Below are 72,089 nucleotides of genomic sequence, written 5' to 3'. Positions count from 1 at the left end.
TATCTACCTGTACTCGGAATGGGAAAAACAAATCCTCATGCCGACCCGCGTTCCCTTGAGGCCTATAGGCAATCTGTGAGGAACTGGGGATCTGTGCTATCATGGAAATGTCTGTCATTGCCTGCTGAATCAAGGAACGCCATTCCTGCACATTAGCTGTGGCAGTAGAATAGATTTTTGTGTTAGTACCATTCTTTATCATCAAAACATTAATCAATCAATATAAACCTACTATACCTGGATCTCCCTCGCGCCAGTAGGGATCATGATATGGTAGTATCTGTGACTGAGAACCGCTAGTCTCCCCTCGCTCATATACTCTATCCACGATGGGTGTAGGCTAGACGGTACTGGTGACAGGTCTCCGTATCGCCTCCTGTTCCCCTTGTTGGAGAATAGGGGGTGGATCCAGAGCTATGGTATCGTCTCCTGAATGGTGGGGAGCTGCATCCGACTCCTCCTCATCATCTTTATCCTCCTCCTCGTCGTCCTCCTCGTCCTCGTCCTCATCCGCATCATCACCTGCATCCTCCTCGTCCTCCTCTCTATCTGCATCCTCATCCTCCTCCTCCTCGTCACTGGGCTGATCGCCTGTAGGTGGATCAGGATCTTCCGCCTCCTCATGATCCTCTCCCTCCTCTGGCTCCTCTGACCTGGATCCCTCATCCTCGTCTCGGTCTCCATGTCTCCATGGGCCTGGATAGCCTGTCGGATGATCTCGTGGAAAGATAGGACCTGGATATGATCTCATGAACCATGAAACATATCTACGCTGTGCTCCAGGCTCTGTAGAATAGTCAGTGACTACATCCTGATCAGATCCCTCTAAATCTATCATCTCAATATCATCTACTGTCAGTCTCGCTACTGCTCCAGGTCTGGGAAGGACCCATGAGTGTCGAGTATAGATGGGCACATTGGCTGGAACACACTGCTCTAGTCCGAACTGCCTCCGTACTCGGTCAAAGTAGAAAGGGACTATGATGTGTGCATATCATCCTCGCAGTAGGCGGTTCCTCTGTAGACATGCTAACTGTCTCTCCATACCATCCCATCTGTGCATCAGTAGGTAAGGTCTCCACACTATCACCTCGAATGTCAGTCTGTCAATAATCACTCTCCAATACAACAAATCGCCAAATCTCCACTCTCTGGTAAGTGGATAAGCGAACACCCTAGGTCGCTCGCTCGCTGTACTCAGTGGAAAGCCGACGGGCCTGGTGCATGTGAAGTACTCTAAAATCCACACCTGTAGAAGTGTGCATGTCATCAAACTACAACCCTGTCCGAATACATACTCCCCAAGGTCGTGATAGAGATGCGCAAGCATACTCCGACCCCAAGCATACACTCTCCTGTGTCTCTCCATCGCTCTGATACACCATGTGAGGCCCCCATGCATATGTGTCCCTCGCCCATTAGGGCAGACAGCTAGTGCTATGATGGCTATCATAAGGCGTCTCAGAAGTGGTACCTCCCCTATAGGATGTAAGAGCCAGCTGACCATGATGCGACCTCTCGTCTCGCTCGGCATGACTCTCCCTCTGCAATACACTTGCTCTCTCTGATGATCCTCCGCTGACCGATCGGTCGTGTATGTAACTGTCGCTCCTCTGATAGGAAGACGAAATATACGGTACACATCCTTGAGTGTGACCGTCAGCTCTCCTACTGGAAGGTGAAAGGTGCATGTGTCAGGATCCCATCGCTCCATCAAGGCCATCAGCATCGCAGGATGAAATCGAATGGCCGGCATCAAAATCACGTACCACAATCCTACAATCGATAGTGTGTCTCTCTCTGACTGAGTCAGCCGTGGAATCTGATCTCGCAAAGTGCGAAGAATATGTCCCGCTGTGTGCTCTCTCATGTACGGGAGACCCTGCAACACGAAAACATGACGATAATCAGTACTCGATCATCGAAATCACAAATGCAAACTGTCGCACATCATATGCTAGCCCCGAAACCTCTCGCTAGGCCCTGTCAGGGACCATGGCGCCCTGTCAAGGACCATGGCGCCCTGTCAGGGACCATGGTGCCCTGAGGGGACCATGGCGCCCTGCAGGGACCATGGCGCCCTGCAGGGACCATGGCGCCCTGCAGGGACCATGGCGCCCTAGGGGGACCAGGGCGCCCCTCAGGGACCATGGTGCCCTGGGTGGGCCCCGATCAGCCTTCGAGGCCCGCATACGATCACGAAAAAGTCAAACATGCGAAAAATCAAAAGTCAAACATTCAGTCAACTCACCTCGTCCAATGGCTCATCGTCGATCACGGCCTGGCGCAGGATCTCGATCCTCGTGGGACGCTCCGGTCGTCGTGAAGGCATGGTGATGGCTAGGTGGGCTCCACTGCACTGAATAGTATTCTAAATCGACAAAGTGATGAATACAAGTGTCACTTTTGAGGTATATACTCTCGTTTGCTTGTTCTTACTTTTTGAAACCCTAATTTTCCCTCTGTCATTCATCTTATCATAACTTGAGTTTGGGAGATGCGATTTTCAAGCCGTTTGTTGCGTTGGAATCGTACTTTCCTTCCCCTACTCTCGGGATGTTCCAAAAAGTGCTCTGATGAAGCCTATTTAGTGAACACCCCTCATCAATACTCTCTTACACAATTTGTCGCAAGTAAACATGCTACCCTGTTTCACCTCCCTAATAAGCAAGTCAAAATAGGGGGGGCATATAGCTACTCACAGATTTCATTACTTTCCCTAGTAAGCATTAGGTGATTTTGTGATCTAACGTTTGTTTTGTAGGGTGCGGTTCCTAACTGTGTGCTGCAGATACCGCTGGGGGCTTCGTCCGACAACTTATGGATATATCCTTTTTTCAAATGATGTTTACTTTTCTGTACTTTAGCTTGCATATGCACATAGTACTCATATGACTGCTAAAGTGGGGGCTAAATGTAGCGTCGTAAATTGTACGCACTCGCTAGGGTGGTACAATTTCACACCTAGTTTAGCACCCGCCTTAGTGCATTTTACATTCTGCATTGCATTTCTCCTTAAGCACTTAATTAATCAAATTAATTAGGTCTAAGGTTCCTATTTCATCATTCTCTACATCATAAAGTTGGGCCCTTTCACTAAAGTGCGCCCTTCGCATTTTATTCCTCCAATACATCACTTAATCAAAAACCCTAATTAAGTCCTATTCCGAACTTGGGGGCTTGGTTTTGGGGTCAAAACATCTTGAAATCACCTGTAACTTCGGGATTCTCTCTAAAATCATCATATCCGACGGCCCTGAAAATTTGGTGAAAAGTTGCTGGGACCGTGGCGCCCGGTGCACATGGTCCTGGACATTTTTCCTGAAATTTTAGGAGCACGATCCAATCATAAAATGAATCTTAACCCCAAGAAATTGGCAGGATATTCAATCTCTAGGTTAGCCAAAAATACGAATTCACGACCTAGGGTTTCATACATAAGAGCTCTCTTTCTTCATTTGGAAGGATCGGATTTTTGTTTCCAGGAACTTCATATGCAGCGAAAGAGCAGATCTTTGAGGACTTCAACAACATTCAACATCATTCTATCAAGCATCTATCAAATTCATTCATCCACTTAGGGCTTGGAAGACATTGAAGAACAATAGGAGATTACCGACTGAAGATTGGCTTGTACTCCTCCCTTGAGGGTTGGGTATGATTTCGTATTGTTTTCATGTCTTTGCATAAGCTTTGGTACATCATTTATTCATGCTTTAGATCACATTGCATCTTGATTTAGAGCATTTACATTATCATTTACAAGCAATTAGGGTTTACTTTCTAGGTTGCTCTAGTTTGCTTTCTTGCATTTTGGACCTTGCACACACACTAGGTCTGCACACACAATACATTTTACAAAACAACTTGGCTATTCGTGGAGGTGGAAATCACCGAAGCGGGGGTTTGACTAAGGCAAAACCCTATATAGCCGCCCCTCCCCCTTTTCAGATATTATTGCAGGTTTCGAGATTCGGACAACGCCGCGGGATACAGATCCGGAGAGAGAAAGTTGGGACAACACTCTGTGTGAAATTGCAGAGCAGAAGACCGGGACAGGGGCGCTGGGTGCCCTGGTCCCTGGGACAGAGGTGCTGGGCGCTCTGGTCCTCTGAACAGACAGTTTACAGACAGTTTCCAGACAGTGTTTCAGAGTGCAGAACAGTGGTTTCCGGTGTAGTTTTCAGGACAGTGGCGCCCGCACCCCCGTCCCGAACATTTTCAGTCCGATTTTGACTCCGGGTACATATCTGCATTCTTATTTCATCCTTGTACTTACAGCTGTTCATTGTTTAATCTCAATTCTGCAATCTTGTTATTAGTTCATACTTGCATTTTGAGATTAGGGTTTGAACTTGCATTACTTGACCTTACAATTTCAACAAGGGAATAGAAATCCTAATAGATATCCCGTGGCTCTCTCTTTCACAAAAAGAAGTAGCCAATTGTGCGATATCTCTAGGCTCTTTCGTATTCCGTAATGTGTGTCAAAAGGTAGGATTAGGGCATGATTAACCTAGTCTCGCTTTTTCCCCTACACACTTTCTTATGGATAATTTGAGGTGATGGATTGGTGGATGGAGGGAGGTAAGGACCCAAGATGGATGGAAGGGATGGATATTTTGACTTTGGAATGAAAGGACCTAAAATGGATTTGGAGGATGAAGAGTTTGACTTGGGAATGAAAGGATCTAAAATGGATTTGGAGGATGAAAGGATTCCTTGATCTTGATCTTGAATTGGAGTAGGATCATTTGAGTTTGTTCTTTTCTCTTGATTTTGAATTAGATCAGTGAAGGAGATGGAAATGATATCATGCTCTTTCTTAGGAGGTGGATGTTGAATGGGACTCTTCTCTTGAGATAAAAGGGGATCATCATGAATCGAATACCAAAATATTAGGGGATCATCATAAGATTCTTGATAGGTGGGATCTTGATCAAAAGTTGGATTAGATTGGAGAGCCATGATATCTTGATCTTGATTTAGGCTAAGACTCATTTCCTTCAATAATATTCTTATTTTTCAAGAGATAAGAGATGGTCACATGAGTGATGAAAGTTTTAGTTTGGATAGGTTAATGTTGTTGACTTGATGATACTTCATTTCAGATACTCAAGCTTACTAAGTCGAATAGAGGGTTTATTCAATAGGCCCCTATGACAAAGCATGTCAAATGATATGGATAAAGTCTCATGATATGGAAAATTGATTTGACTAACTTGAAAACCTAGCTAGGTATTGTTATCATTGAGATAGTTGGATGATAAACTCTTGATCACTTTGTTTGATACTCCCCTAATCTTGTTGGATGAAAGTCTTGCCTAAAGATAGTTGAAATGTTGATAACCACCTCCAAAGGTTCTTTGTTGGATTTGAAAATTTCTTCACTTTGATTGTTCTTTTTTATTGATTTGTAACTTGCAAGATGTTTTAATGTTCATGACAAGAAGACATAGCACACACAAAAACAATGGTCATTCCTATGCTAAACATTGAGTGTATGTTCTTGTGAGGATTTATTTAAAACCCCGATGTTATCATTGGTTTGATTCACAATAGAACACATTAGATAGACTCTTTATTCAAGGGTCATCAACAATATCATAGCCCACTAGTCTTGATACTCCATCAGCTCAAACAACCTTGTCACCCCCTAGAGGGCACCCGTTTTTATGCCTTATTCCAGAAATTAACCCAAAGTGAATTGCTTCACAATTGGGTAGTTATCTTGGGAGATATATGGTGAATAATCTTGGGGGTGGATTCTTCCCCACCCTTACACTATGATATTGTCAATGTATGGCAACTGACTCGGTTCAAAGATTCTAATGCTAAGATTTATAGTAAAGATTCCATTAGGCATGGCAAATAATAAACTCAATTAAGAGGCTTCCCAACCTTTAGAACAAAGTCTTTTCACATCACAAGGATACTAGGGGAAGTCTATCAAATACACACTTCCATTGGAGGGGATTTTTATCATCCTCCACATTTGATTATAGTGGGTTGGTAAATTTGGTGATAAAATCGTTCCCCACTTGGGTCGTACCCTTCACACTAGCCCTTTTGAGGCTTCAGGAAGGAAGACCCTCTAAAGGTTTTAATTCTTTGATAGTAAATAAAGAAATGAAAAAGTGGATTTGGCTTTTTGATCACCCAATTAAGGGGAGAGAATATACCTACAACTTTAAGACAAAGTAAAAAAAGTTCCTTTTATCTTTCCAAAGTAATGATTTGCTAAGTCCTATTTTGGAGAAGTTGCTCCAACAAGCATGGTGTTCTATCCAAATGCAAGTTGCATTCAGTTTAGTTGAAATAAATCTTTTTATTATAATTAAATTCAACTTTTAATTAAAATCCCTATCAAAACAAGGTTTTAGAGGACAAGGACTTGGAAAATTTGAAGAAGGAATTTGAGTCCCTATAAACCCTCCTATGCAAACTAGCACAAAATCCCTAGGACATTAACAAAAATCTCCTATGGATGATCTCCTTATGATTCAAGACTTAAAAGATCATCTTGCAAGACAACAATCTATTCGTGCAGCTAAAAGTGCTTCTTCTTCAAAACTTCCTTTTTGCTCATATCACCAAACTAATGATCACACTACATGAAAGGAGTCATTGATAGGGGTATAGTTAAAATCATAGATGAAAATCATTCTTCTTCTAACAATCCTAATCCTATATCACGAGAGACAAAACCTAATCCTATTAATGATCAATAAAGGTTAGCAACTAGAATCTTTTGGAAACTAAAATATGACAAGAATATTTTTTTCCTTTTGTAAAATTTAGCAAAAAGAATAAAGAAGGCAATGATCATTTTCTTTTTCATTGTAGCTATTATCATTCTCTTGGAAAGTGTAAAGTTTTTAAGGAATTCATTCAAGAACAAGTAGATAAGGCTCAAATAAATCTTTCAACTAATATTGCTCTCTTTCTAGGTGAGAAAGTAGTGCCTTAGCACTCTTCTCACCCTCCATTTTTCTCCTCACCCTATTAAACTAGTATTTAACTTAATTGGGGGCTCTTAATCATAAGAGGTGATGCTTGTTCAATTTCAACCATCTTGGGACAAAAACATAGTTTATGGTCACCTTTATACTTGGGGGTGAGGATCCTTTTCCTTCTCTCTCTCTATCTAAAGTATCACTATTTCCTTTAGGGGTTGCATTTCTCATAATTTAATATCATTTCTTTCATAAAATAGTATGTCTCTTATGATTAATCCATCCTTAGGGGAATCTGTGATATTTCCTTCTTTTTTGTCCTCTCCCTTTGAAGATTACATCTTATTTAGAGTTGAATTTTACATATATTAATGTATTTTCCTACATCAAACATTCATGTGAGTTCATAGTGCATTTCATTATGTTTAGATATCTCCTTAGAAGTTGTGTAATTCTTCTCATTTTCCTTACACTTGAGGGGAAATGATTTCTCTCTCTCTTTCTTTATCTCTCTAAGGATCTACTTTTCCTTTATTAAGTGGTGCTTGCTTATGATTTGATGTCATTCCTTGTGTGATGTTGTTTTCTCAAGGATTATCTCTTATGCAAGAGATGTATATCCTTAGCTACAACCTTTTTTTCACTGAAGACAATGTATATCCTATTATAAACTTACCCCTCACATTTGGTCAAAATTGTGTCATACTTCATCAAGAATCCCTTTCACCTAGAAATAGGGGGAATTTATGCATTATTGTTCTCCTTCCCTTCTTTTGGTAGAAGATGTTATGTTTATTCAAGAAACCCCTCTTGGAGGAAGATGTCTTTTGAGAAAAGATCTCTTCTCCTCTAGGAATCTCCTTTACACATGTTGCAAGATATCTCTTTTTCAACTATCTTACCCTTGCTTAAAGAGTATTTCCTCTTTATCTTGGATTTATGACATTATTGCCTAAAAGATATCTCCTTGGTGTTGAAGGTGGGTATCCTTGTTTCTAGCTTCCTTAAGACATCAACATAGGACTATGTTCATATGTTAAGGGGGAGAACCCATATTTTACTCTTTGTATTATATTGTACCATGTTTTTGTACATCACTTTTTTGCATGTCTTAAATGGGGTGTTCATTCTCGAAACCAGAGCAAAGAAAATCTTATATGAGATCCTTCATGCTTGAAACTAGATGCAACATTTGATATATGTCTTATATGGGGTTAAGCATTTTTGAAACCAAAGAGAAAAAAATCTTACACGCGATGTCCTCCAAACTAGATATGTATCTATCTTAGATGGGGTTACACATTCTTCAAACCAAATCACAACTCTTAAATGAGATTCCCCTAAAACAAGACATTTACCCCTTGGCATTTAAATTTGCATTATATGTCTTAAAAAGGTTGAAGCACACTTGAAACCAGAGGAAACAAAGTCTTATACAAGATGCTATACACTTGAGACCATACATCACTTGCTCATAGGATGAGGAAGAGTGGAACTAGCGAAACATGAAAAGACTATTCCTACTCTCCTCCCCAACTGATAGTTCTAATACTTAATGTAAGTACAGATCAAATAGCCAACAAGATGAGAGGGGGGGGTGAATCATACAAACTTAATCTTCCATAAAAACATTAGATTCAACCATGGTAACATATACTTCAGTAATATAACCAAAACTGCTAAACATGCAAACTCAAAAGCATATAAACATCATAAACCTCATAACACCAGATTTAATGTGGAAACCCAAATAGGGAAAAACCACTATGGGATTTCGGACCCACTAAGAAATATACTCTTATACAGTATGCTCGGTTAAAAGAAAATCTTGTTAAAGATTACAAACACATTGCTAGATGTGACCCAATTAAGGGATTTCCCTCATATCTGTTAGGATCTTCACCTTGTTAGAAGTGACCTTGTTAAAGGATTTCAAACACTCAATCAGGATGTCACCTTGTTAGAGGGTTTTACAAATTAGACTATTAAGTACACTCAGTTAAGAGATTTTATGTCACTTTCACAAAATAACAGTAATAAAAATCTATCTGCAACTTCACATCTAAAATGTTAAAGCTGATTCTTATTTGCTTAATACAATCTAGACATAGAACTAATCTTGTCCATCTGCTGGGCTTCTATACTCTGTTATTGAAACAGGTCTTCAAGCTTCTATGCTCGGTAATCACTATGTAGCATCGATGTGCATACATTTGCCTGCATACATTGTTTATCAATAGTTCCCTATTTATAAACAATTAGCCAACCGCTTAATCTCCTTGATCACATTTCCCATGATCAATCATAGCCATCAGATCTTCAAACTTTGACTAGGTTCAATGTATCTTTCGATCTAAAAATGTTTTACCCTGCCTTAGAACTTGCATACATTTCTTGGAACTTGTGCTAGGGTATTGCAGTTCAATCTAAGCTGTAGATCTTCATGCCGATTTTACTTTGCCATAGATTCAATAACAAACTTCATGCACGGCATACCAATCATGTAATCAGTTCTAGCTCATCAGCTTCCTTCATTAAATAACGCATGTAACCATTTAATGTATTCTGTTATAGCTCGGTTACAACTCGGTAACAACTTGGTAAATACTAAACTTCACTCGGTAGACATTCTGCCTTCATTATCCAATAGCGATAACCTTAGGGTTTACCGACTAGGTTCTTTGCTCGGTAACATAGTATAGTATTAACCTTACAATTTACAACATATGTATGATGTTAAAACAATCTAAACATCATGATCTCATCATTGTCTGACTCGGTAATAGTTGTCCATTGAATACCTTATTCATCCCCTCATTCATCATATTCTTTCTATGTCTTTTACCGACATCTTTATACTCTTCAAATCATACTTCTCAAGATATGGTAACATCATACTGAATTAGAAAATCAATTTCTTGACATCAATGACAAAATAATAATATTAAGACAGTAAACATCCTTAATCAGTTATATCCATAATAATCAACAACCTTCTCAATATCCTTATTGAAATGCCAACAATCTCCCATTGTCTGTTATAATGTCAAATGCCAACAATTTCCCCTTTTGGCATTGATGGAAAAACCAATTGATTTGACCTTAAAAAGATTCAAATTGCTGTGATTCTGAAATGTTGAAATGCTCTCTTCTTGTTATCAGAATTCTCCCCCATACATTAGACTTCTCCTCTTTTCTCCAATCTTCTCCCCTTTTTTTTCAATTTTCAGTCTTCTCCAGTCTTTTTAATCAGTCTTCTCCCCCTTTGACAACAATGCCAAAAAGTAAACTAAAACATAATTTCTTCCTGTATGAAGTGAATTCCTACTATAATGTGTCAACTTAGTCTCGGTCAGAGCATTTTGTCTTCAATTCATGTTCCTTGTATTGTATCATGCATTATTTCCTGTATTATTTACTGCACACCTTTAGAAAACATCCTAAAGTGTGTAAATCAACATCAACTCTAAAAAGATATTCGATAGAGTCATTGAATTGATGCTTTCACCAAACTACGTTAGTGAGTAGAAGATAGGGATAGGACCCTTAACTTACTTATGAGATATTCAAAAGTGTCCCTTGGTAGTGGCTTGGTGAAGATATCTGTTATTTGTTCCTTTGTGCTAACATACTCCAACACCAATTTCTTCTCTTGAGCTTCTTCTCTAAGATAATGATATTTGATAGAGATGTGCTTTGTCTTAGAGTGCATAATAGGATTCTTTGAAATGTTAATGGCACTAGTATTGTCACAGAATATAGTTACTAGCTCAGTAACTTTCTCATTTATACCTTCCAATAGTTGTTTGATCCATGCTATGTTGGTAAAATTCAATGCTGCAGCAATGTATTCAGCTTCTGTTGTTGACTATGAAACACATCCTTGTTTCTTGCTAAGCCAACTCACTAGTCTTTCTCCTAAAAAGAAATCTCCTCCACTTGTGCTTTTCCTATCATCAATGTTGCCTGCCCAATCAGCATCAATATAAACTTTTAATTCAAAATCATTTCCTTTATGATATACTAAGCCATAATCCTCTGTGCCTTTCAAGTATCTAAAAATTCTTTTGATTACTGTCATGTGTGTTTCCTTAGGATCTGCAAAGAATCTTGCAACTATACCTACTGCATGTGCTATGTCTGGTCTATTGTGAACAACATATTGTAGCTTTCAAATCATGAATCGGTAAAGTGTCTCATCAATAGGTACAGATTCATCATTCTTTGATAGTTTACAGTTGGTAGTCATAGGAGTACTTACTGGTTTTGAATCCTCCATTCCAAATTTCTTCAAGATTTCCTTTATATACTTGGATTGAGTAATGAAAATCTCATTTTTCATTTGCAGTATGTGTAAACCTATAAAATACTTTATCTCACCGATTAATGACATCTCAAATTCTTTGCTCATTTCATTTCCAAAGTTCTTACATAGAGAGTCATTTCCACAAAATATAATATCATCAACAAATATGGCTGAGATCAGTAGTCCATTTTCATCATTCTTCATGTACATATTGCTATTCTCACTTGTCCTTATAAAACCAATCTTAATCAAATAAGAGTGCAATCTTTCATACCATGCTCTAGGTGCTTGTTTCAGACCATATAATGCTTTGTTCAATTTACATACCTAATCTTTATTATTGTCTTCAACAAATTCTTCAAGTTGTTCAATAAAAACTTCTTCTTCTAATATTCCATTCAGAAATGCAGATTTGACATCCATTTGATATACCTTGAAGTTTTTGAAAGCAGCATATGCCAACAATGTTCTTACTCCTTCAAGTCTAGCCATAAGTGCAAAATTTTCACCATAATCAATTCCTTCTTCTTGAGCATAACCTTTGAAAACTAGTCTTGCTTTATTTTGAATGACCTCTCCTTTTTCATTTAGCTTGTTTCTGAAAATCCACTTTGTACCGATTACATTTTTGTCCTTTGGTCTTGGGATTATTATCCATGTGTCATTCTTCTTGATTTGATCAATCTCTTATGTCATAGCATTTATCCAATCTTCATTGTTAAATGCCTCTTTCACTATTCTTAGTTCAAATTCAGATATCAGACATGTGTTCTGTCTCAGTTTGTTCCTTGTCATCAGTGGATCATCCTTATCTCCTATAATCTGACTTGGTGCATGATGTCTTCTAACATACTTGGCTAATACAGGCTTGGTAGGCTCTGTATGATCTTCTTCATCACTCGGTAACTGGATATTCTCTTCATTTTCTTCAATAGTTTTCTCGGTAGGACTTGTCGGTTGAACATAGACAAATTCATCATAATCTTCTGGTTCTTTGGAATTTCCTTCATCATTTCTTTCTGCAAATTCATCAATTTTCACATTTGCACTTTCTACTATTTTGTTAGATGATTTGATCAGACATTTAAATGCTTTGCTTCTAGAAGAATAACCTAGAAATGTTCCTTCTTCACTTTTCTTATCAAACTTGCCATTTCTATCATCTTTGTGTACATAGCATTTACTTCCAAAGATTTTAAAATAACTTACATTAGGTTTCTTTTCATACCAGATTTCATATGGTGTCTTCAAAGTACCTTTCTTCAGTTGTACTCGGTTCAAGGTGTAAACTGCAGTGCTTATTGCTTCTCTCCAAAATGTTTGTGACACTTTCTTTTCAATCATCAGTGTTCTAGCACAATCCACAATTGATATGTTTCTTCTCTCAGCTATTCCATTCTGTTGTGGAGTTCTCGGCACAGAGACTTGTCTTTTAATACCATGATCATTGCAGAATAAGTTGAACTCATCAGATGTGAACTCTCCTCCTCTATTTGATCTAAGACATTTCAGTTGTCTTCCTATTTCATTTTCAACTCTTTCCTTGTACCATTTAAACATTTGAAAAGCTTCTGATTTTTCTTTTAAAAACATTACTGACATCATCCTTGAATAGTCATCCACAAATAATATGAAATATTTATCACCATAATAACTTTTAACTTTCATAGGACCACAAAGATCAGTGTGCAGATCTAAAATTCCCTTAGAAGTGTAAGACTTACTTGTAAAGCTTGATCTTGTCATCTTACCCATCTGGCATCCTTCACACATAGCATTCTCAAGTTTTTCAAAACTCGGTAGACCTCTTACTTGGTGCTTCTTACTTATTTTGATCAGATTATCAAAATTTACATGACAAAACCTTTTATGCCATAAGCAGGTATCATCTATATTTGCATACAGACACTTGTTCCAAGTTGAGTCAAGGTGAAATGTGTTACCTTTTGTTTGTGTCCCGGTAGCAGCTAACTTTCCATTCTTGTCATGAACTTTGACAATTCCCTTTTGAAATTCTATTCGGTAACCTGTATTGTTTAGCTATGTTACACTTAACAAATTGTATTTCAAACCTTCAACCCAATAAACATCATTGCATCTTGCATTGTCAAGAAGTGTTATAGATCCTTTACCTTTCACCAGACTTGGTGCATCATTACCAAATCTTACATAGCCTCCATCGTAATCTGCTAACATAGCAAACTTGTGTTTATCTCCTGTCATATGATGTAAGCATCCACTATCTATGATCCACAAATCATTAGTATTTACATGAGATATTAGGGCTTTTTCTTCATACCTTTCTTCATCTGATCCATCTTTGATAGCCACATAAACTACTTCCTCTGTATCAGTTTCATCTGATTTATCATCATTGGATTCCTCATCAACTATTAAGCATGTCTTTCTATCTCTTCTTCTGAAGTCTCAGTGTCCTCTGTAATGATTGTCTTTCTATTTTCCATCTCGGTAATCTCTCTTTTAAGTAGAACCTTTGTCAGGACAGTTAGAAGCCATATGTCCTATTTTATCACAATTGAAACATTTCAAAGGTAGTTTTCCTTTATACTTATCTTTGCCTCTCGGTAACCTTCTGGCTAATAGTGCTTCAAACTCTTCCTGCTTTCTGATTTCCTCATATAGTTTGTGTACTTCTTCCATGTTCTTACAAAATCTTTCACTTGCTCCACTGTGATCTCCTTCAGAGTACTTATAATTTCTTTCATTGTAATCATTAGATTCATCAAGATGAAAAGAACTAAATGCAGATTCAACTTTATTTACCGAAGATCCACTATTATCAAAGTTACTTAACTCAAATGCATGTAGCTTACCAATAGTAGCATCTAAAGAAACTGGCATATTAAGTACAAACCTCAATTCATTGATTGCAGAGACTCTGATTGCATAAGCCGGTAGAAGGGTTCTTAACAACTTACTTGTTATATCCTTTTCTTCAATAGTTCCACCTACTCCTTTGATTTGATTGACAATCTCCTTTAGTCTTGTACTGTATCGAGTTATGTTCTCACCTTCATTCATCCTCATAGATTCAAGTTGTCCTCTTAGACTATCTACTTTTGCTCTTTGAACATGTTCATCTCCTCCATATACTGATATGAGCTTATCCCACATAGCCTTTGCATCATTGTAGCCTTCTAGATCATTAAACTCTGAGTCGGTCAATGCAGATGTTATTTCAATCATTGCTTGGATATGTTCTTGCTTTGCTTTTATCTCTTCCATTGTCAATTGATAGGTGCTCGGTGTGATGAAATCATTCTCCAGATAATATACATCATATTCTCCAACTCTTGATAGGTGCAGCTTCATCCTTTTCTACCATGTAGAGAAACTTGACTTGTTCAGCTTTGGTGCATCCCTCTTATACATCTTTGGATCTTTGCCTCAAGTACCTTTAAACTTTTTTTCTAGAGTCCAAAGCTCTGATACCAATTGATAGCTCTGATACTTAATGTAAGTACAGATCCAATAACCAACAAGATGAGAGGGGTGGGTGAATCATACAAACTTAATCTTCCATAAAAACATCAGATTCAACCATGGTAACATATACTTCAGTAATATAATGAAAACTGCTAAACATGCAAACTCAAAAGCACATAAACATCATAAACCTCATAACACCAGATTTAACGTGGAAACCCAAATAGGGAAAAACCATAGTGGGATTTTGGACCCACTAAGAAATATACTCTTCTAGAGTATGCTTGGTTAAAAGCAAATCCTGTTAAAGATTACAAACACATTACTAGATGTGACCCAGTTAAGGGATTTCCCTCAAATCTATTAGGATCTTCACCTTGTTAGAAGTGACCTTGTTAAAGGATTTCAAACACTCGATCAGAATGTCACCTTGCTAGAGTGTTTTACAAATAAGACTGTTAAGTCCACTCGGTTAAGAGATTTTTTGTCACTTTCACAAAATAACAGTAATAAAAATCTATCTGCAACTTCACATCTAAAATGCTAAAGCAGATTCTTATTTTCTCAATACAATCTAGATATAGAACTAATCTTGTCCATTTGTTGGGCTTCTATACTCTATTATTCAAACAGGTCTTCAAGCTTTTGTGCTCGGTAATCATTATGTAGTATCCCTATGCATACATTTGCCCACATACATTGTTTATCAATAGTTCCCTATTTATAAACAATTAGCCAACCGCTTAATCTCCTTGATCACATTTCCCATGATCAATCATAGCCATCAGATCTTCAAACTTTGACCAGGTTCAATGTATCCTTCGATCTGAAAACATTTTACCTTGCCTTGGAACTTGCATACATTTCTTGGAACTTGTGCTAGGGTATTGCGGTTCAATCTAAGCTGTAGATCTTCGTGTCAATTTTCCTTTGTCATAGATTCATTAACAAACTTCATGCACGACATACCAATCATTTAATCAGTTCCAGCTCATCAGCTTCCTTCATTAAATAATGCATGTAACCATTTAATGTATTCTGTTACAGCTCGGTTACAACTTGGTAACAACTTGGTAAATACTAAACTTCACTCGGTAGACATTCTGCCTTCATTAACCAATAGCGATAACCTTAGGGTTTACCAACTAGGTTCCTTAAGGTTTACCGACTAGGTTCTTTGCTCGATAACATAGTATAGTATTAACCTTACAATTTACAACATATGTATGATGTTAAAACAATCTAAACATCATAATCTCATCATTGTCTGACTCAGTAATAGTTGCCCATTGAATACCTTATTCATCCCCTTATTCGTCATATTCTTTCTGTGTCTTTTATCGACATCTTTATACTCTTCAAATCATACTTCTCAAGATATGGCAACATCATACTAAATTAGAAAATCAATTTCTTGACATCAATGACAAAATAATAATATTAAGACAATAAACATCCTTAATCAGTTATATCCATAATCATCAACCACCTTCTCAATATCCTTATTGAAATGCCAACAATCTTCCATTGTCCGTTATAATGTCAAATGCCAACACCCAACATGGTGTTAGACAACTCAAATAACTAGAAGATAACTGAGAGGGGGGTGAATCAGTTGTCTTAGATTACTAGAACATTTAGGAATTAAAACATTAATATCGGAACCCAAAACATTAATACTAGAATGCTTAAAACAAATACCAAAATAGTAGTTAAACCAATTAAGAATAAATACCATCCACATGACACCAATATTTATACGTGGAAAACTTGGTAAAGTGAAAAAACATGGTGGGAAGCCTAACCACAGTCAAATAATACATCTGCAATAAGTATGTGAATTACAATTGAGGGGCCTTCACTTGTAGGAAGGCCATTAGCCTAGAGCATATTTCTCATCACAAAAGGTGTCTCACTGACTACATAAAAATCTAGACTACAATCCCGAAGAATGAATGAACTGCAAAGATACCATCTCCTATGCCTGAGTACAGTTTTGGTTAAGCTCAGTACTGGATGACTAAATCCTCTTACATAAAACCAACTCAATCTCTAATGATCGACCAAATCCTCTGTCTAAATGATATTACATTATTCGTACATTACATATCCATATCCCATTCCTATTACCATGATCTGTAATGAGATCGTACAACATATATATACAAACCCTCCACCATAAACAATTAGGTCGACCACTAGACAATAAACAAATTACATAATTACAAAAAAATTTGGCCTTAGACCGAATAAATAATATTCAACCTCATAAGGCATCACAGAAACACATTGAGAGGTCCAATCCACATGTTACATTAAGTTGGTCCATAATCTAGATCAACTGGGACCCAATATAGGTCCACACGCTAAAGGAATGATCTACATCCACCAAGTCACGAATATGATCACCATCAGCATCCTAAATATCCACTAGAAGCTGCACCAACACCACTTATGCATATCATCAAAGATCTTCATCAAAGCTTTGTCGGTGAAACTCTCGTTGGAACCACAAACCAAGCTTCAAATAAAATATGATAACATCCGATCACCAGACCAAAACCAACTAACTAAGTATGAACATGAGTATCATGAATAAGCCAATTCCATAACCAAACCATACCAGAGCATGCCAGATCATGCCGGATCCAAACCAACCAGAAACCACACATCCTACCAGGACTAGAAGGGTGTCGGTATAGCATCCAAAATAGCTAGTGTTGACATCAATGAGAAAACATCAATGTGACACATAATTAATTTCTCCGAATGGACAAAAATGTCCCCCTTTGGCATTGATGGGAACACTAGATGTGAAAAAAATCTAAGTACCAAGAAATGCCAAACAAGTTTCCCCCAATGGAAGACAACCAACAATCTCCCACATAAAGATATAGAAATAAAGTTTTGAAATAAAGACAAAACTCCCTCTGTGAATTATATCTCTTTAAAGCTTTGTATTAAACATATATTTCTCCCCATAGTGTATACAGCTCCCTTTTTTATTTTTTCACATCAATATCTCTCCCCCTTTGACATCAATGCCATAAATTTGACAAAAATTATATCAAAGAAAAAACAAAAACCATTAAATCACAAAGGTAACTACTCCCCTTGAGCAGTACCATCCCCACATTAGTGCGAGAATGAATAATATCTTTGATAATACATACCAGACTGATGCCAAAAAGAATCAATCAGTTCTCTATCGAAGGGGCAAAAACCCCTAACCTATCTCTCATGTACTCAAATTATTCTTTAGGCAAACTTTTAGTGAAAATATCTATAACTTTCCTTTTAGTGTTCACATAAACCAGTCTAACTTCATTTTCTTCCACCTTCTCCTTCAAAAAGTTATACTTGATAGATATGTGCTTAGTCTTATAATGAAATACCAGATTCTTTGATATGTCAATAGCAGCAGAGTTATCATAGTGAATAACTATTGGTCCAGTGCAATGCACTTTGATATCCTTTGATATTTTCTTCATCCATAGAACTTGTGTACAGTTAGTAGCAGCAACAACATACTCAACTTCAGTAGTATATAAAGAAGTACATGATTGTTTCTTGCTGATCCATGAAACCAACTTCTTTCCAAGAAAGAAAGCTCCATCAAAAGTACTTTTTCAGTCATCAACATCTCCAGACCAATCAACATATGTATATGCACATAAAGTAAAGCCATCATCCTTAGGGTACCACATACCATATTTTGATGTACCTTGCAAGTATCTAAAAATCCTTTTACCCGCACTCTCATGATTTTCTCCAAGATCACTCTGATATCTAGATGAAATACAAACAACATTCATTATGTCAGGCCTAATTTGAGTCAAATAAAGCATACCTCCAATCATAGATTTGTATCTTGTAGGATTTACCAGTGCAAAAACATATTTCGTTGTCAATTTCTCACTAGTAACCATAGGAGTACTTACCAGTTTAGAATCTCCCATACCAAATTTCTTCAACAATTCCCTAGCATACTTAGTTTGATAGATGAAAATACCTTTGTTAGTCTGAGTAATCTGCAAACCTAACAAAAATTTCATTTCCTCAATCATAGACATTTTAAATTCTTTCTCCATATTCTTAGAAAATTCCATGCACAACTTATCTTCACCTTCAAAAATAATGTTGTTAGTGCTAAAAAATGCACCCTTGTTAAATTCCTGAAGAAATTAACACTTTTGAAGTAACATGGGAACAACCAAAGGCTGTGGGAGACCTATAGCTTGGTTGAACCTCTGAATAAGGCCAGATCCTAACTGACTATCACCTAAAAACTACTGATTGTTGAGAAAAGGGGGAGAAAAAAAACAAAAAACTGAAATCTAACCTCTAGGGTGATCCACTAGAATATTAACTTGAATTGTAAAAAACTTGCATACACAGGTTAACCAGTTAAAAATATTCATATACACAACTCAATCTTAACAAGTAACATTCATAAGTGTTTCATAAGAAGGCTTGGATGCTTAATTCTTAGAAGTAAAGATATCTCTCACAGCTAGAAAACCTGCATCTAACACACCCTATGACCTGCAACATACATATTATTTTGCAAAAGGTGCTAAAATGAGACATAACCATAAGGATTCAAATGATTTCACAAGTATTTGCATCAATAAAAAAAGTGCACATAATATAACAACAAATTGAGAAGGTAAAATTCTCATCTTAATTAATCTTTAAGGCATAAGTTGGCATACAAATCTGAAAGAAAAGGCTACGAATCTTTCTCTGCAACAAAGAACTCTGAAAATCGAGTTATGAAAAATGAGTTACAATAGACTACCAGTGAAAGAAGAGAACCCCCTTAGATGAAGAAGGAAGGGGGTATATATAATGATTTCTCAAAAGAAAATAATCAATATAAAAATCATTCCTTCTGGTCGAGTAGATCTCAAATCCCCCTCGTTAGGCCCCAAAATAGGTTTGAAAGGGAATGCACTTGGCTAAAATTAAGCCACCCCATGTGCCATCATAATGACCCTTAAATGCACCATTAATGACCATTAAATTAGTCAAAAAGACCCATTAAATGCCCTTTACTTTTCCAAAAATATCTGGCCCCCCTCTTTTTCAAACTAAACAAAATCACCAGCAGCTGTTGCATTAAAAAAAATAAAATTATTAATTGATTTATAACAATATCAATTAATAATACTAATTTACAATTTTTTCTTTAAAAAATGCAATAATACAGTTACTTCCTTTGAAAATTTCAATATCTTTAATTGATTTATAAAAAAAATCAATTAATGATATATTAAGGATTATGCATTAATATAGAATTTAGTTTAAATTAAACAATATATCAATACATTATTAAAACATAAATAATGTATTTATACATTATTTAATCTAAACTAAAAAAGTCGGATGGCAAGCAAAAGATAGATAAAATCCATCACTTATAACAAAAGCAAAAAGAGAAATGAATTAGGGTTTCGAAACCCTAAGCCATTTCTTGCCTTCCACTTTGCATTCGAACTTGGCAAGAGAACAGGGGCGCCACCATTAGGGATTTGGAGCCACGATTAGCAAGGGGGGAAAGGTGCTATTGAGAGGGATTTTGAGCCTGCAACTCTTTAGTTGTGATCTTCATTGAACGGTAATGGCTCTTGACGCCTAGCTTTATTTCATACGTTGTGATATCTGCCTCCTTTGCTTTGATTTGCAATAAAAAAGCGTTCATGCCACCATTTTTTGCTTTTTGATTTGTTGGTTTGCAAATCACTATGTTTGCAGAGGTATTCTATGTGTATTCTCTTCCCTTTTTGGAGAGTATGTAAAAGAAATAGCGACCCAAAGATGGGTTTTTTGTGGCTAGGTTATGAGGCTCATTTTGATTTCCTACGAAATCACTAGTTTTGAGCTACAAGGTTCAAAATATTTGAGTCAATCTGAGGGATATGACACCCTCCTTGTTTCAAACATCAGTTCTTAAGAATTTTATTGTATCCCTACCCCCAAATGATGGGGTTCTACCTGCATTTGTGTATTACCATTTGAATAATTATATGCTCTGTAAGATGCTTATAAGCTCGGCCTCTTGTATGGTTTGAGGTCAAAACCCTCACGGCCGCCATAGCTTGAATGCTTTTCCTTCCTTCATATGCAATGGAGATCTTGTATCTTTGGATTGTATTTGCAGATCTGAAAAAGAAACCAAAACCCGATAGGGTTTGGGGGGTTGTAGGCTATTTCTTGTTTTTGGAACTCATGGGGTTTTGACCCCCACTACTTGCATCTGACAGATCGGCCCTCCTTATTTAACTGCAATATTCTGAACTTTAAAAGGGATTTTGTATGATGATAACTTTGTAAATGAGGACCCTTGTGTGGAAAAATACCCAGATGGGTATTACATGTTGTAACAAAATCAGAATTTGCTTTCTTATTTCTTTGTAATATGATCTCTTCTGGAGCACTATTGATTGCATTTAGATGCCCAAAAGCTATTCTTATGAGTTCTGCATCTTGCATTACCTGACTTCTATCATAGAGGGGCTTCCTTTTTAAGATATCTCTGAATCTGAAAATTGCTTTGTTAAATGCCAAAATGGTTGTTGTGAAATATTTGCACCATTGGTCAATAATGCTCTTTGTTGTAGCTCAATTTGATGTATGCCTGAGATAAAAAGTTTAGCTACTTTGGTACATGAATTCTGATTTCTCCATTTTAAACTCTGCACATACCCATTTTAATTACCTTGCAATATGGGAACACTGTAATAACTGAGACTTCTCCTCCTGTTTTGAGATATCTGTTGCAACCTGTATGTTTCCATTATTGCACTGTGAGTTTCACTTTTTGCACTTGATATCATGGCACCTGCATATGTCTGCCACTCCATATGTGAATGCATTACCTCAGCTTTAATGAAATGCTTGACTTTGAATGAAACCTCTTCATTTCATGGATGACGTGCCTTGATGTTCATTGCTATTCCATTGTTATCTGCTTGGCACTTGCTCCAAAACATTCTCCTGTCTTGCCCAAAAGTGGTTAAGTACATTTAATCTGTGAATACACTTTGCACTACTGAAATGTAACCCTCTTGAACATTGAAATTACCATAATGACCATGTAATATTTCCTTTCTTTCTTTTGTGATGATCCTAGTGAATGAATGCCCTTCGTCCATGACCGTATGCTGACAAGGACATCTAATATCTGCATGTTCTTATCAACATACAGCCATAAGGAATGCATTCCTTTATTGTGATCACCATAGGAAGTAGGCAAGGGCTATTGCATTCTTATCACAATCACACATGCTGAGCTTAACCCTCGTGGGAGCCCATTGTACCCCACATGCTTAAAATGAATATGGTTTACTTGAATCTGCACATGAAGAAAACATACTAGAAAAACCACTGACTCTCATGAGATATGGCATGATGGTATGACCTTTTTTTTCTTTTTGCAAACTTACAACAGATATTACTAGCACATGTGATGGAGGTTAAGAATGATCAGTCGTTGCTTAGATCCATTGGATCTAACTACTGTTTTATGCATGCAGGTTTCAGGAGCTACTCGGAAAGCATGGAGACTCAGAGCTACACAAACAGAACAAGACATGCACCCCAAATAGTCAGCACGGAGGCAACAACTAGTTCGCTTCACCTCTCTTCCCTATTCCTTTAATTTCTGCTCTCTTTGTATAGAAAAGAGTAAGGCTACTCTCATGGCTTGTGTGAGAGATCAGATTTGAAATTCGATTGATTACACTTACTTTCTGATGTATAAAGGACGTGAAATCTATTTATGATCAATAAAAAAAAATGATATTTTTTCCCTTGTATTTTTTAAAAACTAAAAGATAATGAATCAGTTAGAAAGATGTGCTTTTCAACCAAAATTGAAACGTAGTGAAAATTTTGGTAACAAATGTCATCAACAAAAACTTCAATAATCAGTATATCACCATCAGTGATCTTATGATATAAATTACTGTTGGCATTACCTATAGTAAAACCAAGCATCAAAAGATATGTATCCAACCTTGCATACCAAGATCTAACATCCATCAGATAAACCTTGTAGTTCTTATGGGAAACACAGGCAAGAAATAATCTTACAGCTTCGATCTTAGCTACAGGTGAAAAAGTTTTTCCATAATCAATTCCATCATTTTGAGAATATCATTTACAAACCAATCTAGCCTTATTCCTTACAACTTGACCATCTTTATTCAATTTATTCCTAAAAGCCAATTTAGTTCGAATAACATTTTTATTTTTAGGTGGGGGAACTAGAGTCCATGTGTTACTCTTTTCAATCTGATTCAATTCTTCTTCCATACCTTTCAACCAACGTTCATCTTAACATGTTTCAATTAATCATACTGGTTCAACTTGAGAAATTAAACATACCTCATTAGTTCCTAGTCTTCTTCTTGTCATCACTCCATTGTTTTTATCCTCAATGACCTGATCTTATGAATGATTCAATCTCGCATACCTAGGAGTCTTCTGACTATCTATTCCTCTTCTCGTTTCTTCGGTTACTGTTGAATTTTTTGATATTGTCAGAGTAACTGGTAAAACACTCTATTCTAGTAAAGATGCTACTGGTTTAGATATAATCATTTCCACCATTGGTTCCTTCTCATAAACTCTGATTTGACCTCTATTTAGCTCATCCACTTTGACATTATCACTCTCCACAATTCTATGCAATCTCTTGTTATAATATCTATATGCTTTTCTTTCATTAGAATAACCAAGAAATATTCCTTTATCACATCTATGATAAAATTGGCCAATGATATCATCTTTCTTGATATAAAATTTACTACCAAAGATTCTGAAATATTTAACTATAGGTGTATTGTCAAACCATAATTCATAAGGTGTCTTACCGGTTTCGCTCACTACTTCTCTCCATTAGGTATTAGGTAGACTATCTTCTATCATCATTGTTCTAGCAGCATCTAAGATAGTTATTTTTTTCCTTTCCACAACTCCATTATTTTTTTCCTTTCCACGACTCCATTTAGCTAAGGTGTCCAGGGAGCAGAAAATTGTCTGAATTCTCCACCATGATCTGACCTCAAACATTTAATCTTCAATCGTGTCTTAGTTTCTACTTTAGCCTTAAATTTTTTAAACTTTTCAAAAGCCTCTTATCTTTTATACTCCTAAAACAGGTTCTGACTTGTTTTCTTATTTGACATTCTTTACATACCGGATTATAGGGCTTCACAATTTTAGGTATATCCCTAACTGCCTTCCTTGAACTGATCTTCACAATGCAATCAAAATTCACATGACATAGACTCTTATGCCGTAGCCAACTCTCATCAATTTGTGCAATCAAACATGTCTTTTTACCAGAATTCAAATTAAATATATTACTTTTTTCTTGTGTACCGGTTGCAATCTCCAAACCAGATCTATTAATGATTTTGCATTTTCCATCCTTGAACTGTAATTGAAATCCCTTATCCACCAATTGTCCTACACTCAAAAGATTATGCTTCAAACCTTCAACAAAATAAACATTATCAGTATTGTCCTTACCATCCAATGATACAGTTCATTTTCCTTTGATCATACATGCTTTTTCATCTCCAAATCTAATTAGATCTCCATAAAATTTTTGCAAAGATAGAAACTTCCTTTTATCTCAGTCATATGATGTGAGCATCCAATGTCAATTACCCATTCATCCTTGTCTTCAATTTTAGTAGCAAATGCCTTCTCTTCAGGTACATTCTCGTCCAGTGCCAAAACATCTTCCTTGATAGCCAAGAACACCCATTCCTTCCCATTGTCGGAACCACTAGCAGAGTCTTTTGTCTGTTCATCATCAAAGGTTAGACTTAAAATATTTTCTAACTCTCTCTTCAAATCTTGAATTCCTTTCAGGACATCTAGATGCAAAATGACCAATCTTATTACATGCAAAACATTTAAAAGGTGTTTTTCTTCCATACTTACTTCCTAGCGGTCCTTTAGGTACTCTTCTAGCAAATAGTGCTTCAAGTTACTCAAACTCATCATCTTCTCTTTTCATATCATCCAATTCCTTTTCATATAAATCTTTCCAATCTTGCTTACTGGTTGATGATGCAGATGCATGAAAAGAAGGTTCAGTTTTCACAGCTCCAGAAGGTCCAAATTCTTCAATCTCAAAAGCAAATAATTTCTCAGCCAAGACGTAGATAATTTCTCAGCCAAGACATCACTGTTGATAGAAGTATTAGCCATTGTTCTTAATTAATTAATTGCAGTAGCCTTCATCTTGTAAATCGGTGTTAGGGCTTTTAAAACTTTACAAACAATTTCATCTTCACTCAGAGTTTCACCACAACATTGAATTCCTATAACAATCTCATTTACCCTTTCCATGAATGCAGTAATCCTTTTATCTTCTTCCATCTTCAGGTTTTCATATCTCACCCAGTAACCATGAAGTTTAGCAATCTTCACATTAGGGTCACCTTCATTAAGAGTCTCCAACTTATCCCATACAACCTTTGCAGATGATTTTTCGGTTAATCCCATTATTTCCTGATCAGAAAGTGCACAAAAGAGGACTTCTCTTTCTCTACAATCATTCTCAAACTCCTTATCCAAGTTTTTTCAAGGAGGGTTTCCAGATGCCAGATTATGAGGTGTAACATGATTCTGTGTGATCTCCCAAATCTCCTTGCTAAGACATCTCAAATGAGTCTGCAACTGAATCTTCCATACTGTGTAATTTGTTCCATCAAGCCTAGGAATATCTCTCCGAAAGATAGCTCCAAATGAACTAAATGAACATGAACTGTTAGTCACCATAGGATCTTCCTCAAGCAGTTAAGATTTTTGTAGAGAGGACTAGAGCTTTGATACTAATCGTTAGACAGTTCAAATAACTGGAAGAAAATTGAGAGGGGGAGGGTGTGAATCAGTTCTCTCAAATTACCAAAACATTTAGCAATTAAAACTTTAATACCGGAACCCAAAACATTAATACTAGAATGTTTAAACCAAATACCAGAATAACAGTTAAACCAATTAAGCATAAACAATAATCAGAGAATAAATACCATCCACATGACACCAAGATTTATACGTGGAAAACCCGGTAAAGGGAAACACCATAGTGGGAAGCCTACCCACAATCAAATAATACTTCTACAGTAAGTATTTGAGTTACAATTGAGGGGCCTCCACTTGAAGGAAGGCCAACAGCCTAGAGCACACTACTTATCACAAAAGGAATCTTACTGACTATATAGAAATCCAGACTATAATCTGGAAGAATGAATGAACTCCAAAGATACCATCCCCTATGCCTGAGTATAGTTTCGGTTAATCTCAATGCTGGAGGACTAAATTCTCTTACATAAACCCAACTCGATCTCCAATGATCGACCAAATCCTCTACCTGAATGATATTACATTATTCGTACAATACATATCCATATCCCATTCTCATTACCATGATCTGCAATGAGATCTTACATCATATATATACAAACCCTCGACCATAAACAATCAAGTCAGCCACCAAATAATAAACCAAATACATAATTACAAAACATGTCATCCTTAGACCAAACAAATAGTATTCAACCCAATAGACATCTTAGAAACACATCGAGATGTCCAATCCATGTGTTACATTAAGTCGGTCCATAACCTAGATCAACCGGGACCCAATATAGGTCCACATGCTAAAGCAATGATCTCCATCCACCAATTCTTGAACATGATCACCATCAGCATCCCAAATCTCCACCAGAAACTGCACTAACACCACTTATGCATATTATCAAAGATCTTCATCAAAGCTCTACCGGTGAAACCCTTCGCCAAAACCACAAACCAAGCTTGCAAGAAAACAGGATAGCATCCGATCACCAAACCAAAACCAACTCACTGAATATAAACTTGAGTATCAAGAATAAGCCAATTCCATAACAGAGCATACCAAATCATGCCAGATCCAAACCAACCGGAAACCACACATCCTACCGGGACCAGAAGGGTGTCGGTAAAGCATCCAAAATAGCTAGTGTTGACATCAATGACAAAAATCAATACAACACATATTCAATTCCTCCAAATAGCCAACACATGGATCACCTAGAAAAACACATCTAGCATGTATCCATGTTGTCTCTTTCCTTCTTCCCATGAACTCAAGCTTTTCTATTGATGGTTCATGGATGATGCATGCTTTTCTCTTTTATGTGATCACTTGTGTTCTTGAGATGACATTTTTCAAGAATGATAGTAGTGGTTGAGACATTTTGATATTGAGGTCTCTTTAGCTAGTTGACTTGAGGTCTTGTCTTTGGTCTTTAGCCTTTGTGTTGTGTGCCTTTTGCCTTTTGTCTTTATTTGTCTTTGTTGGCCTTTTTGTTTGTCTTCAGGCTTTTGTCTTGTTTGGTGTGTCCTTGCATATGTTTGAGTGAGTTAAGATTCTAAGATTGGGGGTTTGGTCCCTCGAAATTAGTGATTTCTTATACTCCTTGTGATTATGCTCCTCATTTCTCCTCTTCTTCATCTCCCTTTCGTCTACTTTACTGTGAGTTTTTGCATAGGCTCATATCCCTGCTAAAGGGGTATAAATCTAGCATCCTAAATTGCATTCCCTTACAATTTGGTCTACATTTGGGCCATTGTCTCAGCATTCATGGCTCAAAGCCAAACTAGGACCTAATTATGCTCATACCATTCAATTCTAGCCTCATTTCCACTTTTCACATCACATAGCCTCCTTGTTCCAACCCTTAAATGGGGTAGGAACATGGCATGGTGTCATGATCCTCAATAGGACCAGGGCATGGCGCCTTGGTCCTCCTCAAAAAGGACCTTAATTTGTTCCCTTTTAATGGTCACAATGAGTTGGCGGGAATGTGATCTCTGTGTCGGCCTATATTGGAAAATTAAGATGTTTTCTGATGGGTAAGTATAAAAGGAGGTACATCCATCTCATTTCATAAAAATAAGAGAATCATAACAATAAGGCTTTCAATCAATCCATATTCAAGAAATCTATCTTTCAAGCATTGAAGCATTCATCACCATGCATTGCTAGAGATCTTCAAGGCTGGATATTCTTCATTTATCCATTCTGGAGCAACATTAGATCATTCATATGCAAGCATGAGTGTGTGGTTAGGGTTCTGTCATATTCATGCCATTTCATACAATATATATGGTTACATTCAAGAAGAAAAGATCATTATCAATCATTGCACATTCAAGGTACATCATTCCATCATTTATTTTAGTATTTGCAACATTTCATTCAAGGTAAATTCCTAAATCAGGGTTTGACTTTGGCAAGCGCCTATTCCCAACTTATTTCTACTTCTTTCTATGTGTACAAAATAGGTACGAAGTTGTGATCTTCAGAATAAGCATTATTTACAATGATGAATTGATCCCCCATTGGAGTGCGAAAAGTTCGGAGGACCACGACGATGGGTGCCATGGTCTTGACATTTTAGGAGCTCTTTCTGGGAATAAGTCTGAATTTTCTTATATTTCTTAGATCCAAATTTGCGGCTCAACTTACAAAAGAGGGTTTATTAATTGATATTATTAAAACCCTCCCAATCCAATCAAAATTCTTAGTCCTAATCCTTGTTGGTTTGTGAATAGATCTATTGGATTGGAACCCTCTTTTGAAAGTAAAGGTCTTTAAGTTAGAAAATTACTGGTTTCTTCCTTACATGGTGGAAACCCTAATTTTTCACCATTACATCGATGATGGATCATGAAGTGTGATCAGAAATGTTGATGCAAAAAACACTTTGACAATCAAATCCAAAAGAAATACAAACAATCTCATGGATTGTGGAAATCTACTAACATTGGATATGAAATGACACAAGAACTAAGATAAAATGCTAAGGAATTGATTATATTCAACATAAAAAGAAAAATATAGAATTTAAACTCAACACAGAAAGGTGGAACAAGAAGTAAGATAGAAAAGGTACCTGCCATTGAAATATGGGTCTGAGAGTGGTATACTAGTGTGTTAGGTACCCTAGTCCTGATTGGTTTCTTGTAAAATGAGACTTCAAATCTTGGATCAAAATGCTCCTCAAATCTCACTCTCCAAAATTCATCCAAAAAGTGTTAGATTGGTGTGCTAATTGAGATATTTCATGAGTTTCTAATTGTTCAAAATCTAGAAATATAGGTCTAAGTCTATACTTTGCAAGTCTACAACTTTCAATACTTAAATCTATAATCTGCACTCAAAAAGGAGGGAAAAATGTTGTTTATTATAAGAAATTACCTATGTCAAACTTTAGGTAGAAATTAACATCCACTAAAACTATGATATGATGTGAGAGATATTACACCTAGTAGGGAAGAGGTTGAAAACCTCAAAGAAATGCTTAGTCCTCGAAGCCTTCATGAAAGGAGTATTTGGATTTATTTATCTAATATTTGGTTTATTTTTACTAGCCTACTAGATAATTTTGTTTACACATGCTATTTTTCATCTAGTGGGAGTTGTCATGTTCAATTAGTTGAACACATCTTAGGAGTGACTGGGGCGGGGCAGGGGGAGGGAGTGGGGTGAATAAGTCCATACCAAATACTTAATCTTTATTACTTAATCCACAAAATCTTTAACCTTATTCTTATTAGCAACAATGAAAGATAAAATAGTAAAAAACCATGCAAAAGATAACACCAAATTGACATAGAAAACCCAAACATGAAAAAACCATGGTGAAAGAACTCACAATATATGAAAATATTACAATATAGTTTTAGGATCAAGTTACCAAGGACACACACTGCTCCTTGAAGGACTTGTAGACTATAGAGCACAATTCTAGGACTAGAAACAAAGCTGGAATACGAAGATCACTCCTTGAGAGTAGGATACAATGAATATATGAATCAACAACAGGTAGGCCTTTAGTAATACAACCTCTAATAGTTTCCGAACATGAAGTTATCCTTGAATCATTTTCTCAAGTGACCAAATCCACAACAATCACCACACATTGACTTAGTCATAAATGAAATCTACAACTCATAATCATGTAGGCGTAACATGCTCCTTTTCACATACACACTTTAACATACACTCTCATACTCACACCATCAACATCAATTTTATCTTCTATGTATATGCTATCTTCTTCATTACAAAGATCAATTAGGTCGGCCAAAACAAAGGAGATATATAGGTCCTATCAAATCAGCCACCAATAAATAATTATGGTGAAAGAGGTCCAATCTAGGAGATAGAGAGGACCTTAAAATATATTAACACTTCTCTCCAAGTAGGTAGGAACAATCCATGTTCTATCAATCATCCTCCAAAGGACGATAACAAGGTAACATGTATAAACACCAAACAACACACCATAGGTTGGTCCAAAACATATCTTCCAGATGAGAAAGCCTAATGTGGATCCACACATGCGAATACATGACCCAAAATCAATGCAACACAAACTTCTAAGTAGGCAGAGACATCCATGTATTCATCCCATGCTAAAGAACAACCCTAGTCAGTTGAACCAAAGAAGTTACCCGAAAACAAAAATTCCAACCACCATGTGACAATATACATATCATCTGAGATCATGTAGAGTACACCAAGATGTTCAATGAACATTTAACACCACTCATAGATCCTTCCTACAATTATTCATATCAATATCATAGTGGCACAACATAATTGATACTAAACACGTCAATTTTGAGAGCCAATCAAATACAAAACACAACATCATTGCTTGTAGACCACAACACCATTTGATAATTGAACTAAGACACAAAAGAGACATTGTTAAACATGTCCTCCAAGTTGCAACACCAAAAATACAAACACAAACAAATGTAGAGAATTTACCAGACCACTTTTGATAGTGAACCATACTATCAACCAAGAATAATTACTAACTAGACTAGTTGCAACACCAGAGATAAAAAATATAGGAGTGTAATGTCCAAAAAACATAAAAACTATATCCAAGTCTGCAAGACCATATCCTCTAAAGTGAAGGAATGTAGAGCATTCTTCCAGGCAAACATGTCTACACATTTCTTATACCAACTTGCTCCATTAGACTTTCAGGTTCACCAAATAATTCTAGAAATAATACCTTCTCATTTAGTACACCATCTTCATTATCTTGTCATCCATCTAATAATCATCTTAATATCTCAACCTATCAATATATCATCATGGCCACCATCATTAACAATACCATTAGTATAGCCAACACAATATAAATAGTATGCGCAAAGGAGGTAGACATATATAGACCATATACAATTAACATCCATTTTTTCCTCTCATCAACCTCTTCTTACTATTTAAGAAAATTATGAAAACAACATACAAACAATAGCCATGACAAGCAATATACAATGTAGTCTCATCATCACATCGCCAATGATCTACTCCACCACACATACAGTCCATACATGTCAGTCATACCACTATTACCATCAAACACTTAACCATTGGAACAATCATTTCTATTCAATGCACTAATCAAGAATCAGTCATCTCTATACCACTGCATATCTGATAGGATAAATGTTAGAATCATGTAAGAATAAATATCTTCATCAACTCTCTTCATAGAGAAACATATAAATATCACTATTGTCGACCTTGTCACCAAAAGTATGTTAGATATCAACACAAAGATGGTGGACACAAAGAACAAAGCATCTTCTCAACATATCCATGAAATCTTGCACAATTTGTAATCATTTCTTTATAGAAGAACATATCAGACATACTCTATATTGTCCATAGTCTTCCTTAGAGTGACAACACTTCACCAAGAGAATCAACAACAAGCGGGTAGACAACCCATTTTAGATAACCATTAGCCAATCTTAGTGTAGACATAATACAACTTCACCATTACTATAGCAAGTGGGTTAGCAAGCTGGTAGTGTCAAATACCATATTCACAGGGAAACCTTAACATTATCTTCAATTAGGAACCACATCCCCAATGAAACCTCAATATCAATCAAGAACCACAAATACAACATATATTATCAAATAGATTAGGTTGACATCAATGACAACACATATTGCCAACAATCTCCCCCTTTGTCATTGATGGCAACACTCACTGACGTATACATAATGCAATATTCTCTGCTTCCATAGCAATATCTCTCATAGTATCTCTCCCCTTTGACATCAAGGACAAAGGGCACATATCATTACATGATTCAAGTAGAAAAATCTATATTATAATTTTCTTTTTCAATATCCACTAGCCAACCATCTACTCTCCCTTGCCAAAAGATCATCATTAGAAACCAAAATACGAAGGAATGCAAAGCACTACAAACACTATCAAACACCATCATCACTGAGTATACTTTTCGCGTACAACTTTCAGAGTACCAAAAATCAATTACCACAACCGAATCCAAAACTTGGTCAACATGAAAACATATCCACATACTAGCAACATACATTTTCAGAGCAACATCCTTCTGAAAAACACATCTGCAACAACTACAACACAAGCTTCCTAACATGACAATAAGGTTCTTCATCTTCATACATACATACCTATCTTCCACTATTTTGCTTTTGCAACACCTTCATAAATATATATCATTGCTCTACAACACCTTCACTCTGTGTACTATATTCAGACCAATCTGAATCACTGGGTTTGATATCAATGATGACATCAATGACAGCCAAACACATATTTCTAATGACGAGGTGGAAAGATAAATGGTCAGCTAAGATTAGAGGGTAGGTAGAGAAAATAGAAAAATATTAGAGAGGTGGTTAAAGGTAAATTAAGAGATGAATGACAAGTGTCATGGGGAAAAAATTAATGAATTAATTAAATAAACAAAGTTTTATTTAATTAATAGAAGAGGTGGGACCAATATTTATTTAATTTAGGGAAATAATAATTTAAATAAATAAAAAATACTTATTTAAATAAGGAAAGGTTAGATGTAGATTAGTGAATTATTTAAATAAATAAAAATCTATTTAATTAATAGAAGATTTAAGATAAAATAATTAAATAAATAAAATATTTATTTAATTAGGCTAGGACAATTTTAGGTGTCTATAGTAGCTTCACAATAATAAGTAAAATTCATGAAAATTTAGAATGTAAAGTTCATAATTTATGTGGAAAAATAGTGTAGCTTCACAATATTGTGTTTATTAAGGATGATGTCATGTACATATGAATAGTTAATGGTATGGATTTTTTATGATCTCATGTTATGCTTTTGAAGCCTTTAAATTTTTTTTAGTCCTTTTGTACATAACAATGTAGTCTATTTTTTAGTAGTTAGTTTCTTATAGAAAAACTAAAGTAAAGCCTCTCACTTACTTAGTTTTAGGTTGTTTAATTTGAATTTTTTCATTTTTAAAAAAAATAGATCGTAATTAATTAATTTATTTTACACAAAAATTAGTTCAAAATAGTGAACTACCATTCATTAAATATGTTATAATCTCTTATCCATGTGATTTTATAAATAGTGCTACCATTCATTAGATATGCTATAATCTCTTAGGACAGAATATCTCTTGAATACCAAGTAAAATATTTTGTGATAAAAAATAGAACATGGGACCTAAGTATATGGATTAGCCACAAAAGTAAATTTAAACACAATATTGTAGCTTCACAATTTTGTTTTAAGGATGATTTCATGCTCAATGAGATATTTGAATATGTAAAGATGAATAGTTATGGTTTTGAAGCCTTTAATTTTTTTTAAAGTCTTTTTTGTAGATAACAATGTAATCTATTTTTTAGTAGTTAGCTTCTTATAAAAAATTAAAGTAAATTCTCTCATAATTAGTTAGTTTTAGGTTGTTTAATTTTTTAAAAAATATAAAAAAGATAGCGAATAATTAATTTAACCATTTTACACACAAAAATAGATCAAAATAGTGTCACCATTCATTATATATGCTAGTATTTCTTATCCATGTGATTTTATAAATCTAGAAATGAACTAACCCAAGACATAATATCTCTTCAACTAATATTTTAGATTTTGTGATAAAAAATACAACATAGGACCCAAGTATATGGATTAGCCACAAAATTAAATTTAAACACAATATTGTAGCTTCATAATATTGTGTTTATTAAGGATGATGCCATGCACAATGAAATATATGAATGTGTAGAGATGAATAGTCAATGGTATAATTCTTTAATGATCTCATATTATGGTTTTGAAGCCTTTAATTTTTTTAAAGTCCTTTTGTACATATTGATGTAGTCTATATTTTAATAGTTAGCTTCTTATAAAAAAATAAAGTAAAAGCTTTCATGTAATTAGTTAGTTTTAGGTTTTTATTTAAAAAAATATATTAAAAAATAATTCATATGGTTAATTTAACCATTTTACATACAAGAATAGCTCAAAATAGTGCCACCATTGATTATATATGCTAGAATCTCTCATCCATGTGATTTTATAAAACTATAAATGGACTAACCTAGGACATAATATCTCTTCAATAGCATGTTAGATTTTGTTATTAAAAGATATATCATAGGACCTAAGTATATGAATTAGCCACAAAAATAAATTTAATAATAATGTTATTCTATATATAAAATATAATTAATTTTTTTATAAAGAGAAATGCACAAATATCTAGGTTTCTTGTATCCATCAATTAATGACATAAAGTATGGTAAACACATATGATTTTAGCTCTCAATCACTCTTAATCAAGAGGTGATTTAACTTATTCTAAATTAGAAAGAGGTAATCTTAACTAAATAGATGTGGCATCTAACTATTATCAATCAAGGAATTTTGGGGTAGTGGTAGCACTTGTGTACATTAAATCAAGGTATACATGTCACTATTACCTGCTTAAGTAAGAATGATCAAATAACCCATTATCCTAAGTAATTTTAATAATTAGATGCTATATTGCACTTAGGATGAGTACTATCTTGGGTGAACAGTTCTATTTACACCAAAAGAGACTCATCATTATACCTAGATGGATCTTAATCACATTAGATGCATACAATTGAATAGAATTATATTCCATTACTACAAACAAATAGATCATATTTTTCACATTAACTAGTGTAGAATGGCCATATCAGAAATGCTATATCATTTTTTCATAATGAGAGAAATTTGTATGATAGTATTGAACATGTCATAGGAGTCACTATAATTGATAATTTTTTGACTTATCATTATTTTTGGGGGTGGAATCTCTTTCTCTCTCTTATTTTTTTAGATAATTAAAATTAATTATTAGTTATGTCTATTTGATTCATGCAATAAAATCTATCCATTCCATGTATTATTTTGAATTATAAACAGAAAAGGAATTCAAGAATGATTAGGCGAGCACAAGATCACGATGAAGAAAATAGTGACATTTGAGAAATAAAACCTATGGAAAAATGATAGTATTTAAATTTATATTTAGGTCTAGCTCAAATTTGGATTCCTTTTAAAAATTACTTAGGTTACCTTAGATGTAGTAAGCGAGGGTCCAAAATTTATTAAATCACTAACTTTTAAATATTATCTTAAAGTTTTCCACATCTTCACCCTTAAAGTTAATTTTTAAAATCTAAATTTGATAATTTGAAAATGAATTTTATATGAACTTTTAAAACTACAATTTTTTAATCATCATCACAAATTTAATTTTTCTAGTATAGATAATTATGACATAAAATATTTATTAGGGTTTCTAAACTATTCTATCTTTAATAGACATAATGACACCTAATTTGTTTTTCTAAATTGTAGTAATGAATTTTAAAAATTCTTCTTTTTTATCTAATTAATTTAAAATTATATTTAAATAAATTAATATGACATAAAATTCATTTCAATTCCTACAAAATTAATTATCATATTATTTTTATGTTTTATAGATAGGTCATTCAATTTGTTATGTGAAGTTACATCACTCTATTTTTTAGCATCTTAATTATCACTTATGAGTGTGTTTTGTAGATGATGATCTTGCACTCATTAAATCCAATAATTTTAATCGACTAAATATCTTATTGAAATACCTAAATATTGGCATGTCAAGTTGGTTGAGAATATCTATATATAATTTGAAGTACATTTTCATTTTAACTTCAATGATATCTTGAAATAAGGATAGAATATAATGAAAAAAATTCCATACCTATAATAAATGAACCCATTTTGATGTAATATGTTAATGCAATTACATATCATTATTTGACATAGTATTGCGATAAGTTTGACTAGAGTTATATAACTAAATTTTGATATGTGATTAAAGTGGAAAAAAATAATAATAATGTTGTCGCTTTAAAAGTAGTGTTTATGGGTTTTATAAATTTGTAGTATTAAATGAACGATATTATTATTTTTTTGTTTTATTTTGATGGCATTTTAGTTCTTGGAAATTAGTAAGATAATTATATAATCATAAGAAATTAATTTTATATTATTATATTATATTTGTTAATCAATCAATTTTGTCTATCTCTATCATGCAATCAGCGAACTTTGTAATTATTTCAATCAATTCATCTCATTGAACATTTTCATCACATCTCGACGATTTATCAATATAAATAATCTATAAGAATAAATATAAAATAAAAATATGATGATATGATAGTAATAATGTAGTCTTAATAGATTTTTTGCTTTTTTCAATAGTTTAATAAAATTTTTTTTATGAAATTCACCTATTTGCCTAAGAAAAAAAATAAAAAAATAAAAAATAAAGTAATTTTTTAAGTGGAGTAATTTATTTGTATTTATTGCATAGAGATATTAAGACACTTGTATTTTGTCATACAAAAGGTGCAATAGGTCGTAAGGAAGTTTATAGGGATGAATAAAACAAGCCATTCCCGCGCAGTCAGAGGATTTGTTGTTTTATCAATCTCAATTACCTAGAGGAGATATCATACAGACATTCAGTTCGACAAACTAGACATTAAAGACATTGTCTAAATCAGAAGACCAGATCACCAGACTGGTAAACATCTCCAACAGAAACACCAGGATTTATTTAAACTTGTATAATGACCTCCGGAAAGTGGGCCGTTAACAGCGGAGCTAAAACATTCCCTCCATCATCACTAGAAGTTTGCTTTTATTGTTTTTCTGTTAAAATTCTCGGTAGTGTGCAGCCAATTAGAGAATTGCCGACCTCAATGTGATACACTATATAAAAAACTTTCTTCCATTAGATGTACAAACCTGCACAGCTTTTGAGAAACCAAGTAACAAGAAACATTGAGAAAGGAAGGACTTCACAATACAAAAGATAAAAAAGAATGGCTTCTGTATTGGCACATACAGTCGCTTTGGCAATACTAGCATTAACATTTTGGTGCATCCTTTTCCCAGCTTGCGCACGCGATGGCCACAGTCATTTCCACGCGAAGCAGCAGTGGCAAGACGCCCACGCCACTTTCTATGGAGGCTACGATGAGTCTGGAACTATGGGTATATTTACATTATATGCATGTGCAAAATCTTAAAAATTCAACGCATTTCGTTATAGATTTAAAAAAATCCGGTTTGTATTGAATGCACAGGAGGTGCGTGTGGGTACGGCAACCTGCCCGCGCAAGGGTACGGCATATACACGGCTGCTCTGAGCACCGCACTGTTCAATGATGGGGTGAGCTGCGGAGGATATTACGAATTGTAATGCAAGGCGGAGGAGGATCCGCAGTGGTGTCTGCGAGGGAAAACCGTCACCGTCACCGCCACCAACTTCTGCCCGCCCAACTTTGCCCAGGCCAACGATGCGGGCGGGTGGTGCAATCCTCCTCTCTCACACTTCGACTTGGCGGTGCCTGCGTTCGAGCAGATTGCGTTATACAAGGGCGGCGTTGTACCCGTGCGGTACAGACGGGTGGAATGCGTGAAGAAGGGAGGAATGAGGTTTACCATATTGGGGTCGCAGTATTACCAGATGGTGCTGGTTTTGGAGGAGCCGGAGACGTGGTGGCCGTTGTAAGGAAGCAAATAGAGTAGAAATAAAACAAGAAACACATAACACAGTGATTATCGTGGGGAAAACCCATACGGATGAAAAACCCCACACTTTAAAACCTGCATAGTATATTAACAAATCAACAAGAGATTACAATACATTTGTAATGCAAGTTCTTACAAGAGCATCACCTCAACTCAAGCTCAGAGAGACTTCACTAGCATCCTTCTAGCACCCAGCTTTGCAAACCAAACTCCATCATACAAACTCCTCTCGAAGCCCTCATTATATAGGAATTTTACAACCTGGAAACCATTTGTGGTTTTACAATACCATGGGCAAAACCTCCATGACATGTGTTGCCCACCCTTGACATTTGTTTTTCCAAGATAAAAAAACCAGGTTAAAAATAGTTACTCACGTCCAAACTCTTATCCCCTATTTTTGACCCTCATAATTAACATGAAATGTATCATATAATCTCTAAAAATGGCCCTCCTATATTATACTATGGACAAGGCATCTTTTGACAACTCAAATACCTTTTTTCAAGGCACCGACACATGGAAAACCTCCCAACTGCATTTGAAACAATTTACTAAAAATTGCAAGGTTGAGACACATGTATCTCAACATTCTCCCACTTGTCGGATACCTTGCAAGAGTCAGGGGATCCATATTACCATGGACTCAACAGTCAGGGGCCAAGAGGTCCATAGACTCCGAAAACCATCTAAACTTCTCTGTGCTCATGGGCTTAGTTAATGAATCAGCAACATTCACCAAAGTTTCTACCTTCTCCAGCTTCACCCTGCCATCCTCAACCATATCTCTCACAAAATGATATTGTACATCAATGTGTTTGGTCCTAGCATGAAAAGTTGAGTTCTTCACTAGGCAGATTGCACTCTAACTGTCACTATAAATTGTCACTGCACCCTGTTTAAACTCTATATCTAAACACAATCTCTTAAGTCAAATGACTTCTTTGCAGGCATGAGTAGCTGCCATATACTCTGCCTCTGTAGTGGACAAAGCGACTACAGCCTGTCACTTGCTCATCCAACTAATTGCACCACCAAATAATGTAAACACATATGCACTGGTGGATCTTCTTCTATCAACATCAGTTGCCCAGTTTGAATCCATAAAGCCTCTAATATCCAAGGAATGTTCATTTCCTATTCCATGAAAACATATAGAGTACTCTGAGGTACCCTGCAAGTATCTAAAAACTCTTTTTACTGCATCTCAATGTGCTCTTCCTGGATTAGACATGTTACGGGAAAGAACTCCCACTGCTTGGGCAATATTTGGTCTTGTACAAACCATAGCATACATTAAACTTCCAACAACACTTTGATATGGTACTCGACTCATCTCTTCCATCTCCAATGGGGATGTAGGACACTGTGAACTAGAAAGCTTTGTTCCCATTGTAACAAGAACACTTAATGGTCTAGAATCCTGCATATTAAATCTTCTCACAATAGTACCAACATACTTACTTTGGCCTAGCCAAAGCTTTTTGTTTTGTCTATCTCTTACAATCTCCATTCCCAAAATGTGTCTTGCTACACCAAGATCTTTTATATCAAATTTTGCCGAGAGTTGAGATTTTAATTCTACAATCAAACATTTTCCTTTCCCAATAAACAACATGTCATCAACATACAAGACAATAACTAGGAAACGATCGCCATCAGATTTGAAATATATACAGTGATCAAATTTAGACTGCACAAACCCCAAACTCAATACATATGTATCAAACTTTTGGTACCACATCCTAGGACTTTGTTTTAAACCATACAAGGATTTCTTCAACTTACAGACCAAATTACTTTTACCTTTTACCACATTGTTCTTTGGCTGCGTCATATAAATTTCTTTCTCCAAATCTCCATGAAGGAAAGCAGTTTTTACATCCATTTGTTCGACCTCTAGATCATAAGCTGCTGCAATAGAAAGTAAGAAACGAATGGATGTCATTTTGGCTACAGGAGAAAAAATCTCACCATAATCTACTCCCTCAACCTGGGAGTAACCTTTTGCAACCAAACGTGCTTTGTACTTCTATATTCTTCCATCTGAACCTATCTTCCTTTTGAACACCCATTTGCAACCAATGGGCTTTCATCCTTCAGGCAATTGTACAAGGTCCCATGTGTCATTCTTTTTAAGAGCTGCCATCTCTTCATCCATGGCAATTTTCCAAGACTCTGAATCATTCATACCAAGAGCCTTTTTTATAGATTTCGGTTCATCAATATTAGCATTCAAAACAAATGTACATCTCCAATCATTAGGAGAATATCCATACCTTTTAGGTGGTTTTCTTTGTCTAGTGGACCTTTGAACAAGTTCAGGTTCAGGTTCTTTTTCTTCCTCTGATGATGCAGAACTTGTAGAGCTCTCATTAACTTCCTATCTTTCTAAGGGCCTTGATTCAACTTTTTTAGGTGTAGTAGGTAGTTGAATCACATCTTTCTTTTCTTCCTTTTGTTCTGGCTGCACTGTAACAGAAGAAGACTTAGTTTCTCTAAAAATAACAGTTCTGGAATAAAATACCTTTTGTGCAACAGGATCCCAAAGCTGGTATCCTTTCACACTATAACTGTATCCAATGAATATACATTTAACAACTTTGTTATCAAATTTTGTCTGCTTCTCCTTTGGCACATGAGCATATGCCTCACAACCAAAAACTCTCAGATGACTAAGTGAAGGCTTGTGGCCCGACCACGCTTCCATTAGCGTTTTATCAACAAGAGCTGATGTAGGAGACCTGTTTATCAGGTAGCAAGCAGTGGCTATAGCTTCAGCCCAAAACTTTTGTTCTAGACCAACACCACTTAGCATACTCCTAGCCTTCTCCATCAAGGTCCTGTTCATTCTTTCTGCAACTCCATTCTATTGTGGAGAATACGGAGTTGTCTTCTGTCTCTTAATACCACAATCTTTACAATCCCGCAATACAGAAATGAAATATTCTGCACAAGCTCCCACTCAAACCTTGATTAGCTCAAAAAACCCTGTACCCAACAAATAGAACCAAAACTAGCCAGGCTCTAATACCATTTGTAAGGAAGCAAATAGAGTATAAATAAAACAAGAAACACATAACACAGTGATTATCGTGGGGAAAACCCATACAGGTGAAAAACCCCACACTCTAAAACCTGCATAGTATATTAACAAATCAACAAGAGATTACAATACACTTGCAATGCAAGTTCTTACAAAAGCATCACCTCAACTCAAGCTCAGAGAGACTTCACTAGCATCCTTCTAGCACCCAACCTTGCAAACCAAACTCCATCATACAAACTCCTCTCCAAACTCTCATTATATAGGAATTTTACAACCTGAAAACCATTTGTGGTTTTACAATACCATGGGAAAAACCTCCATGATATGTGTTGCCCACTCTTGACATTTGTTTTTCTAAGATAAGAAAACTAGGTTAAAAATAGTTACTCACGTCCAAACTCTTATCCCCTATTTTTGACCCTCATAACTAACATGAAATGTGTCATATAATCTCTAAAAATGACCCTCCTATATTATACTATGGACAAGGCATCTTTTGACAACTCAAATACCTTTTTCCAAGGCACCGACACATGGAAAACCTCCCAACTATATTTGGAACAATTTACTAAAAATTGCAAGGCTGAGACACATGTATCTCAACAGCCGTTTCCGTGAAGGCCAAGGACCCGCAAATCCCTAGTAATTCTGGCGGGCAGAGTCTAAAGCGGAATTGGGGCCAAAATTGGCAGAGCCATTTGAACGTGATGGGGCAGATGTTGTCTTTTAGAGTCACCACCAGCGATGGGAGGAGCATCATTGCCCGTGGGGTGGTTCCCAACTCGTGGCAGTTCGGCCAGACTTTCAAGGGATGACAATTCTAACCATTTTTAGTAGCATAAAAATGACAGAGTTGTCTAGATTTTAGTACCATCTGTGCATATTGCAGCGAGGCGAAGACGATACTGCGGAGGTGTTCCATGTTTCGTGCCTGCTCGTCCTCGCTATTTTCCTTTCTTTTTTTTCTGTTCCAGAGTATTTTCTTTCTTCGAGTAGGTTAGAAGTTCCATTATCTTTTAGAAATCGATTGTTATTATATGTGGATGTAGATGTGTGAGTTTTTTTATCACATATATTAGAGTATGGGTTAATCCTTTTTTAGGTCAACCGCTACTCAAATTAGCTTCAAAGTTGTAAGATGAAAGATATCATGCAAACAATGTACAAATTTCTTATATGATTATGGTGCAATAAGTTCCATTTAAGCTACAAATTCAAATATTCTTTTGTTGAAGTTTTTCTTATGCATTTCATTTGTTAATTAAAAGTATATTCAAATGTTCTTAAATAAGAAAGGCAACATCTTTTTTAAATAAATGATGTGTAAATGATAAATATAAGAAAATTTGTGTTTAAATAAGATAAAATGTATGGAAGTAAGTGTATATAAATGTAAAATAAATTGAAATAAACATTGGATCGAGAGTCAAACTTAGAACAAGAGTCTAACATTTGCTAATATGGAATTCTATTATGACATTTCATCAAAAAAATTCTACAACTAAATGAGAATTGATATTAGTATGTAAATTTATTAATTAATTTTGGTCTCTCTTTGAGATGAATGTGAATCTAAATTAACTAAATATTTCAAAGTATGTGATCATTCTCAACCAACATGAAAAGTAAATAACTAGAAATTTCAAAAGAATATTTGATCCACGCAAATTAATGGACTAATTCGACATAAGATCATCATGTGTCAAACAACACACTTAACTAGCAATAGATTATTAGAGAAGCAATGTGTGACATGAACACTCAAAATTCTTTAGGGTTGTTAGAAGCTATAGAGCTTATGATTTATTATATTGTGGCTATACTTCCACTTGTTAGAGATGAACACCACATCGAATATCTAATCCAATACAATAGTGTTTCATAGTGTGAATAATGGACTCCTATGGAATCATTTTCATAATTTTTCATAATTTTTTAAATCTAGTGGTGCCCTATTGGTTGAGGTTGTTAGTTTAATAAAATGTGTTTCCTACTTCACAAGGGAATCTTCTTAGGGATATTTATTTATCTTTATGTGAAATGCAATAACTATCTCATCAATGCAGTGATCAATGATTCCAGGTCCCACATAAGTCCATGAAAAATTATTATTGGTTAGAAATTGTATTCATGTATTACCATAAGTTTATCAGACACTCTTAATTAGGAATTTATTTTTTACTATTATTTTGTCAATGTTATGGTATGTATCATAATATTTTTCTATTTTGTTTATTCTTAGCAAATGTAAATGTATATCTTCTACTATCTTTATTTGTGATAAATGAATGAGTGAATGAACCTCTTCATTTTTTCATGTTTTTTTTTCTAGTATATGATTTTAAAGAAAAATCCATTTTGTAGAGGAATTACAACAAATAATTTTGGATTTTGTATCTAGCTACCTATTATTCAAAATGGTATCAAAGCTCAAAATATAATATATTTTACTCTTTTTTGGGTTTCACCAAAAGATTTCCTATGAAACATCCTAGTATAAAACATACCCATCATCATGCTTAAAAAATGTCAAAAGCCTTGAATCTATATAAAGCATGTAAGATTTAGATTTAGGATCTTTTGGGCCAATCTTTTTTGAGGTTCTATGACCATGTGAATACTATTTTTGATGGTGAATAGTGTTTCCAAATTGAATAGTAGTTTTGACATGAACAATGTTTTTAAATGTGACTTGTTTCTATAGTGTGAATAATGTTAATGATTGTGAACAATGTTTTCAAGTTAGGAATCATGTTTTTAGCCTATCCTTTCATGCATAAGGATGAATTTTTCTTTAGGGATACTTAATATCACATCAATATCTAATATTTTTAGTTTTCGTAGGTTTCAAAAAGATGCTTTTGAGTGTTTCATAATGGTGTTGACATTTTTTCTCAATTTTTACAGCCATCTTTTTTATTGGAGTCCAAATCACCCATTTTGACTTTGGTCATTTCTTTGAACTAAAATCTCACTTTTTTTCAAATGGATATTTTTTGGAAATTTATTAATGAGATCTTCTCATTTATTGATAATTTTTTTTTTCTGAAGTTAGCCCTAGGTAATCTTTTATTCAATTTATTAGTTATTAAATTTTGGTTGATGTCCTAAAAATTTTGGTAGTAGGAAATGTTTTATTTTCATCATTCAATTTGATTTTGACTTATTGACATGTATTAAAATTATTTATCTTTAATTTATTTACTTGAGGAGAGTATCATGGTTTTTTATTCTCTCTTTTTAACAGAGATTCTAAATAAGGATAATTATGAGTCTTGACAAATGGGATTCCTAACACATTTTAGGTCTAAGTAAATTGTTTTCCTATTCTTTATTGGTTCATTCCTAAACTAGATACAATTGGAAGGAATTCATCATGAGGAAATAATATTGATCATGTTCTAGGATTAATTTGTTATAGAATTTTTGATTAAGGAAAAATGAGGTTTTGAGGGGATCCCAAAACATTAAGTACAAAGAGCTGCCAATAGGAAACACATTGCCAACCTACAACTCAACATCAACAATTTTTTTTTTTAAAAGACCTCTAACATAGCAAGCCTAAAACAAAGAACAACAAAAAAATAACATGATTTTCTTAATGCTTCAGTAACTTCAACTTCCATTAGGTCCAGACTCTATGACAAGCTACTTAGATCATGTAGTCTAAACTTATCCCACTCCATGTTCTTTTTGAGATTCCATTAGGTTCAAATGAGGGAAAAATGGAATGGATAAATTTTCATACCCATACCAATTATCATTTAGGTTTGACCCCATTTCAATGAAATGTGTTATTACAATTACATATTTATAATCATCATAGTCTTATACAGGTTTGGCTCATTACACAATGCTTACCCCTATCCACTTCAATTATGTTTAAAACTATTTCCTTTCATTCAACCTTATTTTGTACATATTTAGACACACATTCGTTATATTCATCATTTTACATCCATTATTTAACTACATTTATACCCATCTCCACACATTTGTTTATTGCCTTGAAACTTACACTTTTTTATCCTTGATCAATCCTATGATTTTCCTCATATTGTTTGATGATGATAATTAAGAGGATCTTGAATATTTTGAAGCTTTTAAACATTGTAATGATAAAAGGGACTTCTCAAGTTGCAATTGATGAGTTATTTTAGTCTTTTGGACTTAAAACTTCTAACTAACCAATCACATAACATAATTTAAATGTTGTAAAGGAAATTAACACAAAACACAACACCGGATTTGTACATGGAAAACCCAATATGGGAAAAACCACAGAGAGAGTAATCTCTCAAGTATGATGCAATATATAATTGGTTACATAGTACAAAGGGGTGGGTCACTATCGGTGGGGGCTCACTACTAGATAATGAATTACAAAATTGAACTATTAGAGTTGCATCTGACATATGCATAAATTAGAGTTTTGTTGAAGTGCACAAATTGCTTTATACATCCACTATACATACACCGCATAACAATATTAATATCTAGAAATTTTTTGCATATACAATATGTACCCAATATTTGTTTTTCAATAACGATATATCTCTAACTCGCAAAATTGATGTTTATATATATCCATACCAAATATTCTAATCAGTCGACTCAATGAGAAAGGGGTGAGACCAAAAAAATCCACACGCAATAGTATAAATATCTTCATAAGATGTCAACTTCAAGCTTATCCAGGAGTACTTTACAAAACACACCTCCAATATATCTTGATAGGACCGGATCCAAAAATGCCTTGTAGATTATGCCTTCATCACATCTGGATGGGACTAGACCCAAAAACCTTCTGGTAAGGTAGATACCGGACCACAAAACTGTTGGCATATGGACACTCCAATGAGACATTGTGTGTGATTGAAGGTTTTGTCATTGATGGCAACCTTGCAATCCTATGGCACCGACAAAGACATTATACCAGCAAAGCATTACACAAGCAACCTTGCAATCCTATGGCACCGGCAAAGACATTATACCAGCAAAGCATTACTCAAACAGAACAGTGCACCGACATCAACAAAATCTATGACACCCTATTAGAAGATGAGAAAGGACAAATTGAGGAAAGTGTTATACTGCACATGGACATGTATAAAGTTTTTTTGATGCAAGTCCTAAATGAAATTCCTGATGAATTATATAAGAGACTTGAGACCAGAAGGCAAGGAATAATTGAGTTGGATAAGAAAATAAAAATAGAAAAATTACTTGCAGTATACCCGGCCAACTCACCTAAGGAAATTGATGATTTGATAGCTTAGGCCAACCGGACAGTCTTTTCCACTGCACACCGACAAATATTATTAATGGCAGGTAGAGTTACTGAAGTCTCAACTGAAATAGAAGATGATTGGGATAGATTCTTGATTGAAAAAGAAAAACAAGAAGAACATATGAATCCCAAGCCCATTCTGGTATATCAAAAGGACAAAGGGAAAGGTAAAGTTGGTGCACCGCCAAGTATCAAGATTAGAGACAACTTACCCCCACCTCCTTTAAATACTCCACTAGTAAAAACAACTGCAGAAGATCAACCGGCAGCTAAGAGCATGGACACAGAGGATAACAATCCTAATCCTGAAGTCCTATATACTGTGAATGTTGATACTCAAAAAATCAACATAGTGGTAGATAAGGATACCACAGATAAATCTGATAATAAAGAGCAACTGGCAATAGAAAACCAAGAGCAATCGGCAGCAGATTCAGAGACAAAGAGGGAATCTGGAACACAAACAGAGCAACCAACATAGCTAAAGGCTCAAGAACAGATGCCACCGGTAAGAAATGATGCAAGAAAAACTATGGAGACACAAACAGACCTACCAGAGGTCAATACCAGCATGGTCCCTTCCATTGGCACTCAGTTTACTGGGTCATCATCAAATGTAATAGAGGTATTGCTCGATTCTATCAAGAAAATAACTAATTATAGCTCACAAGCATATAAAGCAATAGATGATTCAATTCCAGTTTTGAAATTAATAGCTCCAAATTGTAATATGGCCAACAAAGATTCTTTAGGCCAATTGTATACACTTTGTAAATATATTTCTTGAAATTTTGAGCAAACAAAGGTAGAAACTATAAAGGAAAGTTTAGAAAAAGAAAAAGAAAAAATCTTTGAGGAAGGAATAAAGAAGTGTAACAGGGAATTTGACACACTTCTACCGGAACTGTGTAATTTATTAAAAGAATACAAAACTCTGTATAAAGACACCTGTAAGATAAACTTTTTGACCACGGATGTAGACAAAAAGATAAGCAAGGTACAGGAAGAGATCAATAAACTTGCTGATAATTTTGTTAACTCAACCGATACATTATCAGTTTTTGAGGAAAAGATAACAAATTTTGAGGATGAATTGCTTAAATTAGAAAGAGAAAAAGAGAAAATAATAAACAAGGCAAAAATTTTGAGATCTAAACTAAGTCCAAGATTGGACTACTTAGCATCTTTGCATAAGGAAATCTTAGAGGCACTAAAATAGGGTAGCAAAACACCGGCAGAGCACTTGCAACATCTCACCGGTACAGTACATAGAACTAAGATAGCAATAAAGGAGAGCAAGAAGTTTATGGATGGTATAAACTTAATTTTGGGAGATATTCTTCAAATAATAACTACCCAACTACAAGGTTGAGGTTATGTATTGGTACAACTACAAATCTACTAACCTTTGTCATTGATGCCAAAGGGGGAGTAGTAGATGAGAAAATTCAAAACACAGGGATCACATGCTCAGGGGGAGCCCTCATATTTTTGGTAACATTTTTTTTGGTATACACATTTTTGGATATCTTTTTGAAATTTCTCATGAGTGTTGCCATAAATGCCAAAGGGGGAGATTGTTGGCATATGGACACTCCAATGAGACATTGTGTGTGATTGAAGGTTTTTTCATTGATGGAAACCTTGCAATCCTATGGCACCAACAAAGACATTATACCGGCAACGCATTACACAGGCAACCTTGCAATCCTATGGCACTGGCAAAGACATTATACCGGCAAAGCATTACTCAAACAAAATAGTGCATCAACATCAACAAAATCAATGTACACCGGCACCGGCACAGAAGATGTACACCGACACAAAAGGAAATATGTATACCGACACAGAGGTCGACAAGATTTTTGATATGTAATATTTTGTTTATCATTGTAAGCTGACTTGGCAAATTGTAAAATGACTCTTGTACATAAAAGAGATCATTGTAGGCATTTGTAGGATATGGAGAGAATGTAATAAATAAATTATAAGGTAGACCTAATGTGCGAATTGTAGGTCAAGGGTATATGTAAAGAACAGAGCAAGAACCGGTACTGAATCTGCCATTGAAGATGCTATTGTAAAGCAGTACAGAATATTGGACTTGTGTAAATCCTCTTTGTAAGTCAGTGTGACTTCTTGTTGAGCAGTGAGTTCTAGGCAGTTGGCCTTCCTGCATGTGCAGGCCCCTATTGTAAGTAATATTCTCTTATTGGCCAGTAAGTGAATATTGTGGGTCACAAATCCCACCAAGGTTTTTCCCACACCGGGTTTCCTCATTAAACATCTTGTGTTATGGTGTTCTTTTCATGTGGATGCTTTTGATTTTGTTATTTGCATTAATTCTTGCATACCGGTATACTGTTACTTTATATTCTGCATATTCAGTTTTAAGAAATTCTCATAACCGGTTAGATACTGATTCACCCCCCCCCTCTCAGTATCTATGGGAACCCTAACAAAAACTACATGAAGTAAATATACATACATTGCATAAAAATGAAATAGTGTATACTGAAGAAAACTGGCAGACCAAACCAAAAACATACATGCTAGACTAAATCATATCAATGACATCAAAGAAAATAGGCCAACATAAATAACCCATGGAACCAACAAAAACAATAACAAAACAATTAGAAATTATTTTAAAATAAATTAGCATTTTATAAAATTTATTTAATTTTTAAATTTTATTATTTTATTATTTTAAATTTTTTGGATGTCATTTAATTTTTTTGTGTTGTTTTTTATTATGATAAAATAGGTTTTCAAGGGGCCCCAAAACCCTTACAATCAAAGAAATTCCCTCATATAATGGAGTAGACTACCTATCAGCAGACCATAGGTTTTAGAAAGGACCTGAAACCTTCTAGACTTATGGGCATCCAACAAAAAAAACCAAAAGGTTGCACTAAGCATAAACAAAAAATCAAAGTAGCCATAACCAACCAAATTTGGACATTACAAATCAAGCTAGCACAAGTAGAAGGTCTAAATTAGCAAACAATAGACCTCAAATAACAAAGAATGAGGGTTTTTCAGGCACCTTCAGCCAACAAGAAGGGTTTTCCTAGGCTCCCTTAACCTGTAGTAGAATCTTTGGGCCACAAAAAACTACAATGATAAGTCCTAACCAGAAACCAACATTGGCCAACCTCCAGGCCCTTGAAAACTGCTAACATCTAGTATAGCGTTGCAAAAAACAAAGAAAATGGGGTTTTTCTGGGATCCCTCAACCACCATGGCTTTTATCATAGCTCCCATAACCATATGCTTGACATTATGTGACACTGCAAAAAACTTGCCCAACCAAATCTCCACCTCTATATGAGAATAACTAGAGTTAGCAAGAAGACCAACATCAACATCCTTACAGTTAACGGATAGAGCTCCATTAGTTCCCCAACAGGCAACACCAAAAGCATCAAACTCTACCTCAATAGAAGAAAGGTCAACTCTAGCCATATCCATCTCCCCCTCAATAGAAGATAGGACGACCTCTATAGGAAAAACCAAAGTAACCCCAAGATGTAGAAAATGAAGCACAAAAGACAAGGCTTGGAAAACAAAGAGGATGGGGAAAATAAAACCCCCATCAAAGAAAACACCAGGGGTCACAAGAGAATAAAAGAGAGAAACATATCCCTTCATAAAAGATTACCCAAACCACTGAGGTTCATAAGGAACCCAAAACAAAAAATCCTCTCTTGAAAGATCAAGAATAACAAAGGAGAATAAGGAAAGATGAGAAGCAAGGAAACCACTAAAGTTCTGAAGTAGAGGTACAAAAGAAGATGAGATATAAACAAATCCCTCAAATATTTAGATATGAAGATCTCCCTGTTAGGGAAATAATAACTTCTATGCGACCCCACAAAACAAGGAGGGAGCCTCCCATATAGAAAATAGCGGGCCCAAAAGAAACAACACTTCAAAACAACCCATCTTGCAAGAAAATAGCCCAACTGAGGAAAACCACCAAGTGTATCAAGGGTGACACACAAAGGGAAATTCTTGAGGCCCACAAGGAGTGAAAACAATATCTCAAAGACTGCCAGACCTGGCCAACAAAACAAGATCCCCCAAATGAGTAGGCCTAGCAGAGAGCCGGAGTAGTCTTGATCTCCAAATAGGGGCATGGCAATGAAGCCAAAAATTCACTGCCACAACCCTCTGAACCAAAGGCATCAACATCCAGACCAGGGGAGAAAATCCAAATATGCTATAAGCCTCGACATCCCTGAACCCGACACCAAAATCCTCCACGACTACCATCGAAACCTTAGGATCAAACCACTTCCTGTGCCAACGCATGTCACATCTAGCCAAAATAGAGTCAAAGGGGAGAAGAATGGAGACCAATAATGCCATAAAGGATCTCAAACAATCCTCCTCCCCATTTGAGTCATCATCTTCCTCATCCCTTGTAGCCTCTTTCTAAGCCCTCTGCAGTCCTTGTCCCTGCATGCACTCGCCCATTTCAAAATCCAGTTTTTCATTTTGTATTGTGACATAACTTTATTTTTTAGTATTTTGATTGCAACTTTAGAATTTTATTTTATTGATGATGATATTGCATTCACTACAATAAAATAACCACATATCCTTTTGAAATATTCTAACATTTGTATTTAATGTTGGTTGACACTTTTCACATAATTTGAACATGCATCTCAAAATGAGAGAAAAATGAAATAGATAAATTTACATAGTCATGCCAATTCTTAAATTTAGGTTTGTTCCATTTCAATGAAATATGTTAATATAATTAGATAGTCTTATATAAGTGTAGCTCATTACATAAGGCTTACCCCTATCCATTTCACATTCAATCAAAATTATTTTACTGCATTCAACCTTAGCCTTTCATCTTTAGAGACACATTCAATATATTCATCATTTGCACATCATTTATTAAACTACATTTACACCCATCTCCACACATTTGTTTATTTCCTTGGAACCAACATTTTGTATCCTTGATCAATCTTGAGTACCTTGAGGCCATCTATATTTACACACAAATTTCCACGTCTTCTTCAATTGCACACCATTTATTAGCATATATTTACAATCATTGACATACATTTATTTATTATCTTAAAATGAGACCTTTCTATTCTCAATTAATCTTGTGTGCTTTGAGACCATCCATATTTATATGCATTCCCATATATTCATCATTTGCGCAATATTTATTGTTGCAAGGTGTGTGCCCTTGGTTTCCTTGTGTTTTGTTGTGCAACACTTGGGTTTTTGACATGGCTTAATAACCTCCTATGGATTCTATAAGTCTAGTAGTTGTATCAGGCATTAACAGGGCAATCTTTTGGTGCAACGACAACTGCACTTGTAAAAATTTGTATCAAAGCTTGGTCATATGCTCAAACCCCTCACTTGCATTGAGGGGATTGTTGCACGGTGTGCACCCTTGTTCTCTTTGTGATGTGTAGCGCAACTCTTGGGTTTGTGACATGGCTAAATCACCTCTTGTGGATTTTATAAGTCTAGTGGTTGTATCGAGCATTAAACGACAACCACACTTGTAGAATTTACTAGCCTCTATTTATATTCATCCCCACACATTTATTTATTTCCTAAAACCAACACTTTCTACAATCAATCAATCCTAGGTGCCTTTTGATTGATCTTAAATTTTACAATTTTTTATTTTAGATTCTTATTCCTTTCTAATAGCCATTATGGGCATACTTGGTACTTATTTACACAACTTGATGCTATGATTTTTTATTTAAAGGAATTCATTTGTATAATTAATATATAATAAAATATTAAGTGTTTACACAAATAAACATTGGAATTTGGATGCTAAAATGAGCTCATTGCATCACAATCGTGACTATTTACATAATTTGTAATGCTACCTTTTGATCATTTTCTTATAACTTTCAAATAATTTTAAATAGGAGGTGCGTGTGGGTATGGCAACCTGCTTGCGCAAGGGTATGACATATACATGGCTGCACTGAGCACCACACTATTTAATGATGGGCTGATCTACAGAGGATGTTATGAATTTCAATGCAAGGCGGAGGAGGATCCGCAATGGTGTCTACTAGGGAAGACAATCACCATCACCGCCACCAACTTCTGCTTGCCCAACTTTGCCCAGGAAAACGATGCTTGCAGGTGGTGCAACCCTCCTCTCCCACACTTCGATTTGGTCATGCCTACATTCGAGCAGATTGTGTTATACAAGGGCGACGTTGTATCCGTGCACTACATGTGGATGGAATGCATGAATAAATGAGGAATTTGGTTTACCATATTCGGGTTGCAGTATACAAGATGGTTGAAGAATTCAAAACAATAAGCTCTTACACTATGCTAAGAAAACAACTGAATAAAAAAATTCTCTTCTGTTAGTGTGTAATAACTAACTGAAACAATATGAACTTAAGAAAGAAACCCTTAGTTGTGCGAACAGTAGAGAAGCAAATCTTAATTTCATTAAAACATTGTTGTATGAACAACATACATAAATAAAAGATCATTCACCGACTAAGCAAGCTAAAAAACTATAGTTCTAAATTTAAAAAGTATCTTCATGCTTCGAATCCATGAGAAATACTACAAAATCAATTTAAACTAAAGTCTTCTTATCGTAAAATCTAGAACAGTAATAAAAAGCTAAATCTAAAAATATAGGATAGTTCACAAAAATGGTTGAAAGCATAAAGTTGGGTCACACTTTTATAAAGAAAATGGTTGGAATGTTGATTCAATTTTTAAAATTGTATCAATGGAAAGTGAAATATATATTTTGAATTTTGAAATGATGTAAACTAATTAAATGTATATTTTTTTATGTATTTTATGTTTGTAGTTTTTTAAAAAATTTAAAAACTTATTTGAACATACTTTCTTATAAAGTAAACACTATAATTTAGTTGGTGGAAAAATGCTAAAATTGAAGTTACACGAGGCATCACACTTTATATAGTAAATTTTACCTTTTTTTTTTCAATTTTTTTGTATACATTAATAATTTGAAGCTTTAGTGCAAAAATATATTTTAAACTATTTTTTTATGTATATATATATTTTTCAATAAATATGAAAAATTGTGTACTAAAAAAGAACTCTTTCCATTTGTCGTCACCTTTTTTTCTTAATTATTTATCTAAATTAGAAAAGAATTATATCATTGTTACTACTTATTAGATTGCCATTAGTTTTATGTCAAAGTTATACTATATACTCTAGTCGGTTAACACTACCGAATCATGCAGTCGGTATACATAGAGAAGTTGGTATGCACAATCTAGTCGGTTACAGAAGAAAGCAGTCACAGAAAGCAGTATACACCGAGCTGTCTACTGAGTATCTTTTTATGTCTACCGAGCAGCAAAGATGACACACCGAGTGAAACATGTTACCAGATTCATTGAACCTAGACATGCATAGGAAAACGTGTTACAAGATTGAGGCACATCTAACCGTTATTACATTGCAAATTGTACTAGAAGATTGTGTATGATTTCGAGGTCATCTAACCAATGAAATATTTTGTATAGTTATTTATTCAATAAATCATGTTTGTAAGATCGAAGCAATGAATTGGATCACCGTCATAATAGATCTATTTATACAGCATGAGTTAAGGGTGTATGAATGTGTGTAAGAAGACTGTTATAGAGACACAGAGGTCACCGAGAAGGTTTTCAGAGAACAGTCGAAGAACAAAGTAAACAAAAGGGTTTACTGAGTTATTATATGGGTTACTAAGGTATGCTATAAGCAAGGTAATCTATTATGAGCACATAGAATCTGCTATAACATTTCAGATGTAAAGTTGCAGATATTTGTAATGATTTTATTTTAATATTGTGAAGTTGAAAGAGAAACCTTTAACAGGGTAAAAGACTCTAATCAAGTCTATAAATTGTAAAGCCTCTAACCAGGTGTAACATTTAGATTAAGTGTTATAAAATCCTTTAGCAAGGTAGATCTAATAGATCTTGTTACTCCTAAAAAGGTAAGCTATCAGAAATAGCTAATATGTAGCTCTAATCGAGCACTCTTTATTATTGTAGTAGTGAAGTTGTGGGTGCCATCCCCACCGTAGTTTTTCTCTCTAACCAAGAGTTTCTGTGTAACCAAAATATATGTGTTATGGAGTGAATCATGTATGATTGTTATCTATTTGTTTTAGCTTTATTTTATGTTAATGCACTATTCAGTATATGCATAACAGTAAAGTTATTATTCAAGAAAAGTTTTGGAGTACTAATTCACCCCTCCCCTCTCAGTACATTTGCTTTCCATATTGGGCCTAACAATTGGTATCAGAGCTTGAATCTTGGAAAAGGGTTTAACTACCTAAAGAGAAAGATCTTATCAATGGAAGGCTATAAACAATCTTGAAGGATAGTGTATCTGCAAGAAGAGCTGGATCATGCTAATCAAGTGATTGCAGACATGCAAAAACAGATGCAAAAATCTCTGAACGTAAGAAGAAGATTATCTGATGATTTGCAAGACTCTCAAGAGTTAGTGGAACTTATGAAGACATCATCCGAGAATAGTATATCTAAAGAGACTGAAGAAATAATTGAAGTATTGAAAGAAAAGAACAAAGCATTGGTTGATCAACTAAAAGCAATGAAAAGAGAACAAGAACATTTCAGCACACAAATGACTGAAAATCTAGATGCATTAAGGACTGCTAAGGATAAAGCAAGAGATCTAGAAAGAGAGAAACAACAACTTGAAGTCTTAGTATCTAATAAAAATGATGAAATCATAAGGTTGACTGGGATTCAACAAAATATAACAGGTCAACTAGGTTATGCACATCATGAAGCAATTCTGAAGAATGATGAAAATCAAGCATTCAAATTTGAAGTATCAAGGTTGACTAATGAACTTGAAATGGAGAAGAAATCCAAAGAAACACTGAAGAAGAGTTATGAAGCATCAAAGATGTTGGATGAGCAACTGAATACAAGAAGACCCAACAAAGATGCAGGGCTCGGTTACGAAGGAAAAGACTCTACTGAGAAAGGAATTCATACTACCAAGAGAGGAGAATCATCAAAGCAAGCTGGAAACAAGAAGAACATCAAAAGAAAGAAGCCTATTTGCAACTACTATGGAAATCAAGGTCACACTACCAACATATGCCAAATCAGAAAATGTAAGCAACCGAATGTCAATAAGTCCAATGGTTATTGTTACAATTGCAATAAATATGGTCACACATTTAACAAATGTAGGACAAAGTCTATTAACAATTATCAGAAGGCAAAATTCAAAGGGTTTTGTAGAAACTGCAATAAATATGGACATAGTACCGAGAAGTGTTGGTTTAAACAAAAGAACTACATGTGGTCTGCACACTAAGCAAACACTAGAGGTTACCAAACTTACACAGATCCTTACCGACAATATGTAGTAGTACCATGGGATTACAATACAAGGATATGGTGTGAATGTTGTGGAAGATATGGACATATTAGTGCTAACTGTTTTATAAGGTTTGGAATGAACAACTGAAGATCATGGAGAAATCCTGGTATGGCATGTTTTTATTGTCACAAAGTTGGACACTTGGTTGAAGATTGCAGAGATCAACCTAGAAAATACACTGAAGAAATAAAAGAAAAATTAATGATGATTTGGAAAAAGAAGGAAATTGTGTCAAATGAAGAAAGCACCTTACCTACCGAGTTAGGTGCACCTATTCCAAATTAATCAGTAAAGGTATTAAGGGACTGCATCCTCTGAAGGTTAAAATTATAACAGTTCCTATTCTATTATGTACTAAATTCAAAATCTGTATAGTTAAGATGCATTAGTAAGTTTGAAATTCTATCAAAAGTACTTTACAGGAAACCTGTCAAGTCGGTGAATACAGAAAGCTTGTCAAGTCGGTAAATCAAGAAAGCTTGGTTACTCGGTTAAAACAAAAAGGAGAGTAAATTGGTTAAAGAGGAACCGAGTGCATTTAATGTTTTTGACCTAACCCGCATGGAGCCTGATAAGATATTTTGTGTACTTAAAAGCATTTTCGTGGTCATTTTCATTCACCAAGTTTTTGAAAGAGCAGAGCAGAGCGATTCCAAGGTGATCAAAGCCTCATTCAAAGCAAATACAAGGTATTTACATCAAATCTCAACATATTGTTAAGCTGGTTTACCGATCTTGTTGCCATTATTTTCTAAGTATAAAGCGTCTGTCGTTTGGAATTCTGAAACCCTAAGGACTCTTTACTAGTTTTTTACCTGAAATCCTAAATGGCGCCCAAGATCCAAGATCCCATAGTTGTCAAGAATGTAGAGAAGCCCTCATTGAAATACTCTTTGACTCCTAAAGTCGCCTCCGAACTGGATGACAAAACCACCTTTTCACTCATCTTAGACAGAGTATTGTTAATCAAAGATGTGAGATTCTTCACCAAATGTTGTGTTGAAGAACTCGGTCATGTTGAAATCAGAGACACGTATGATGAATTATGTACCGATGGTGTATTAAACAACAAGTATGAACACATCAAAATCAAAGGATTGACTTAAGCCCTAACTTATCCTCGATGTTCAAACCCCAGTGGGTCAAGTTTGTTTTGAGCAAAGTTCATGATGATTTCATGTGGCTAGAAGAGCAACCATTTAAAATCACCAAGGAAATCATTCATGTGATCACTGGTTACCCTATTTATGATCATGCATGAGATCAAAAGATGATATCACAAAAGGAATTGATCAGTTTAACTGGAGTAGAATCTGATTACAGAGGACTGAAATAGAATAATGTCATTGATGCAAAACTTAAGTTTTCCATTAGAGTAATTGGTTATTATTTCTTCCAATCAGCAAGGGAAAATAGTGTACCCTGTGCAACAGTTGACTTAGCTTATAAAATTGTGAAAAAGGGAATGAAAGTTGACTTATGTGAGGTGTTATTGAAGAACCTATTTGAGAATCTAAACACAATAAGGAAGCTAAAGAAGAACAACTCGGCAAATACTCTAAGGTTTGGTTCACTTCTTGTATGCATGTTTTTCTACTTTGAAAAATTCTTTCCATCAGTCGGTAAAGTAGTTTGGGAACTACACCGACCAATCACCCATCAGATTAATGACTTCATCAAGAAGTTAGGAGATAATTTCAATGATATCATGGATGATTATTTTAGTAAATTTCAGGAGAAGATGTACAACAGGTACCGAATTCCACCCCACCTAGTGGACAAATATAAAGATGATATATGCTTTGAGGTAGACACTGATTACTATTATGTGAATGTTGTGGAACCAAGAACTCAATCTTTGGCACCTATGGGTTACGAGATTGACTTTGACATCACACAACAACAAATTGATGCATTTCTTACATTACCAAGGCATGCTATCGAGCTGAGGTATGGAACCTATGAACAAGTGAAGGGAAAAGTAAAAATGAATATTATAGTACCCAAAGCTACAAGAAAAGCAACAAAGATGATAAAGGTTTTAATAGAGAAATTCAGAGAAGACTCTTCCTCTACACCTATCAAAGGCACTCTTGCCATCACCGAAGAGGAATCAGAAGCTCAAAAGGAAGCTATAACACTAAGCACCGAATTGCCTAAGGGTAAAGTGTTAAAAAGAAAGAAACAGGACACTTCAAAGGCCCTACCAAATCCTCCAACAAAGAGACCTAACACTAGAGCATCAGCTGCATCACTGAGTAAGAAACAAAAGAGTGTTACTACTCCCAAGGTAACAAAGACATACAAGAAATCTACTCGGAGACTCATTTTGGCAAAAGAGTCTAGTGATATAGAATTCAAAGATGTAAACAAATTCCAGATTGTCAAGAGCAAGAAGGTAAATATACATAGCATTGAAAACTTCTATGCCAATTTGAAAGAATATGGAGGATTTGGTTCATTTAGATATGTCAAGTATGAAACTAGAAATAATGATGAGAAGACACAAATTGAAGAAGCTGTCATCTGCACACTTCTAAAGTTTCGGTTAGCTCCATTGGAAATAGTAAAGTCACTTCCAAATGAACTTTACTTGCATATTGATAATAGGTGGAAGTATGCAATGGACTTAGAGAAACAAATCAGAGAAAGAAGTCTAGTCCATCTATTTCCTGATATGTCAGTAGCCGAAATAAAGGAACTTTTGACAACCTACAATTCAAAATTTCTTGTCAAACAGAGGGCCTTAAAACTGATGAATGGGCTATATATTGATGTAGAAAATGAGACAAAAGCAAAATGGCAGGAAATCTTCAAAATCAAAGATGTCGGTGAACAATCTACAGTTGAAATCATTGATATCACCGAGCACGATCCTGATGTCACCGAGCAAGGTCTTGATGCTACTGAACAAGACCCTACTGACACCATTCAAATAGATGAAGATGTCATGGATACAAAGGAACTAGAGCAGGAAATGATAGAAGGCACTACATATGCAAAACTTGTATCTAGTGAATCCATTTTAGAACAAGTTCAGCCTTATCCACCGATCAATCAACCTGTCTCTACCAAAGCTCCTCAAGATACAAAGCAAGGCACTGAAAGTCACAAGTCTACAACAGGAGAAGATACTACTCTAGAACAGACCTCTCAAGCACCTTCGAGCACTGAAAATGTTGCAATTGAGACACCCAGTACTGAGACACCAAAAGACACCACAACGGCTACAAGAACTGACCAAAGTGTTGTCTTTATTGAGCAAACTACCGAGGGTCAGCAAGCCTCTCAAGCTATTGTCTTGGTCCAACCAACCAAAGGTAAAGAGAAGAAGGTGAAAAAGCATAGTTTCAAAGTTGATTTATCTAAATCGATAGTGTTGCCCAATGTGGATATATCAAAATTAAAGAGGCAAGCACTCACTGATTTCGGTGAACTATGCAAAGTAAAGGCCGAACAAGAAAAACAGATGGCCATACAAAAGAAGAATAAGGTACTTTAGAAGGTGAAGACACTGCTATCAGATATGCTACCTATAGCTACAGTGTCAATCGATGTAGCCATCCATATTCAACTAGATGAACTCCTTAATCAAATATAAACATCCAGAGTTGATGCATCTGAGTATTTGAGCAAGCTAAAAGACAAGGAGCTTACTGCAAAAATGATAGAAGAGGGACAGAAAGCTCTAGCTATTGGCAAAGTCAAACTTGTCAAATTCATTGTTGAGTTGTCCCCTCAACTCAAGCACATTCTTTATTTATTTCAGAAACTCTGTACATTTTCTATATTCATTAAAGACATTAAAAATAAAACTGATGCAATTGAGAAAGAGATCACTGATCTCTCAAATAAGTTGACCCCAGAGCCCAATTTAGTTTAGAATTTTTATACATGTTTACAACAGCTCATGGCTCAACAATTGGAACTAAGAAATGAAGAACATAAGATCAGGATGGATATAATGACACTCTAGACATTATTCCTTCCTCATCTTTCATCAGTCCAAGAACATATTAACCGAGCCACATGCCTATCTACTACACAAGAGGGAAGCACTCTTGATGGCTTAATATCACTATTGGCTAATATTCAAGCACAAAATTCTTTAATGGAAAGTATAAAAGATGCACTCTCTGTCGCTCTCACCAATGCCCAGAAAAAGTACAAATCCATTTTTGACTAGTTATCGCCCCCGGATGGAAATTAAGTTTTTGATGTTTGTCAAAAAGGGGGAGTGATAGAGTTTTGATACAGTATTGAGAATGATATAGTATTCAAATTATAGTATACAGGGGGAGTATACCGAGCAGAATAAGTAGAGTATCCAAGAGCAGTATACATGACAGTAAGCAAAGCACGCAATGAACAGAACCGAGCATGCAAAATCATAATTATGTATAGTATAATGATAAGGGGAGTATATCTGAATATACTATTTCATTGACTATTGTATATACTATCAAGTATAGTGATTTTGCAAAGTATATAAATTTTTGAGTTATAACTTTGAAAGTAGTTTTTTGTCAAACATCTCAACTAATGTCAAAAGGGGAGATTGTTACTACTTATCGGATTGCCATTAGTTTTATGTCGAAGTTATACTATATGCTCTAGTCAGTTAACACTACTGAATCATGTAGTCGGTATACACAGAGAAGTCGGTATGCACAGACTAGTCGGTTACAGAACAAAGTAGTCACAGAATGCAGTATACACCAAGTATCTTTTTATGTCTACTGAGTAGCAAAGATGACACACCGAGTTGATATACACCAAGTGAAATGTGTTACCAGATTCATTGAACCTGGACATGCATATGAAAATGTGTTACAAGATCGAGGCACATCTAACCGCTATTACATTGGAAATTGTACTAGAAGATTGTGTATGATTTCGAGGTCATCTAACCAATGAAATATTTTGTATAGTTATTCATTCGATAAATCATGTTTGTAAGATCGAAGTAATGAATTGGATCACCATCATAAGAGATCTATTTATACAGCATGAGTTAAGGGTGTATGAATGTGTGTAAGAAGACTATTATAGAGACACAGAGGTCACCGAGAAGGTTTTCAGAGAACAGTCGAAGAACAGAGTAAACATAAGGGTTTACCGAGTTACTATATGGGTTACTGAGGTATGCTATAAGCAAGGTAATCTATTCTGAGCACATAGAATCTTCTATAACATTTCAGATGTAAAGTTGCAGATATTTGTAATGATTTTATTGTAATATTTTGAAGTTGAAAAAGAAACCTTTAACAGGGTAAAAGACTCTAATCAAGTCTATAAATTGTAAAGCCTCTAACCAGGTGCAACATTTGGATTAAGTGTTGTAAAATCCTTTAGCAAGGTAGATCTAACAGATCTTGCTACTCCTAATAGGGTAAGCTATCAGAAATAGCTAATATGTAGCTCTAACCGAGCACTCTTTATTATTGCAGTAGTGAAGTTGTGGGTGCCATCCCCACTGCAGTTTTTCTCTCTAACCAAGAGTTTCTACGTAACCAAAATATATGTGTTATGGAGTGAATCATGTATGATTGTTATCTATTTGTTTTAGCTTTATTTTATGTTACTGCACTATTCGGTATATGCATAACAATAAAGTAATTATTCAAGAAAAGTTTTGGAGTACTAATTCACCCCTCCCCTCTCAGTACATTAGCTTTCCATATTGGGCCTAACAATCATCTTGACATAGACTCTTTTCTCTAGTGCATTTATTTTTATAGAATTTTTAAATAAATTTTAGCATTTTTCCTTTACAAGATAATCAACCTTATATTTTAGTGTTGATGACCTACTTTTAATAAAAAAATAATATAAAATATATAAATTAATTAAAATATTAAAACACATATATTTTTGAAAATTCACTTATAGATCTATAAAAGGGTATTTTTACATTTAAAAAAAAAAATTATTTACAAGAGTAGGAGTTGTTGAAACATCAGTTTTTTCAAAAATAAATTGTTTTCTGGTAATTAGACCCAAAGTGGTATAAAATATACATTTTATAGACAATTCCAACTAGAAAAGTTGTGGCCCATATATAAGCTAGCTATAATGAATCCATGTAGACCATATAGTTTAGTAAAATTAATTTTTAGTTAGAATTACTTAAATTCACTTGTGCTGATAAGTTGGTCTAAAACGTAACACGGTTTTGTGCTTTTATCCACATGCAAGTAGAGTATTACATTGAACAAAATTAGGAAATAATTGCAACTTCTTTAGCAAAAAAAACCATAAAATTAAAACTGAGTGCAAACGAGAGTACCACCGTATTAGCTATTGTTAAAACTTATAGTGCCACCATTGTGAAGCCAAAGAACAAATGTATTCACATGCATGTCTTCAATATCCAGCTAGATGAACAACAAGAATGAGAGCAAACTGAGTCCTTAATTGAACAAAATTAGTTGTAGGAAGAGCTTTGGTAAATATATCGACAACTTGCTCAGATGTAAAACAAAACTATAATTCCACTTGCCCTTCTTGAACTGAATCTCACATAAAGTGGTGGGAGATCTTAATGTGTTCGGTGTGTGCATGAAAGACTTGATTCTATGTCATGTCAATTGTACTACTGTTATCACAAAAAATGGTAGCTGGATAGTCCCGAACCAAATGAAGATCCTCCAAGATCCCACGAATCAAAATAGCCTAACAACTAGCTACAGTTGCTGTGATGTATTCTAATTCTAAAGAAGAGAGAGCCACAATTTCTATTTCTTTCTACTCCATGAAGTAGCGCTAGAACCAAGTGAAAAAATATAACCAAAAGTGGATTTTTTGTCATCAATTGAACCAGCCCAATCTGAATTTGTGTAACCAACTAGTTCAAACTTGTTAGTAGGAGAGTAATTAATGCCAAAATTTTGTGCTCCACTCACATACCTTAGGATCCTTTTTGCATCTCACCAATGAGTTTCATGTAGATCCTACATGAACCTAGAGATAAGGCTCACAACATACATAATATTAGGTCGGGTAGCAGTGAGGTACATGAGGCTCCCAACCAAACTTTTGTATAATGTGGTATCAACTTTGGAGCTTATATCTTCTTTGGTCAATTTCTCACCAGGGGCTACAAGTGTGGTAGCTGAAGTGCATGATTGCATTCTAAACTTCTTCAATAAATCAGTTACATATGTGGATTGAGAAATTAATATACCCTCAAAATTTTATTGCACCTCCACACCAAGAAAGTAATGCATGAGTCCCAAATCTGACATCTTAAATTCCTTCTAAGAGACAAACAATGAGAATTTAATTACCCAACTCTTGCATATAGTGGGTTGTCTTAGAGGGGCTATGATGGAAGCCTTTCTTCAAGAAATAACTATCAATCCTTGCATACCATGCATGTGGATCTTGCTTCAATCCATAAAGTGCTTTCTTCAATTTGTAAACTAACTTTTCTTTACCTAGAATTTCATAGCCCATAGGTTGGTACACATTGACCTCCTCATAAATGTAACCATTCAAGATGGGTGATTTCATATCCATCTGGTAAACTGGCCACTTGTGTTGTGCAGCTATAGCCAAGATAATCTTGATTGTATCAAATCTTGCAACATGAGCAAAGGTTTCTGAATAATCTACTCTAGGTGTTTGGGAAAATCCTTGTGCAACCAATCTTGTCTTGTGTCTATTCACAACCATTTGCATGATACTTAACCTTGTAGACCCATTTCACACCAATGGCTTGTTTTCCCTTAGGAAGTTGCACTAACTCCCATGTATTATTTTTTTCAATTGCGTGCATCTCTTCATTCAATGCATCAATCCAAACTTTTTCTTTAACTGCTTCTTCATACACAAAAGGCTCAGCTTGAATTACGCTAAACAAAGCAAAGTTGACAGTGGTATCAATATTAGAGATCCTTTGATAAATTCCATTCATACTTTGTACCTTTTGAAAAAGGTCTTGGACTTGATTTTGAACTAGAGCTATTAGTTGAGGATGAAGTATCAGGAGAATTTGGTGGAATAGAGCTAGGAGAGCTCATGGTTGAGCTATCATTGGAGCCGGAACTTCCACTTGAACTTGTGGGGAGAGGAGGAGCATGATCATCATCAATATTCATGTTGAGTGGTGTGGTTTGTTGATCACCTTTCTTCCATTTCCAAACTTCCCCTTCATCAAAAACCACATCTCGACTAATGATCTATTTCTTTCTGTCAGGATTGTAGAATTTGTACCCTTTTGTAGCATCAAAATAACCCACAAATATGCAAAGCTTAGATTTTGCATCCAACTTATTTCGTGTTTTATTTGGAACATGAACATAGGCTAGATAACCAAATACACAAAAAATGAGCCACTGAAGGCTTTTCACCACTCCAAGCTTCTTTTGGAGTCATATTCTTAACTAGCTTTGTAGGGCTTCTATTCAAGATATATGTTGTGGTGGCTACTACTACTTCCCAATAGAAATTAGGAAGATTTTTGACTACAACATGCTGCATGTTGTCTCCTTAATGGTACGATTCTCTCATTCAAAAACTCCATTTTGTTGGGGGTATAGGTTGCGATAAGTTGTCTTTTGATCCTATTAGTGCTACAAAAATCAGATAATTCTTTAGAATTAAATTCTCTCCCTCGATTTGTTTTGATTATTTTGAGAGAATACCCATGTAATAACCCACCTTAATTAAGCCAACAAAATTGACCATTCTTTTTTTTTTTGTTCAATTTAATCATTGCATTTGATTCAATTGCATACTCTGAGCATCCATCCATTTGGATTAGGCATTCATCCATCTGGGATGAGCATATAACCATACGGGTTAGGCATTGGTCCATATGGGAGATAAGATTTCATATATCCAATATGGGATAGGCATCTACCCATACGGGGTAGGCATCTATCCAATCGGGATAGGAGGTGCTTTGGCCAGAGACTTAAACTCATCGGGACCATTTGGGTCCTGAGCCACTCACTAAGAACTACACTTTTCTAACAGAAGTGCACCAATGTCACCATCCTTAGGAGTAATTAAATAACATAATTCAAGCTTGAATTCTGCCTCGAAATTTGAATTAAAGCCTCAGGAAGTCAAGCGAATCCATACGAGATTCCTTCTGAGTATGCATTGAATTAATTTTTCCATTTTATTATACTTATGTTTCAAATTAGGATTCTAACCCAATCCTTCTTACCAAGCCTAGACCCCACCCATGAATGCCTGAGTACGAGGGACAACTCCATCCCAAGACTATCTACATACCCGCTTCAGCACAGGATCAAGTCGTAAAGTATGTAGTTCTATTTTCTACTCTATGGTTTGATGTAAACTGATAAGTGGGTACACAACCCTTTCTAGGGTCAATGTCCCAGACAATTTCTCTGCGGTTGCTACTCCTGGTGGTAGCACTTAAACAAAGGCTCAAGATGGCCTATTGTTTGCGGCCTAAAACAACTACATCCTAACACCTATCATAAGCGTCACCCTTGACCAAATTTTCAATCACCAATATCTCTTCAAGATTAAATCAATTTCATAAAAGCATTTTACTTAACTACCCTAAAGGGGGTTTACTATGGTTTAACTCAATGGATGTAAAATCATTTAAAGATTATCTTATTAGATTCTCGATCCAAGGGGGATTACCCGCCCCTTGGATTTTAACTTCCAAGTGTCCCTTATTACTCTCCAATGATTTATAGGGATGATGCCACAGACATCGTTGATTTAGCTTTATTAGGCGTTAAGTGCAATAGTTCAACACGACGACATTACCCATAAGCATGACCCAGAGGCACTATATATAACGAACGCTACTAGGTTTTGGTTTCCATCTTCCTTTATTTAGTTTTCTAACCAAGAGCTATGAAAACATCATACTTGAAAACAATTACTAATTGAATGTGTATAATTTAATCATTGAAATAACTACTTGATGATTCACGTAGAATAAAAACCATAACTAAATTATTTATTATTCAAAATTGAAATATAACTTGCATAACAATGACCATTATGAAACTTGCATATTAATAATTACATTTGTAACTTGCATGGAGATGAAAACATCAATAAATGTTATTAATGTATAAGTAATTTGCATGAAGCAAGGATAGAGTAAGTTACATGCAGGGTTGTTGATTTCTACCATGAGAATAATCACTTATAGAGTTATTGGACCCGAAACTAGTAATTAGCTAAGACATTTGGTTCAAATGATATTAACATGAATTAATTGCTAGAATGTCAAATAATTGCCCCAATGGATCTTAAATGGTTTGAATAACTCAAAAAAATTGTTATAATATAATTTACAATATAAAATTTACCAAGGACAAATTAATTATGACCTTACTAAACAATAATCCCCAATATTTATAAATTTATCTACGTTAAATTTAATAACTTAACATTTATACTAAGGAAAGAATTAACAATTCCTAAATTGCAATTTATACATTTATATTAAAAAAACCTAAATAAAAATAAATATTAAAAGAATAATTAAATAAACAAAATACTTTTTTTTTTAAATTAAAAAAAACAAACAAAAAAAACAATAAATATGAATCTTTGTTAATGGTAATGGGGAGTGGGGACCCTCGGGTCCCGTCACCCCTGCGGTCCTGCAAGTGCAGGTCTATAGCGGTGAGGGGACACCATGGGCCCCTCCACTCCCCCTGCGGCCACTACAGTGATAGTGACCGTAGGGGTAGTGGAGGCTACCACTACGCGCCCCCTCCCCCCCGCGCGGTTACCTTAGCCACGTTCCCTGTACGAAGCCCAACTCATTCAGAATAATTTTCGAGGGCCGTGTTTAATATATATATATTTGTATTAAAAACACTTGCAACATTTACTATGTTCATTGTCATTCAAATTAAATTTTATATATATATATATATATATTGTTTACATTTCCAGTATATAAAAGAAAAGTATCTTATGAAAATAAGAACAAGTTTTTTCACAGGAAATGAACAATAGAGAGATGGGCTCTAGATTTAAAATAGATAATTAAGTTATTGACTTCACAGGAAATAAAAATAGAGAGATTTGCTCCAGAATTAGAATAGACAATTAAGTTATCACAAAGGTAGGCAAATTGTTTTAAATAGTAATCAGAAAATTAATATTCAGAGAGAGAGAGAAGTTTCTGAGAGGAAAAGAATATTATTTTCCACAGGGAATAATGAATACAATGAGGTTTATATTTTATTATCAGACTTTTCTGTTCACAGAGAAGTAAAATTTAATTAAAAGATGAGATTTTACTTTCAGGTTTCCATTCGAAGAGCCAGAGAAAAGAATTCAAGAGAGAATAAAAATTAAGATTCATATCATTTAATCACACAGAGAAGATTTATTTATTTTTTTAATCTTAGAAAAAGAATTTTAAATAAGGGAAATATGATTTTTGGATAGATCTAAAATCTTTGATAAAGCGAAAAGCAAGATCATGTGCATATTTTCTAAATAAAATAAATAACAGAGCTGTCTTTTACATGCGTTTTATTCCTAAATAAGAAGAAAAGATTTACAATAAGGGAAGATCTAGAAACTATATTTTGGATAATACCATTTCTTATATGTGAATGTGAAATAACAAGAAGAGAACCTAGCTTATCAAAGCTTGATGTTGAATCCTCTAGCTATCCTTTTGATCCTTCCTTGCAACTTGAGATAAATCTTTCAACAACTTAAAAATCCTGCAACAAAAATGAGACTACCAAAGAAGATCCTACTACTAAAAACTTGAGAAATTTTCTTCAAAACATAATCAACTCCCCTCTTTGAAACTTGCATACAATTTTATAAGAAAAATCCCTCAGTTCCACTATCTAGAGAATTTAATTAAAAAAGAGATTCTTTTCCAATATTGGACTCATGCAAATTGATTAAAAACTTAGTGGGAGAGTTACATGCAAGGTGGTGGAGATTCCTCTAGAAGCTTCCAAATCCTCCTACAACATGTGCCATAATTGGGAGTGGGAAGAAATAAATAAAAATAAAATAATGCCTTTGAATTATATTCTCCAAGTGTGTGTGTGTGTTTATTATTATTTTTATTCTTTTATAACATTTATTCAATCATTTTAAATAGCTTAACCAAAAATATAATAGAATTTTATTTAAATCAAAAAGTGATAAAGGAGGGTTGTGACATCCTCCCCCCCTTAATTTGTGTGTCCTCCCGATGTACTTATTGAATGCATCCAAAAGAGTCTATAGTTCATGATTAGTTAAAAAAAAAAAGGAAACAACTGTTGCATCTCCCTAGTATCTTCCCATGTGGCATTCTTTTCATCATACTTGTTCCATTGTACTTTGCATTGATCAACCTCTCTATTGTGCAATTTACACTAGCGCCTCTCCAAGATTTTGAATGGCTCTATCATTATTCCTCCCATTTCCTAGACCTGTAAAGCATCCCAATTCAAAATATGTTTCTCGTCAGGTACATACTTTTTAAGAAGAGATACATGGAAGACATCATGGATTCGGCTCAACTGGGGAGGTAAGGCCAACCGGTATGCAACTAGATTAATCCTTTCCAATATTTCAATGGGTCCAACATAGCGAGTTGCAAGCTTGGTCTTTTTCCCAAACCTTATGGATGACTTTCTCTCCCGCCTCAAATTCCCTTGGAGTTCTGTTTTTGTCTGCATAACTTTTCTGCCTGTCTGAGGCTTCCTTCAATCTTTGCCTAATTTCCTTAGTTTTCCTTTCCATTTCCTTCAACATATCTAGTCCAATAATTACTCTATCTTTAAGACTATCCCAACTCAAAGGTGTTCGAAATGGTCTACCATACAATGCTTTGAAAGGTACCATTCCCAAAGATGTTTGATATGTATTATTGTAAGCAAACTCTACCAGAGGTAGGTACTCTTCCCATTTCTTCTGCTGGTCCATGTAGTACATGCGAAGTAGGTCTTCCATAATCTAATTTGTCCTTTCTGTTTGACCATCGGTTTCAAGATGGTATGCAGTGCTAAAATTTAGTTGAGTTCCCAGAGCTGATTGAAGAGTTGTCCAAAACCTTGAAGTGAATCTAGCATCTCTATCTGATATGATTTTCCCTGGCATTCTATGCAACCTAAATATTTCCTTAACAAAGCGCCTAGCCAAGGTAGGTGCATCATCTGTCAGGTTCCCTGGTATAAAGTGTGCCACCTTAGTGAGTTTGTCAATTACCACCATTATTGTATCATGCCTAGAAGGTGATGTGGGAAACCCTTGCACAAACTCCATGCTAATAACTTGCCACTTGTGTTGAGGTACATCATGTAACTGTAACAATCTAGCTGGATGTCTATGTTCTGCCTTTACTCTTTGACACTCCAAACATTTAGCCACATATTTGACTATGTCATTCTTCATCCCTTGCCAAAAGTATAACTTCTTCAGGTCTGCATAAAGTTTGTTAACTCCTGGGTGCCCTGAATAAGGGGAATTATGAGCCTCCGACAAGACTACTTCCCTTAAGTCTCTTGAATTAGAAATATAGATTCTATTATTGTATCTGAGCAACCCATCTTTTTCTAATGTATAACCTTCAATCTTGGGATCGGTTGGATCATGTTCTAATGTCAATTTGACTTGCTCATACCATGGGTCATGTCCCTACTCATCCATTACTTGTCTTTTGAAAGAAGTTTTGAATGTTGCTATAGTCATCAATTGTCTCCTCCTACTTAAAGCATCTGCCACCCTATTTTCCTTCCCCTTAATATATTCAATTTCAAAATCATATTCACTTAGAAACTCCAACCACCTTCTTTGTCTGGCATTTAAGTGGGGTTGGGTAAAGATGTACTTTAGTCCTTGGTTATCTAACTTTAACTCAAAGGGATTCCCTAGCAAGAAGTGTCTCCATTTCTGTAGGGCATGCACAATCGCTGCTAACTCTAAGTCATGGGGTGCATAATTGACTTCATGAGTCTTTAGCTTCTTGGATTCATAAGCTAATACCCCTTCATCTTGGATAAGTACTCCTCCTAAACCTTCAATAGAAGCGTCATTTACGACTGTGAAGTGTCCATTCAGATCTGGTACCTTTAGAATGGGTGTTGAAGTTAGTTTTCCCTTCAAGATTTGGAATGCCTTATCACTTTGTTCTGTCCACACAAACCTTTTACCCTTCCTCTGTAATGAGGTGATGGGGTTTTCTATCTTAGAGAATCCTTCCACAAACCTCCTATAGTAACCTGCTAGCCCCATAAAGCTTCTTACCTCCAAAACATTTTTAGGGATCAACCATTCTACTATTGCTTTTATCTTATTTGGATCAACTGCTATTCCTTCCTTTGATATTATATGCCCAAGGTAGTGAATCTTTTCCTCGAAGAAGGCACATTTTGACAATTTCCCATATAGCTTATCTTCTCTCAACCTTTGCAAAACAATTTGTAGGTGTACTAAATGTTCCTCCTCATTCCTAGAGTAAATCAATATGTCATCCAGAAATACCAAAACACATTTATCCAAGTAGTCATGGAGTACAGTATTCATTAGGTTCATAAATGCAACTGGGGCATTGGTTATACCAAATGGAACCACTGTGAACTCATAATGCCCATATCTAGTCCTGAAAGTTGTCTTCGAAATGTCCTCCTTAATTCTGAGTTGGTGGTATCCTGATTGGAGGTCTATCTTTGAGAAAACTGCTGCTCCTTTCATTTGGTCAAAAAGATCCTCTATTCAAGGTAAGGGATACCTATTCTTTATTGTGACCTTGTTCAACATCCTATAGTTGATGCATAGTCTTAAGGTTCCATCCTTCTTCTTAACAAATAAGAATGGCACTCCCCATGGTGATACACTTTGCCTTATTAATCCTTTAGCTAAGAGTTCCTCTAATTTCATTTTGAGCTCTTGTAGTTCAGTTGTGTTCATTCGGTAAGGTGCCCTTGACACTGGTTCAGCCCTCGGTAGTACTTCGATGGAAAAGTCAAACTTCCTTTTAGGGGGTAAGCCGGGTAAAACATCCTTGAATTCATTTAAGAAAGGGGTATTTTCAAAGGTTGGGGTATTTTCCTCCTTTCCCTCATCAATTTTAACCATATAGATTTGGCCTCCTCTTCTTCTTTCCTTCTTTAATTGAATGGCTGATGTGGTTTCTATATTAATGGGTTTAAACTTTCCTTGGATTTTGACCCTTTTCCCCCCATCATCCAAACATTCAACAACTTGTTATAGCAATCTACATTAGCTTGATGGTTTGTTAACCAACTCATTCCAATAATTACATCATATAATCTTAGGGGTGCCACATAGAAATCTACCCTTGTTTCAAACTCAGGAAATTGTACCCTTGCCCTCGGCAAACACTTAGTTACTTCCCTAGCTGCCTTATCTCCATATTGAACCATCCATGATGACTCCATTTGATTAACTTTTAATGCATATTTTCTTACTAATTCGAGTGAGATGAAACATTCAGATGACCAGTGTCAATTAGAATTGAAATTGGTTGTTCAAATAGTGTACTTGTAGTTTCCATGGGAACATTCTGGTATCTTCCTCTTCAGTTCCTAACTGCTGCATGAATCCTTTGTTGGGGCCCTTGTTGGGATTTATTGGCCCTAATTTGATGTTGCATCCTGGGACACTCTCTAGAAAAATGGTTTCCCCCACACATGAAGCATCCACCTGGAGGACCCCTCCTACCTTCATTCCTAGGGGGATCATTCCTTGCTTCATTGGCCTTGGGTGGATAAGTTATCCTGTTCTGCTAGTCATTCCTATTATAGTTGCCTATGTTATTATTGCCCCTGTTATTATTATTATTTCCATTCCTTTGATATTGATTGGGAGGTGGCCTTCTTTTGGAAGAATTATTCCTTTGACCTTTGTTGAAATTAGTGTTCCCCTTGAATTCCTGCTTCCTTTTAAAAGAGTGGTTCCCATTATAGTTCTGCCCTGCTAGTGTTTGAATCTTCCTCTCTTGCCTTAGAGACTTTTCAAGTACTTCATTCATGTTTTTGGGTCCATGCATGTCAAATTGTGCCCCTATGTTGGTATTTAGCCCCAAAATGAACTTCCTTGCTTGGCCTTCTTCATCTTTTGGTACATTGGCACGTACTTAAGTAATTTGGTGAACTTATCCCAATATTGTTGGAATGATAGGGGTCCTTGACGTAGACTATGGAATTCTATCACTTTCTCATCAAAGAACAATTGAGGGAGCCACCTTCCTCGAAAGTGGTGAACAAATTGTTCCCTTGTGATCGTATCCCTACTATACCCATTTTGCTCCTTGGTGTTGGTCCACCAGCTGGCTACCTCCCCTGTGAGTTGATAGGAACCCCATAAGGCCTTGGTTGTTTTGCTAAAATCCCTTAGTTCAAAATACTTTTCCATTTCATTTAACCAATTCTTAGCTCCTTCACCGATTTGCCTCTCATCGAACTTAGGAGGGGTGGTTTTCTTTAAGTCCTTGGAGAGCTCCAATATGTTATTTTATGTTCTATTACCCACCATATTCCCTTGATTGCTACCAAGGTTTCCATTTTCTGTACCACTTTTATTTTCAAAGTCATTTCGCCTTTCCCTAAGGTCCTGCATTGATTGTTCCAAGAAGTTGATTTTATCTCTTTACTCGGTTAGAAGGTTGATTATAGC

At 35.2% G+C, this 72,089-nt stretch overlaps 1 long non-coding RNA gene and 1 pseudogene across 1 annotated transcript; both read left to right on the top strand.

Moving 5' to 3' along the window:
- The first annotated feature begins 20,085 nt into the window (after positions 1-20,085).
- LOC131057161 (uncharacterized) lies at positions 20,086-21,188 on the top strand. The gene is made up of 2 exons (XR_009108916.2): positions 20,086-20,329; positions 20,467-21,188. It is a non-coding gene; the product is annotated as an uncharacterized LOC131057161 (long non-coding RNA).
- A 6,320-nt stretch (positions 21,189-27,508) lies between these two features.
- Positions 27,509-41,901, top strand: LOC131057376 (expansin-A2-like; annotated as a pseudogene).
- The last annotated feature ends 30,188 nt before the right edge of the window (positions 41,902-72,089 follow it).

This window comes from Cryptomeria japonica, chromosome 7 (genome assembly GCF_030272615.1).
Source record: "Cryptomeria japonica chromosome 7, Sugi_1.0, whole genome shotgun sequence".
Classification (NCBI taxonomy): Eukaryota; Viridiplantae; Streptophyta; class Pinopsida; order Cupressales; family Cupressaceae; genus Cryptomeria; species Cryptomeria japonica.
This window is presented reverse-complemented; position numbering and strand designations above follow the sequence as displayed.